Source organism: Phyllobates terribilis, unplaced genomic scaffold (genome assembly GCF_046119375.1).
Source record: "Phyllobates terribilis strain yellow unplaced genomic scaffold, ASM4611937v1 Scaffold_234__1_contigs__length_3078370, whole genome shotgun sequence".
NCBI classification, from domain to species: Eukaryota; Metazoa; Chordata; class Amphibia; order Anura; family Dendrobatidae; genus Phyllobates; species Phyllobates terribilis.
Window position 1 is genome coordinate 1,825,756 of NW_027362994.1, and position 72,089 is coordinate 1,897,844.

At 47.1% G+C, this 72,089-nt stretch overlaps 2 long non-coding RNA genes and 1 pseudogene across 2 annotated transcripts; 2 read left to right on the forward strand and 1 right to left on the reverse strand.

Annotated features, from left to right (window-relative positions):
• Positions 1-14,926: 14,926 nt before the first annotated feature.
• Positions 14,927-38,240, forward strand: LOC141215244 (uncharacterized). The gene is made up of 3 exons (XR_012284335.1): positions 14,927-14,960; positions 38,018-38,102; positions 38,210-38,240. It is a non-coding gene; the product is annotated as an uncharacterized lncRNA (long non-coding RNA).
• LOC141215243 (uncharacterized) lies at positions 26,917-51,793 on the reverse strand. The gene is made up of 6 exons (XR_012284334.1): positions 51,703-51,793; positions 51,393-51,500; positions 50,597-50,706; positions 50,475-50,508; positions 27,818-27,925; positions 26,917-26,978 (listed from the first exon to the last, which is right to left on the reverse strand). It is a non-coding gene; the product is annotated as an uncharacterized lncRNA (long non-coding RNA).
• Positions 51,794-63,747: 11,954 nt separating this feature from the next.
• The window catches only part of LOC141215242 (pentatricopeptide repeat-containing protein 1, mitochondrial-like), an 18,589-nt pseudogene continuing 10,247 nt past the window's right edge, over positions 63,748-72,089 (forward strand).

Sequence of the window (72,089 nt, forward strand, 5' to 3'; positions counted from 1 at the left end):
TGGCTGCCGTGGATGGGGGGCTCTTACCACGCCCCATCCAACTCATCACCGAATCCATTACTCTGCAGGTGGGAATGCTGCATTCTGAAAGTATCTCCTTCCATGTTCTGCCTGGACTCTCTCACGCCCTCTTGCTAGGTCTGCCTTGGCTCCAGAAACATGCACCCGTGCTTGACTGGCAAACCGGAGAAGTCCTTCGCTGGGGACAAGACTGTCATAAGACCTGCCTGGTTCCCGTCCATCCCGTCCGTCCCTCTCCTACCCCAGCTAATCTACCTGGACTTCCGATTCCTTATTGGTCTTATGCTGATGTCTTTAATAAAAAGGAGGCAGAGACATTACCCCCTCATAGACCATACGACTGTCCTATCGACCTGTTACCCGGTACTACTCCTCCCCGTGGGCGTATTTATCCTTTATCCGCTGCTGAGACCCGGTCGATGTCCGAATATATTGAGGAGAATCTGGCCAGGGGATTCATCCGGAAATCTACCTCCCCGGCGGGAGCAGGCTTCTTTTTCGTCAAAAAGAAGGACGGCTCTCTCCGTCCCTGTATAGACTATAGAGGCCTAAACCAGATCACGGTGAAGAATAAGTACCCCCTTCCGCTCATTCCAGAATTATTTGATCGTCTGAGGGGGGCTAGAATCTTCACCAAACTAGACCTCCGTGGGGCGTACAACCTGGTTCGTATCCGTCAGGGGGATGAATGGAAGACGGCATTCAACACCCGGGACGGCCACTATGAATGCCTGGTAATGCCCTTTGGTCTCTGTAACGCTCCTGCCGTCTTTCAAGAGTTGGTCAATGACATCTTCCGGGACCTTCTCTACTCCTGCGTAGTGGTGTACCTGGACGACATCTTGGTCTTCTCTCCGGATCTCCAGACTCACCGGAGGGACGTTCGTCAGGTCCTGCTCAGGCTCAGGCAGAATCACCTCTTCGCTAAATACGAGAAGTGCCTCTTTGAGCAGACCTCGCTTCCGTTTTTGGGCTACATTATTTCTCAGACCGGCCTATGAATGGATCCAGAGAAACTGTCTGCCATCGAGAAATGGCCCCGACCGGAGGGGTTGAAGGCCATTCAGCGGTTCCTGGGCTTCGCCAACTACTACCGCCTCTTCATACCACACTTCTCTTCCCGGACTGCCCCAATTTCCGCGCTCACCCGTAAGGGTACTAATCCCAAAGAGTGGCCGCCCGAAGCAGAAGAAGCCTTTCTTTCCTTAAAACAGGCCTTCTCTTCCGCCCCGGTGCTTCATCGCCCGGACGGCAACAAGCAGTTCTTCCTGGAAGTGGACGCCTCCTCCTCTGGAGCTGGAGCGGTACTTACTCAAAAATCTTCTTCCGGGAGGATGGTAACTTGCGGCTTCTTCTCTAAACTCTTCTCCTCCTCAGAGCGCAATTATTCCATAGGAGATCGAGAGTTATTGGCCATCAAACTGGCATTGGAGGAGTGGCGTTACCTGCTTGAGGGGGCTCTTCACCCGGTAATAATTTACACTGACCACAAGAACTTGGCTTACCTCCAGCATGCCCAGAGACTTAACCCGCGCCAAGCCCGGTGGTCCTTGTTTTTTGCTGGTTTTGATTTTGTCCTTCATTTTCGCCCGGCTGACAAAAACATCAAGGCGGACGCCTTGTCTCGATCCTTTCTGGTATCTGATCTCGAGGAAGATCCGAAACACATCATCGATCCCGCCAGAGTAATGCAGGTGGCTCCCGTGAGTCTAAATCGTCTCCCTCCCGGAAAGACGTTCGTATCAGTACCTGATCGGGAGAAGATCCTTCACTGGGGTCACTCGTCTAAACTGGCTGGCCACGCTGGTCAGAAGAAGACCCTCCAGCTTATTTCCCGGCACTACTGGTGGCCTACCCTGCACAAGGATGTAATAGACTTTGTTTCTGCCTGTGTGTCCTGCGCCCGCAACAAGGTTCCGAGACATCTGCCAGCCGGTCGCCTCCTTCCGCTCCCAGTACCTGCTGCCCCCTGGCAGCATATTGCAATGGACTTCATAACTGACCTCCCACTCTCTGCCGGTTGTACGGTCATTTGGGTGGTCGCTGACCGCTTCTCCAAGATGGCTCATTTCGTTCCCCTGCCAGGCCTCCCGTCTGCACCCGAGCTAGCTAGAGACTTTATTCGTCACATCTTCCGTCTTCATGGCCTGCCCCTCCACATCGTGTCGGATCGTGGGGTACAGTTCACCTCACGCTTCTGGAGAGCCACTTGTAAACTACTAGACGTCACCCTGGACTTCTCTTCCGCTTACCACCCACAGTCCAATGGTCAAGTGGAGCGGATCAATCAGAACCTGACCAGTTACCTCCGGCACTTCGTTAATGCCCACCATTCTGACTGGGTGGATCTCCTACCATGGGCCGAGTTCTCTTACAATAATCACGAGAGCGAATCCTCCTCCAAATCCCCGTTTTTTGTAGTCTTTGGTCAGCATCCTCGGATTCATTTTCCTGTCTCCACCTCGGTGGACAACCCGGCTGCGGAATCTCTCGTTAGCAAATTTTCCTCCATTTGGGAGAGTACCCGATCCGCACTCCTTCAGTCGTCCGAACGGATGAAACGACACGCTGACAAAAAACGCCTGGATCCTCCTCAATTTCGTCCAGGAGATAAGGTCTGGCTCTCATCTAAATATGTTCGACTCAAGATACCTTCTTACAAGTTAGGGCCTCGGTTCATCGGACCTCTGGAGGTCACCAGTCAGATCAACCCGGTGGCCTATAAATTGAAACTCCCGGCCAACTTACGGATCCCTAACTCCTTCCATGTATCTCTCCTCAAACCTGTGGTACTTAACTCTTTTTCCAAGTCTACAGGTACGCCTCCTGCTCTGGTTTCTGCTGAGGACGAGTTTGAGGTAGAGAACATTCTTGCCACCAAAAGGGTAAGAGGAAAGACCTTTTTTCTGGTAGATTGGAAGGGGTTTGGTCCTGAGGAGAGAACGTGGGAGCCCCGGGAGAACATCCATGCCCCTCTCATCCTAGCTAAATTTCTGTCTGGCCTAAAAAAGGGGGGGCCTAAAGGGGGGGGTACTGTAGTGCCGGCGTCCCTGCCCTCTGCTAGGCAGGGACGCTGCTCCCCTCACCGCTCTGCCCCGTGCCCGGCGTCCCTCTCCCGCTCTGCTGTCAGCGCGCGCTCCTTCCCGGCGTCCTCCTCCCGCTCTGCTCTCAGCGCGCGCTCCTTCCCGGCCCCTGTGCTTAGGGCGCGCGCGCGCGCGCTCCCCTCCTCTTAAAGGGGCCGCGCGCGCCGTCCTAAGGAGTCCCCGGCCAATGGCCGGAGGACTTCATCATATATAAGGCACCTCCTCCAAAATGGAGGTGCCCGAGCAATGTTGTTTGCACCTGTGTCTCACCTGTGCTTCAGCCCTCAGGTCCCGTTGCCAGTTACCTGCCAGTTACCTGTCAGATTCCTGCCTGACTACTTGCTACCTGTCTGCTAGTCTGAGGTCCGACGGTCTGCCTTACTACTCCTGTCAGTCTGTCTAAGGACCAGCCTGCCCGCTCACCTGGGAGCGCACCTCAGCTACCTGCCTGCTTGCCTGAGGTCCGACGGTCTGCCTTACAACTCCGGTCAGTCTGTCTATGGACCAGCTTGCCCGCTCACCTGGGAGCGCTTCTCCGTTACCTGCCTGCTTGCCAGCCCGGAGGCTCCGCTGTCACGTGCTGTGACCACCAGCTACTCCAGACTCTTGCCCGCTCACCTGGGAGCGCTTCTCCGCTACCTGCCTGCTTGCCTACCCGGAGGCTCCGCTGTCACGTGCTGTGACCACCAGCTATTCCAGAGACTCTTGCCCGCTCACCTGGGAGCGCTTCTCCGCTACCTGCCTGCTTGCCTGCCCGGAGGCTCCGCTGTCACGTGCTGTGACCACCAGCTATTCCTGAGACTCTTGCCTGCTCACCTGGGAGCGCTTCTCCGTTACCTGCCTGCTTGCCTACCTGGAGGCTCCGCCGTCACGTGCTGTGACCACCTGCTATTCCAGAGACTCTCGCTTGCTCACCTGGGAGCACACATTCTTCATCTGCCTTGCTAGCCTACCTGGAGGTTCAGCCATCACAGGTCGTACCTACCCTTTATCCAGAGACTGCCCCGATCACTTGCCGTGTCCTCCTGCCCGTACACCCAGAGACTGTCCTGGTCACCTCCTGTGACTACCTGCCTGGTCGCCACCCGCTCCCTTACAAGGACCGCCCCCTTGTATTGTAGCCCAGAGGTTCCGCCTCCCAGACCCGTTACAGAGGCCACATCAAAAGGCTGAAACTAATTCTGCTCAATATTAATATTAACATATTAATTATATTTTTTTTTATTAATTGTATGACTTCATATTGAGCAGAATTAAGTATGCTGATACCCCCTATATACAGTATGAGCCCTCACGTACAATATATATATAGATATATATATATATCTATATATATATATATATATATATATATATATATATATATATATATATATATATAGTGATGTAGCAGACATCCCTTTAATGGTTCAGTGTGTTTGAAGGACCATGTACCTTCCCCTTTAACTGACTGGTCACATGACCGTGACATCACACAGGTCCTTATGCACACAGTTAAGGTCGTATCTGTGTGTGTGTGTGTGTGTGTGCGTGCTGCAGTATATATAAACCCTGTGTGATTTGTGACAGGTGTTTTCCGGTGTGTAGGAGTTCCTGTGTGGGCACCGTGTGAGAGGCACGAGGCTGTTCCCTGTGTGTGGGGGGGAACACCGCTCGTGTGAGGCCTGGAGTGGCCTGGTGGACTCCGGTGGAGGTGAAGCCTGGATCCCTGTGTGAAAGTGTGGGGGATGCCAGTAAGCCTCGGAGTGCCACACAAGCGTCCTGGAGGGTGAAGCCTGGGTATGATATATGTAATACGCCAGTAAGCCTTAAAGGGAGTGATGGCTGGAGACCACGTGTGGGAAGCCGTAGTGCCACAGCGGTGGCGTAGGAAAGAGGACTGTTACAGCTGAAGCCGGCAAAGGTAATACTCTTGTGTTATGGACATTTATATGGACATTGTGTTAGTATTACCTTGCGGAAGGCTGTAATTAGAGCCAAGTGCGCCGGTCTGCCACTTGGGCTCGTGGACTTTGTGTGTGAACTACGGTTTATGGAGTTAATAAACTGCTGAGTTGAGAAATACCGAGAAATATGGCTGGTGTGCACTGATTGACGCAGTGAAGCGAGTATCCCCCAGGATAATAAGTAGCGCTGCCTTACATGTGGTTTGAGAGTGCGGGCAGCTGGTTGCTAGGGGCAGCTGCAGTCTGGTTGCTAGGGGCAATGGCACAGGACGACGAGTGTGGATAAAGCATCTGGCTGCAACTCGGCGGGGTTGTGAAGGTTGTCGTCGAACTCAAACCTGGTTTGATGTGGCTCGGCGGGGCTCACGAAAGTCAAAGCCTCTTGCTGCAACTCGGCGGGGTTCTGAAGGTCGTCGTCGCACTCAAACCTGGTTTGCTGTGGCTCGGCGGGGCTCACGAAGTTAAAGCATCTTGCTGCAACTCGGCGGGGTTGCAAAGGTTGACATCGCACTCAAGTCCTGTTTTGCGGTGGCTCGGCGGGGCCACGAAAATTTTTTCAGGGAGAGCGGTGAAGTTCAAGTGTGAACAGTGTACCGTGATGGCTGTGAGCAAAGCAGCAGATGTGTTTGGGGCTATTGAGCGTTTGAAGGACTGGTTGGGACCGGATCAGGTATTTGAGAGACTTTTGCAGGACATGGTGCGGGAACTGCAGGAGCTGTGGGCACCATGTGGAATGGCGGCAGTGGACCATTCTATGAACTCTCCGGGGGCGCCAGTGTTGTCCCAGAGTGCCCGGGGAGGTGGTAAGAGATCTTGTGAACTGAGTCCTAAGACTGTCGCTGATGTTTTTTGTAAAAATTCCCTTACAGGTGTGGTTGTTAAAAAGGGGGCATAGTCTAAAAAAGGGGCCTTTTTTCACAAGAGTGTGAAGTGTAGAAAACTGGAAATTGTTGATGATTGTGGGTGGGTACCTCCTAAAAATGACAAGGTGACCGTTGATAACGGGGTAGCTCCAGTGGAAGGGGGTGAAGTCAAAGTGGGAGGTGACCTGGTAGTCCACAACATCATGGGGAGTGACACAGACCCCATAGCTGACGGTGACACTACGGAAGTAGAAGGAGAGGTCAGTCAGGAGGGGCTAGACGAGGGGAGAGAGTCCACCTCTCGTCGTAGACGGCGCAGGGGCCTCAAAAAGGTTGCTCCTGTACTCTTTGCTGAGAGTGAAAGTAAAGAAAATGTAATGGTGTGTGCCATTGTTTCAAGTGTGGATCCTCCTTCAGAGGCGGAAGAGGTGACGTACCTGGAGAACGTGTCCTCAGACCAGCGGAGCCTGAAGTCTGAACGGCAGAGGGTCTACCAGGTTGTGAAGAACTTACAGCGAGATCTAAAGGGAAGCAACGAGGAAGTTGTCCAGTGGAAGGAGATGTTCCATGCAATTAAGGAGGACCGCCGCAAAATCAAGGAGGAGGTTTTGCAGTTGAAGCTTGAGAAGGAGGCGCGGCAGGATGGAGGTTCTGGAAGAGATCCAGGCCTGGTACGATTGCGCGAACAGTTCAACCGGGAACTGTCTGACTCCAAGAAGGAGTGTGGTGAACGCAGTAGGGAACTGCAACAGATTAAAAGAGATTATGAGGATCTCCTCAAGGTGAAGGAAAAACTAGAGGAGGATAAGGCGGGTGCAGAGCAAGTGCGCCAAGTGGTTGAGACCACTCTGCAAGATATCCGTGAGGAGAATGATGATCTCCGGGGAAAGACCCTAGATCTGGAAGCTCAGGTGAAGGAGCTACAGATGTCCTGTGATACTCTCCAGAAGGCGGAGATGTACCTTAAGGAAACAGTCAGCAAGATGGAAGCTGAGCGAGTGAAGATGGAGGAGTCCATCGGAAAAGCCACAGAACAGGGCCAGAAGTTGACCGCTGGTGATGGGAGGTATGAAGCAGATACCTCCTCGAGTGACGTGGGCTCGGAGGATTCGGTGGATGTCGGAGCCGAGATCAAGCAGCTCAAGGAGTTGCTACAAGCCCAGTGGACGCAAGAGAAGTGTGAGAGACTGGCTATTGAGAGCCGAGTGGGCTCATTGGAGACGGAGAGGTCTGGGAGAGCTCTGCTGCTGGAAGAGCAGTTGAAGCAGGAAGAGCTTCAGAGATGGACTGCTGAGAGGCGAGTAACTGAGCTGGAAGGAGAAGTGTTAGAGCTCAAAGGTCGCCTAGCAAAGTGTCACGTGGTGAACGAGGTCTCCTTGGAGAAGGGAAAAGGCAAATAAGTTTCACTTACTCCCTTAGACCATGAGAAGGTGGACCTGAGGAGAGCTAAGAGTATGGTGTTGGAAGATAAAGGTGAAGTGGAAGTGGTCAAGACGAAAAGTTGTGAAGTTGTAGCTGTGAGTCAGCTCAGGGGAAGCTTCCAGGGTGAAGAAGCTGGAAGTCAGTTGTCCCTGAAACCTGAGCTGGTTGATCATCTGGGAACCACTGGTGAGACCGAAACGTCTCGGTACAAGTGCCTCGTAGATGTACCCGAGGACTTGAGGGAAGAATGCACCCGTGAGTTCGTGCATGAGGAGTTTAAGAAGGCCGTGGGAGCCTGTAAGGTGTACTTGACCTCAGAGGCTAGACAGCTGGTGGTCCTGTCCACGACTGAAGTCACGGTGAAGAGGGTGGCGATCCTGAGTGACATACTTTGGCGAAGTATTCGCACGAAGCGGTTTCTCCGGTTGAAGACGGAGCAAGCCGCTGGACAACTGGAGCTGATGAGAAAGGCTCACAGTCTGCGAGAAGAGGTCATCCGGGTGCCTCGTGTTCTGGTGAGAGAGCTCATTGGGAGAAATGGCCGAGCCATGCAGATGATGGTGAAAAAGTCTGGTGTGGTAAAAGTAAGCCGTCCACGTGATCGTCGGGACTGGATGCCGGATGAAGACGGCATGGTGTCGTTCTACGCTGTAGGAACGGAAGAAAGTCTTGCAGATATGAGCATGCTGGTGGAGTACCGAGTGACCTACCTGCGAGAGGTGGAAAAGTTGAATCTCGCTAGACTGCGAGTGGATAGACCGCATCATCTGAGCAGCAGAAGATGGCAGCCGTCTAGAGAGTGTGAGACCAGACAGAGAAAGGGCTCCCGAAATATCAGAACAGCTGAGGTTAGGGACCTTTCAAGATGTCCTGGGAGTGGGTTTGGAGGTAGTGAGACCTCCAGTGACTCAGGGTTGAGTGGCCCATACAATCGACCCAATAGAGGACGGAACCATGTGGAGTCACACTGTTGTATTTACCGCTGGGAGCGGGGGAGACCTGACAGGGTTTCGACTGACCGCTGGGAGCGGGGGAGCCGCTGGGAGCGGGGAAAGTCTGACAAGTTTACGACCCGGAAATGTGACTTGACGGAGTCGATGACATTGACAGATGGTAGGTCCCTAAGGAGTGGGCTAATGTCAATGACTAATGTTCCAGGGGCTGGACAACGCAAGGGTCAAGTGCATGGTCTCAGTGTGAACTGTGGGATATAGACTGTTTATGTATATTATGTGTTCAACCCCACAAGTTTGAACAGAGGGGGGGGATATGTGATGTAGCAGACATCCCTTTAATGGTTCAGTGTGTTTGAAGGACCATGTACCTTCCCCTTTAACTGACTGGTCACATGACCGTGACATCACACAGGTCCTTATGCACACAGTTAAGGTCCTATCTGTGGGTGTGTGTGTGTGCTGCAGTATATATAAACCCTGTGTGTTCCTGTGTGGGAGTGTTCCGGTGTGTAGGAGTTCCTGTGTGGGCACCGTGTGAGAGGCACGAGGCTGTTCCCTGTGTGTGGCGGGAACACCGCTCGTGTAAGGCCTGGAGTGGCCTGGTGGACTCCGGTGGAGGTGAAGCCTGGATCCCTGTGTGAGAGTGTGGGGGATGCCAGTAAGCCTCGGAGTTACACACAAGAGGCCTGGTGGACTCTGGTGGAGGTGAAGCCTGGATCCCTGTGTGAGAGTGTGGGGGATGCCAGTAAGCCTCGGAGTGCCACACAAGAGGCCTGGTGGACTCTGGTGGAGGTGAAGCCTGGATCCCTGTGTGAGAGTGTGGGGGATGCCAGTAAGCCTCGGAGTGCCACACAAGAGGCCTGGTGGACTCTGGTGGAGGTGAAGCCTGGATCCCTGTGTGAGAGTGTGGGGGATGCCAGTAAGCCTCGGAGTGCCACACAAGCGTCCTGGAGGGTGAAGCCTGGGTATGATATATGTAGTACGCCAGTAAGCCTTAAAGCGGTGGCGTAGGAAAGAGGACTGTTACAGCTGAAGCCGGCGAAGGTAATACTCTTGTGTTATGGACATTTATATGGACATTGTGTTAGTATTACCTTGCGGAAGGCTGTAATTAGAGCCAAGTGGGCCGGTCTGCCACTTGGGCTCGTGGACTTTGTGTGTGAACTACGGTTTATGGAGTTAATAAACTGCTGAGTTGAGAAATACGGCTGGTGTGCACTGATTGACGCAGCGAAGCGAGTATCCCCCAGGACAATAAGTAGCGCTGCCTTTCTATATATATATATATATATATATATATATATATATATATATATATATATATATATATATATATATATATATATACATACACACATACACACATACACACATACACACACATTCCCAACGGGTCTCATGAGAGACTGTTGTGGAGGCCACATCAAAAGGCTGAAACTAATTCTGCTTAATATTAACATATTATAATTTTTTATATTAATTGTATGACTTCATATTGAGCAGAATTAAGTATGCTGATATATATGCTGATAACCCCTGTATACAGTATGAGCCCCCACGTACTATATATATATATTATATATATATATATATATATGATAGTCCATATCCATAGAAACGTTACTATGAGGTATATGGGTTTTTAAACTAACTAAACAGAGAATTTTTTAATGTTTTTATTTGTTATGGTTTACATGTTTAAGGGCCCCATGGGTTGACTGCTTTGGTTGTTGATTGAGGGGGCTATGTGGGGGCTCATACTGTATACAGGGGATGTCAGCATACTTAATTCTGCTCAATATTAAGTCATACAATTAATATAGAAAAACAATTATAAACAATATGTTAATATTAATATTGAGCAGAATTAGTTTCAGCCTTTTGGTGCATCCTCCACAACAGTCTGTCATATGGCCCCTTGGGAAAATTAATCTCCCCCCCTACTCTATTATGGATAGCGCTAGGTTATGTATTCTGTTGTGCCTAAGGGAAAAAAATTGTGCGATACGCTTTGACATGTGATGTGATACATCGAGTATCGAGGGGGGGGGGCACACCTTCTAAACTGCCCAGGGTCCTGGCTACTCTTAGACCACCACTTCTCTGGACAAATGGGAACGCATTATGACACATGACTTTGGGATAATCTGCAACAGAGTGACTGCCATGGTGCAGTTTTAAGGTGAATGCTGATGAAATCTGTAACAATGATACTCACTTGGGAGCGATGGGAGGTAAAACAGGAACCGTTTGTATTTAAAGTCTGGCTGGTTTATTTAAGTCCTCATAAACCGCATCACAGAAAAATTTCCTGCAGGGCTCTCCTCACCGCCTTCCGGATAGAAAAATCATCAGCTGACTTTGGGAGTCAGAGCTGCTACCATGCCTTGAACCTCCTCTGTAATTCAATCTGCAGCTTTTGCACAAGCAGTTTACTTGTCTGTTGTGCCAGCTGTCGCGGCTGTAGCTGTTGCGGTTGCAGCTGATGGGCTTGCACCAGGTGTTTAATCAGGTCCTCCATGCTGCCTGATGCTGCTCCGTGGCCTATAGCCACCGTCACCCACGACATGCAGTACTTCTGTAGTAATCACACGTGTTCCCTAGGAACGCTGCCCGCATTCTAAACCAAATGTAACAATGCTACTCACTTGGAGGCGATCCGAGGAATAACAGGAACCTTTACTATTTAAAGTCCGGCTGGTTTATTTCAGTCCTCATAAACCACATCACAGAAAACTTAAAAATACCACCTTTGTCTAGCAGCAAGTAAAACATAAAGTAATAAGTCCATACAATAGTGCTGGTTAGCCCAGCTGGCTTCTTAGTTTTTTAGCAAATTAACACAATCCAGGAGATCTGCAACCTCCATACCCCCAGCATGTGTGAGACAAACGGCTCTCAATTTACCCAGAGAATCACACCCAGGGGAGGAGACATGGTGAGCAGCCATTTAGCTGCTCATAATCAACCTGTCATGGATGATTAATCCCTTTTAGTCCTATATGCACTAAGGCATTACTCCAAGTTTATCTCCCAGACACTAGGTGTCTGACAGTCACCTTACACAACAGTGTTTATTTTACCGTTCAAGGTACAAAAAAGTGGGAAAAAATAAGACCAAGTGTAAAATGGTGAAAATAAACCGCAATTCCGCCTGTGTTTGAGTTTTGTACGGCAGGTCAGTATGATTATGTATTATATATATACAAAACTGATTTTTAAAATTCAGAATTTTGTAAAAACATTTGTTTTTTGTTGCCAACTACTATTATACTTCTCTGTGGAGGTAGCTGTAGGTTTTATTGCTACCATTTTGGAGTACATATGATTTTATAACTTTTTATTGCATTTTTTTTTTTTTAGACTTGCAGCAACTAAAAAAACTGCATGTCTGGCACTTCATTTTTTTGTCTTTATATCATTTATGGGTTAATTAATTTTATATTACAATGAATCAGTATTCTGCCACCGATGTACGTGGGTGAGATGTGTCTGGGGGATGTGAGCACGGATCTCTGTACATGCAATGACAGGTAGTGTTACTCGCTAACCTCCACCCTTATTCTTGACCGACTGCATGTGGTAAATCCGGGAAGGACGATGTAGTGATAGTGAAGAATTTTAAGAACTTTAATTCACAGCACCTTGATGAGATGAGGGAAGATGAAGGGATGAAGATGAGGTAGAACGTGGAAGGTGGAGCGTAGAGGTGACACGAGAATCCTCTCTAAAGTCCTAATGCACGTGTTGCCAATATGGCTCTGACCACAAGAAAGGATGTGAGGAAACAAGATAGAAGGAGTTAAATAGAGAGAGGCATTGTGGGAATTACAGCTTCAACATTATTATAACAATGGCCAAAAGATGTCAGCAAAGTACAACAAACACTGTGACCATAATATCTATATGTAAAAGATGATAGCAGTAAACCATATAACATTAGTCAAATGTCCCTGAAATGGCTGAAAGCTTTTGCAGACGATTAGCTAACAGCACAATCAGACTTTTATGGGTGTAGTAATAACAAATATACCTCCCTTTTGTTATGTTATTCACTTCTTTATTTTTAGGTTGAGGAAAAGGAGTTAGTTTTAAACTTATAAGGTCCCCGTCGCCCCAACGTGCGTTTCGCCCTTTCTTCATCAGAACCTCATGTGTACCACCTTCTATCTATGTAAGTGCAATTATTCACCTTGACCCTCTTTTCTTTGGTGCTTATTATGGCATTTCTCTATAATAATGACAAGTAGATCTATGAGGTGACTGTGTATATTTTTTTGTTACCTAAATCATAACTATACCGAGGCACTTGTCACTTTATATATTACTATGGTTTGGTAATTTAAAGCGCACCTGTCAGCAGGATTGTGCTTAGTGAACCACATACACTGCGAGGTGGGCGCCATTACACTGATTAAAATGATAGCTTTGCTGATGAAATGCGTCCTGTGGTTCTTTTTTAATCTTTATTTTCATTCCTGAGATAATGAGATGCTCGTGCTTTGGGGCAACCTGTGAGGAGGGGCTGTAACTGGTGCTCTGCTAATGTATTCCTATCTCTGCCTTCTGACAGGTCACTGTGCCTTCAGTGACCTGCCTCCTATTTTAAATACTGTCTTTGTAATTGTGGTAGAAATCTAGAAATTTACATGTAGCAAATCGGCCCCGCCGCCCGCACATGCGCAGTAGCATCTCTTGTTTGCCGAGAGATGCTACTGTGCAAGCGCGGCCCGTGGTGCCATATTGCTGCAGGCAAATTTCTTTTTCTCCAGAGAAATGGTGCCGCTAGCGGCGCTTGCTCAGTAGCATTTCTCGTCAAGCGATAGATGCTACTGCGCACGCGGTCCAAAAATGACTTGCAGTCCTCTACTACTGCGCAGTGCGTAGAGCGAGTGGTTATGGAGCGGTTCGTGCATTCCCTGCCAAGGCCAATACAGACTTGGGTTGCCCAGGGTGATCCCCGGAACGCTGATGAACTGGTTGGTCTGGTCGAGAGGTATCAGGGGGCCGAGGGTTCCTTGGTAAAGCAGCTCACTCCATAGTAGGGAACACACCAGGGGGCGGAGGCCCACAAAGGGGTAGAGCGTCCAAGGGCCAAAGGGGTGGGGGAGGTAATGCCCAAGGTCCCTGCTGAAGATATATGTTGGAGATGTCACGGCCCAGGCCATATAGCTCCCCGCTGCCCCCTGGCCCCCGAGCAAATGGATGTAGCCTGGGACGCCAGTGTTCTTACTATGCCTACCTCACCTGCAGTGTGGACAATCAGCCCAGTGAGGGGCCACAGCAGGATTGCTAATCTGCCCTACTGGTCACTTTCCCGGTGGGCCGCGATGTTGCACTGCTTGGGGGGCCGCCAGCCCGTTTTTACGGCTGCCGGCCCCTTTAATTTTCTGGGTGCCTGCCCAGGTGACTCGGCATCACCGGGGGCAGGGCGCTCGCGCACACAGCGAACGCTGTGACGCACACAGGTGGCTGGAGCTGGGAACGCACTGACACTGCTAAGTGTCAGCGCATTCTGTGAGCAGAGAGCGTGCACTCTGCTCTCCCACCCGTGGCCCCAGGCCGCCCGCACACACAGCAGCCGCGGCCCCGCTGGAGCAGCAGGAAAAAAGGTAAACAGTACTTTGTGGGGCCATCATACCAAGGGGGCCATTATATGCGGGAGCCATCATACCAAGGGGGCCATTATATGTGGAGGCCATCATACCAAGGGGGCCATTGTATGTGGGGGCCATCATACCAAGGTGACCATTATATGCGGGGGCCATCATACCAAGGGGGCCATTATATGCGGGGGCCATCATACCAAGGGGGCCATTATATGCGGGGACCATCATACCAAGGGGGCCATTGTATGTGGGGGCCATCATACCAAGGTGACCATTATATCATCTTTATCAATGATTTAGGTGAAGGAATTGAGGGTAAACTGATTACATTTGCTGATGACACAAAGCTAGGAGGGATAGCTAACACTAGAGAAGAGAGAGAGAGGATTCAAAAAGACCTAAATAAACTGGAGCAGTGGGCAGCAACCAACAGAATGTTTTTTAACAGGGAAAAATGCAAAGTACTACATCTGGGCAATAAAAATGAAAAAAGCATATACAGAATAGGAGGAATAGAGCTAAGCAACAGTACATGTGAAAAAGACTTAGGTATACTAATAGATCATAGACTGAACATGAGTCAACACTGTGATGCAGCAGCAAAAAAGGCAAATATAATTCTGGGATGTATTAACAGAAGCATACAGTCTAGATCACGTGAAGTCATTATCGCACTTTACTCCTCTTTGGTCAGACCTCATCTGGAATACTGTGTACAGTTTTGGGCACCAGATTTTAAAAAAGACATCGACAAACTGGAGCAAGTTCAGAGAAGAGCGACCAGAATGCTGACCGGTCTGCAAACCATGTCCTATGAGGAACGGTTACAGGATTTGGGAATGTTTAGCTTGCAAAAAAGAAGACTGAGAGGAGACTTAATAGCTGTCTACAAATATCTCAAGGGCTGTCACATTGTAGAAGGATCATCTTCTCATTTGCACAAGGAAAGACTGGAAGCAATGGGATGAAACTGAATGGGAGGAGACACAGATTAGATATTAGAAAAAACTTTTTGACAGTGAGGGTGATCAATGAGAGGAACAGGCGGCCACGAGAGGTGGTGAGTTCCCCTTCAATGGATGTCTTGAAACAGAGGCTGGACAGACATCTATCTGAGAGGGTTTAGTGAATCCTGCTTTGAGCAGGGGGTTGGACCAGATGACCCAGGAGGTCCCCTCCAACTCTACCACTCTATGATTCTATATGTGGGGCCATCATACTATGTACAGGACTGTATGTGGAGCCATCATACTATGTACAGGGCTGTATGTGGAGCCATCATACTATGTACTGGACTGTATGTGGAGTCATCATACTATGTACAGGACTGTATGTGGAGCCATCATACTATGTGCAGGACTGTATGTGGAGCCATCATACTATGTGCAGGACTGTATGTGGGGCCATCATACTATGTACAGGGCTGTATGTGGAGCCATCATACTATGTACAGGGCTGTATGTGGAGCCATCATACTATGTGCAGGACTGTATGTGGAGCCATCATACTATGTGCAGGACTGTATGTGGGGCCATCATACTATGTACAGGACTGTATGTGGAGCCATCATACTATGTACAGGACTGTATGTGGAGCCATCACACTATGTGCAGGGCTGTATGTGGAGCCATCACACTATGTACAGGACTGTATGTGGAGCCATCATACTATGTACAGGACTGTATGTGGAGCCATCATACTATGTGCAGGACTGTATGTGGAGCCATCATACTATGTGCAGGACTGTATGTGGAGCCATCATACTATGTGCAGGGCTGTATGTGGAGCCATCATACTATGTACAGGGCTGTATGTGGAGCCATCACACTATGTACAGGGCTGTATGTGGAGCCATCATACTATGTACAGGACTGTATGTGGAGCCATCATACTATGTACAGGGCTGTATGTGGAGCCATCATACTATGTACAGGACTGTATGTGGAGCCATCATACTATGTACAGGGCTGTATGTGGAGCCATCACACTATGTACAGGGCTGTATGTGGAGCCATCATACTATGTACAGGGCTGTATGTGGAGCCATCATACTATCTACAGGGCTGTATGTGGAGTCATCATACTATGTACAGGGCTGTATGTGGAGCCATCATACTATGTACAGGGCTGTATGTGGAGCCATCATACTATGTGCAGGGCTGTATGTGGAGCCATCATACTATGTACAGGACTATATGTGGAGCCATCATACTATGTACAGGACTATATGTGGAGCCATCATACTATGTACAGGGCTGTATGTGGAGCCATCATACTATGTACAGGGCTGTATGTGGAGTCATCATACTATGTACAGGACTGTATGTGGAGTCATCATACTATGTACAGGACTGTATGTGGAGTCATCATACTATGTACAGGACTGTATGTGGAGCCATCATACTATGTACAGGACTGTATGTGGAGCCATCATACTATGTACAGGGCTGTATGTGGAGCCATCATACTATGTACAGGGCTGTATGTGGAGCCATCATACTATGTGCAGGACTGTATGTGGAGCCATCATACTATGTACAGGGCTGTATGTGGAGCCATCATACTATGTACAGGACTGTATGTGGAGCCATCATACTATGTACAGGACTGTATGTGGAGCCATCATACTATGTACTGGACTGTATGTGGAGCCATCATACTATGTACAGGACTGTATGTGGAGCCATCATACTATGTACAGGACTGTATGTGGAGCCATCATACTATGTACAGGGCTGTATGTGGAGCCATCATACTATGTACAGGACTGTATGTGGAGCCATCATACTATGTACTGGACTGTATGTGGAGTCATCATACTATGTACAGGACTGTATGTGGAGCCATCATACTATGTACAGGACTGTATGTGGAGCCATCATACTATGTACTGGACTGTATGTGGAGTCATCATACTATGTACAGGGCTGTATGTGGAGCCATCATACTATGTACAGGACTGTATGTGGAGCCATCATACTATGTACAGGGCTGTATGTGGAGCCATCATACTATGTGCAGGACTGTATGTGGAGCCATCATACTATGTACAGGGCTGTATGTGGAGCCATCATACTATGTACAGGGCTGTATGTGGAGCCATCATACTATGTACTGGACTGTATGTGGAGTCATCATACTATGTACAGGACTGTATGTGGAGCCATCATACTATGTACAGGACTGTATGTGGAGCCATCATACTATGTACTGGACTGTATGTGGAGTCATCATACTATGTACAGGGCTGTATGTGGAGCCATCATACTATGTACAGGACTGTATGTGGAGCCATCATACTATGTGCAGGACTGTATGTGGGGCCATCATACTATGTACAGGGCTGTATGTGGAGCCATCATACTATGTACAGGGCTGTATGTGGAGCCATCATACTATGTACTGGACTGTATGTGGAGTCATCATACTATGTACAGGACTGTATGTGGAGCCATCATACTATGTACAGGACTGTATGTGGAGCCATCATACTATGTACTGGACTGTATGTGGAGTCATCATACTATGTACAGGGCTGTATGTGGAGCCATCATACTATGTACAGGACTGTATGTGGAGCCATCATACTATGTGCAGGACTGTATGTGGGGCCATCATACTATGTACAGGGCTGTATGTGGAGCCATCATACTATGTGCAGGGCTGTATGTGGAGCCATCATACTATGTACAGGGCTGTATGTGGAGCCATCATACTATGTACAGGGCTGTATGTGGAGCCATCATACTATGTACTGGACTGTATGTGGAGTCATCATACTATGTACAGGACTGTATGTGGAGCCATCATACTATGTGCAGGACTGTATGTGGAGCCATCATACTATGTACAGGGCTGTATGTGGAGCCATCATACTATGTACAGGGCTGTATGTGGAGCCATCATACTATGTACTGGACTGTATGTGGAGTCATCATACTATGTACAGGACTGTATGTGGAGCCATCATACTATGTACAGGACTGTATGTGGAGTCATCATACTATGTACAGGACTGTATGTGGAGCCATCATACTATGTACAGGACTGTATGTGGAGCCATCATACTATGTACAGGGCTGTATGTGGAGCCATCATACTATGTACAGGACTGTATGTGGAGCCATCATACTATGTACAGGGCTGTATGTGGAGCCATCATACTATGTACAGGACTGTATGTGGAGCCATCATACTATGTACAGGACTGTATGTGGAGTCATCATACTATGTGCAGGACTGTATGTGGGGCCATCATACTATGTACAGGGCTGTATGTGGAGCCATCATACTATGTGCAGGACTGTATGTGGAGCCATCATACTATGTACAGGACTGTATGTGGAGTCATCATACTATGTACAGGACTGTATGTGGGGCCATCATACTATGTACAGGGCTGTATGTGGAGTCATCATACTATGTACAGGACTGTATGTGGGGCCATCATACTATGTACAGGACTGTATGTGGAGTCATCATACTATGTACAGGGCTGTATGTGGAGTCATCATACTATGTACAGGACTGTATGTGGAGCCATCATACTATGTACAGGGCTGTATGTGGAGTCATCATACTATGTGCAGGACTGTATGTGGAGTCATCATACTATGTACAGGACTGTATGTGGAGTCATCATACTATGTACAGGACTGTATGTGGAGCCATCATACTATGTACAGGGCTGTATGTGGAGCCATCATACTATGTGCAGGACTGTATGTGTAGTCATCATACTATGTGCAGGACTGTATGTGGAGTCATCATACTATGTGCAGGACTGTATGTGGAGTCATCACACTATGTACAGGACTGTATGTGGAGTCATCATACTATGTACAGGACTGTATGTGGAGTCATCATACTATGTACAGGGCTGTATGTGGAGCCATCATACTGTGTACAGGGCTGTATGTGGAGCCGTGTGCGCCATGACCTACAGCGACCGACAGAGGGCGGCAGACAAGTGCGAGGAGATGGAGGAGGCTACAGCCAGTGCTCCCAGCTCCTGTACGGTAAGTACAGACAATTTACCTGGCCATGTACAAGACATCGTTCACACGTTCCTGGCATTTTTTACATTTTCTTAAATGCATATATTTTGATTTTATTAAAAATGGGATTTATTAAAATTTTTGCGTCTGACATCTGCGGAATGAGTTAACTGAGAATTCATCAGTGAGCTTGCAACTTCTTTTTTGTAAGCTGTCATTTTACTGAGCCTACATGAAAGCTGAGCAGAACTTTGTGTCAGTGAGAGGAGCTCACTGACAGGTCCTCAGTTGACTCATTCCACAGCCACTTAAAAAGCCTGTAAAAGCCAAACGGTGAAAATTTTTTAATGGAACCAATTTGCAAAAAATATTTGGCGCAAAAATAAATGCATTTAAATACAAAAGAAAGTCCCCAAAGGTGACCATAACATTTAAAGGGGAAATGCCCGCTCAAACCAGATCCCTATGGACACAGCCCTGCTCAGAGTGGAAAAACATGGCTGCTCTGGTACAGAAACAGCGCCACATCTGCTCACAGGCGGTATTGCAGGACCCTGAGCTGTAATACCAAATACAACCCATTGGTCAGGGTGGCGCTGTTTTCCGTAACAATTATTTCTGCAGTGTTTCCCAAACTCCAGCCCTCATGGCCCCACAGGTCATGTTTTCAGGATCTCCTTAGTGTTACACAGGTGATGGAAGTATCATCAAGACATCAGGAATTCTCTCACCTGTGCAACACTATGGAAATCCTGAAAACGTGACCTGTGGGGGCCGTGAGGATGGGGTTTGGGGAACACTGCTCTAGATCAACGTGTTATTGTACTGGTTGAACTTGATGGACTTGTGCAGTCAACCTAAAAGGGAGTCTGTCAGCACAGAATGACTGTTCAAACCAAGCGCAGGCGCTTAGTGCATCATGGTGCAGCCAAACATTGAAGGTCGCCTTCCCACGTGCTTGTTTTCTCTCCATTTGCACACCTCGCCCCCCCCCACCTTTGATGATAGCTCTGGCTTCATAGATCAATGTTTGGCCAAATCACGGTGCACCGAGGGCCTGTGCTTGGTTTAAACAGTCGTTCTGTGCTGTCAGACTCTTTTTAAATGTTTGGCCTCGCCAAAGGTGCACTAAGCGCCTGTGTTATCACAGAATAGTGAGGACGGGTGTAGAGCGTGAGGCGTGGACATGGTGGTATCACACAATAGTGAGGACGGGTGTAGAGCGTGAGGCGTGGACATGGTGGTATCACACAATAGTGAGGACGGGTGTAGAGCGTGAGTCGTGGACGCGGTGGTAACACACAATAGTGAGGACGGGTGTAGAGCGTGAGGCGTGGACATGGTGGTATCACAATAGTGAGGATGGGTGTAGATCGTGAGGCGTGGACATGGTGGTAGCACAATAGTGAGGACGGGTGTAGAGCGTGAGGCGTGGACATGGTGGTATCACAATAGTGAGGACGGGTGTAGAGCGTGAGGCGTGGACATGGTGGTATCACAATAGTGAGGACGGGTGTAGAGCGTGAGGCGTGGACATGGTGGTATCACACAATAGTGAGGACGGGTGTAGAGCGTGAGGCGTGGACATGGTGGTATCACAATAGTGAGGACGGGTGTAGAGCGTGAGGCGTGGACATGGTGGTATCACAATAGTGAGGATGGGTGTAGAGCGTGAGGCGTGGACATGGTGGTAGCACAATAGTGAGGACGGGTGTAGAGCGTGAGGCGTGGACATGGTGGTATCACGATAGTGAGGACGGGTGTAGAGCGTGAGTCGTGGGTGCGGTGGTAATACAATAGTGAGGACGGGTGTAGATTGTGAGTCGTGGACGCGGTGGTAACACACAATAGTGAGGACGGGTGTAGATCGTGAGGCGTGGACATGGTGGTAGCACAATAGTGAGGACGGGTGTAGATCGTGAGTCGTGGACGCTGTGGCATCATACAATAGTGAGGACGGGTGTAGAGCGTGAGGCGTGGACATGGTGGTAGCACAATAGTGAGGACGGGTGTAGATCGTGAGTCGTGGACGCGGTGGTATCACACAATAGTGAGGACGGGTGTAGATCGTGAGTCGTGGACGCGGTGGTATCACACAATAGTGAGGACAGGTGTAGATCGTGAGTCGTGGACGCGGTGGTATCACACAATAGTGAGGACGGGTGTAGAGCGTGAGTCGTGGGTGCGGTGGTATCACACAATAGTGAGGACGGGTGTAGATCGTGAGTCGTGGGTGCGGTGGTAACACACAATAGTGAGGACGGGTGTAGATCGTGAGTCGTGGGTGCGGTGGTATCACACAATAGTGAGGACGGGTGTAGATCGTGAGTCGTGGGTGCGGTGGTATCACACAATAGTGAGGACGGGTGTAGATCGTGAGTCGTGGGCGCGGTGGAGTCACACAATAGTGAGGACGGGTGTAGATCGTGAGTCGTGGGTGCGGTGGTAACACAATAGTGAGGACGGGTGTAGATCGTGAGTCGTGGGTGCGGTGGAGTCACACAATAGTGAGGACGGGTGTAGATCGTGAGTCGTGGGTGCGGTGGAGTCACACAATAGTGAGGACGGGTGTAGAGCGTGAGTCGTGGGCGCGGTGGAGTCACACAATATAACATCTAGTAACAGAACGCTTCCTTTAATGGATGTTTTATACAAAAGTGAAGCCATAAAACCCTATAATACAAGAAACAATATTTCCTCCGTCCACATCGCACAGTTTCCTTCTCACAGAGCAGCAGTAACAGAACGCTGCAGATTCTCTGCAGAAACCTTTGGTGCCGTCTACACGACAGGAACGAGGCCACATTTTACCATTTGTACCACAAGACCCCGAACAACAGACAAGAAACACGAGGACATGAACAGAAGGACAAAAGAAATCAGGAATCTCCTCCGTGTAACCAGAAGTGGGATCAGCGGAGACTCGTCCTCGCACACCTTATCCAGACATGGCGGCCGCCAGCGCCTTCACTTCAAAGGCCTCCGGAGGAATGGCACCCCGACTCTGTAAAGGGAAACCGATAATAAAGGAAAACCAAATCATACGTGTAAACCTGGAGACGAGACAGAAGCATCATTTACCCCTTTATACAGTCAGGGGGTGAGCGCTCTTAAAGGGGTTCTCCATTTATATGGAGATAAACATTAAATGGATTCTCTTATCAAGACGACTGCTCTCTATATACCGTATTAGTGCTTATAGATATTATAGAGGGGTCTCCCGCCCCGAACCCCCAGCTGTGAGCTAGAATAATACCTGGCCCCACCATCCCCCCCGGTGTATAACGTCCGGCACCATCTTGCCCCCCCCGGTGTATAATGTCCTGCCCCATCTCGTCCCCTCCCCGGATGTATCATGTCCGGTCCCATCCCCCCCCTTCCTGGTGTATAACATCCAGCCCCATTGCTCCTCCTGTGCATAACGTCCGGCACCATCTTGCCCCCCCGGTGTATAATGTCCTGCCCCATTTCGTCCCCTCCGTAGGATTTGCAGTAGATTACATTCTTTTTATGGCAACGGGGAAAAGCAAAAAAAATTCCCAAATGTGTAAATAGACCCCTGAAAATATTTTGCATATACATTACAAAGCGACGCTCCGATCCCACACATTGCCTAGCGAGGCCCCGATCCCACACATTGCCCAGCGAGGCCCCGATCCCACACATGGCCCAGCGAGGCCCCGATCCCACACATGGCCCAGCGAGGCCCCGATCCCGAACATGGCCCAGCGAGGCCCCGATCCCGAACATGGCCCAGCGAGGCCCCGATCCCGAACATGGCCCAGCGAGGCCCCGATCCCGAACATTGCCTAGCGAGGCCCCGATCCCACACATTGCCTAGCGAGGCCCCGATCCCACACATTGCCTAGCGAGGCCCCGATCCCACACATTGCCCAGCGAGGCCCCGATCCCACACATGGCCCAGCGAGGCCCCGATCCCGAACATGGCCCAGAGAGGCCCCGATCCCGAACATGGCCCAGCGAGGCCCCGATCCCACACATTGCCCAGCGAGGCCCCTGATCCCACAGATGCCCAGCTAAATGACGTCATGGCACACCACCGTGCCCCCTACAACAGACCGGACGCATCGTACAGGAGACCGGGGGCCATCGGAAGGTAAGTATAATCTTTATTTTTTATTTTAAATTCTTTTTTTTTTTTACAGGTACTATGGTACCCGGGTCTGGATGAGAGTCTCCTCTTCTCCAGTCTCGGGTACCATCCGCACATAGAAACGCTTAATATCCGTATGTGCTAATGCGCTGACACGGATATTAAGTGATTCAATGCAAGTCAATGGCGGTAATTACGCTGCGTGTCCGCAAAATTAATGGACATGCTGCGGATTTTTCCGCAATGATAATCCACAGCGGATATTTCCGCAGCATGTGCACAGCACATGCGGATTATCATTGGGGACCATGGGGCACATATTACCAAGCGTTTTCGCTGCGGAAATTCCACGGCAAAAACGATTGAAAAACGCATAGTGGGCACGCAGCCTTAGGGCCTGTTCACATGTAGCGTTCTTGATGCATTTTTTTTATCCAAAACTTCCATGGGAAATAAACGCAGTAAAATGAATTAAATTTCTAAAATCTCATTCACACGGTGCGTTATTTCTTCTTGCGTTTTTATTTACCTGCGATTTCTTTACCCCCTTAACATCCGCCGTAACGTATTTTTATGGCTTTCATTAAGGGTACTTATTCCTCAGCGCCGTTAAAATGTGTCACTGTGGAATAAGTAAATAGCGCCGCCCGGCGGCGGTGATCCCTGCGGGTGTCAGCTGTGTGTGACAGCCGACACCCTGCAGTATCGGCCCCGGCCGGTCTTGATGCAGATCGGGGACGATTAATCCCTTAAATACCGCGGTCAATCGTGACAGCGGTATTTAAGTTGCTACAAGAGGGTCACAAGACCCCCTTAGTAACTATCGGACCCCAGCGATGAGAATCTCAGGTCCCGATGGTTACCATGGTACCCTGAGATGATGTGATGATCCCAGGGTACGGTGGCCTGTGAGATCCCGCAATAAGCTGGATCTCACAGGCAGTCAGTGAGTCAGACATGACTTACTGACAGGTCTCATACACTGCAGGGCAGGAGTACTGCATAGTATGAGAGCAATGATCAGAATAAAAATCACCCATGTCCCACAGTGGGACTTGGTGAAAAAGTAAAAAGAAAAGTTAAATAAAATATGTAAAAAAAAAAAAAACACACAAAGTGCACACAAATCACTAAAATCAGTTTTGCTGCTCAAAACACAGCGTTTGTGGTAAAAAAACAAAAATAAACGAAAAAACGTACACATAAATGGTATCGCCGCGTCCGGAACAACCCGCTCTATAAAACTAGCGTTATTTAGTCCGCTTGGCGAATGCTCCTTCCCTTCCGAGCCATGCCATGCGCCCAAACAGTGGTTTTCCCCCACATATGGGGTATCGGGTTACTCAGGAGGAATTCACTGGATTTTATTTGAGGGGGCGGGAGCCATGTCGCTTTTCCAGAGTCTTTGTTCTACCAGTAACGTGGGATCCCCTATAGTCCCAGTGACAGATGACGGACCTGAGAGGGGGCTGGTTTTGTGTGGGATAAATTAGGGGTTTTATTGTTAACATTTTGGGGTACATAATTTTCGATTGCTTCCAGAATAAGGCTGGGATCACCTTCTTGTGTTCTACGCTGAGCACTTACATCGGAGTTTCTGTGTAAATCCCACAAAAATGCGATTCAGACGAAACCCCCAACAGAACCACCCACCACAAAGAGGCAGATGGAGACATTTTGGAGTCTGTTTGACATCTGCTCTGGTGGTCTCCATGTTTGTAGGCGCACACAGATCTGTGGTCGTCCACACTTGTGCTCTAAAAAAATGCCTAAAATGATGGTACGCCACTGGAACACAGACCAGTCAAAAGAGGCGACATCAGCCTCATAAGTGAGTGGCTCCATCTGGGTTTTTTGTCTGAATTGCGGTTTTGGTGAATTTACACGGAAACCCCGGTGTAAGCGCTCAGCGGAGAGCGCAGGATAAACGTGAGCTGAGCCTTATTCTGATTTTTTTAGAAGCTGAATGAAGAAATAGGCAGCAGTACCAGAATAGTTCTTATTTTTTCGCAGTTCACAGTGCGGAGTAAGTGATAAGGCAGATTTATTCTTTGGGTCGGTGCGATTACAGCGATACCAGATTTATATGTTGTTTTTTTAGGTTTTGCTGCTATCACACAGTAAAAATGCTTTTTTTCGCGGGACGAGTAGCAGTTTTTTTTGGTACCATTTGGGGCACGCAGTAATTTTTTATCGCTTTTTATTCCGATTTTTCAGACACAGAATGAACAAAAACCAGCAATTCAGTTATTGATTTTATTTTTTATGCCGTTCACTGTGCGGTAAAAGTGATAAGACAGATTTGTCTGTCGGGTCGGTACGATTACAGAGATACCAGATTTATCTATTTTTTATGCTTTGCTATTTTTACAGTTTTTTCTTTAATTTTTGTTTTATCACAAACGTTACGTTTTGAGCGGCGAAAAGGATTTTAGTGATTTGTGTGCACTTTTTGTGTGTTTTTTTTAGTTTTTTTACACATTTTAGTTCACTTTTTTTACTTTTTCACCTAGTCCCACTGTGGAACATGAGGGATTGTCACTTTGATAGCTGGGTATCTTAGGGTACCATGGTAACCATTGGGACCCGTGATTCTAATCGCAGGGGTCCGATGATTACTAAGGGGGTCTTAGTTACGGCGGTTGTAAAGGGGTTAATTGTTTTTTACTGCAACTTTTCCTGGCTGAGATCAGCACCAAAAGTGCATGAAAACAAAAAAGCATTAAAACTTGCTGAAAATATTTGCTGTAGATTTATGGTCATAACCTGCGTTTTTCATGCAGAAAAAAATGCATCAAAAACCCTACGTGTGAACAGACGCTTCAATGGACGCTCTGCAATCAGGGTCAGAAACGTTCCTGTGGCTGAGGGTCCGCAGGGCGAGAGGCGCACGTCCCTCCAGCAGGAGAACCGGACACTTACGTTCTGGCTGCCGACATCCAGTGTCATGGACGCTAGCTCGTGCTCCGTTTTGGGAAGGTTACAGAGGAAGCCGACCACCTGCAGCCGGTTGTACTTCAGCAGCTGATGCCTCATTTCTAGAGAAACAAAAAAGATTACAAAGAAATGAAATATTAAAGGGATATTCTGACTTTCACACGCAGAGCAACAGCACCGCGCTGACACTACATCCCGTGCATCGCCGCGCTGACGCTACATCCCGTGCATCGCCGCGCTGACGCTACATCCCGTGCATCGCCGCGCTGACGCTACATCCCGTGCATCGCCGCGCTGACCCTACATCCCGTGCATCGCCCCGCTGACCCTACATCCCGTGCATCGCCGAGCTGACCCTACATCACGTGCATCGCCCCGCTGACCCTACATCCCGTGCATCGCCCCGCTGACCCTACATCCCGTGCATCGCCACGCTGACCCTACATCCCGTGCATCGCCACGCTGACCCTACATCCCGTGCATCGCCACGCTGACCCTACATCCCGTGCATCGCCACGCTGACCCTACATCCCGTGCATCGCCACGCTGACACTACATCCCGTGCATCGCCACGCTGACACTACATCCCGTGCATCGCCACGCTGACACTACATTCCGTGCATCGCCACGCTGACACTACACCCCGTGCATCGCCGCCCTGACCCTAGATCCCGTGCATCGCCACGCTGACACTAGATCCGGTGCATCGCCGCCCTGACACTGCACCCCGTGCATCGCCGCCCTGACACTAGATCCCGTGCATTGCCGCGCTCCTGCTCGCTACATGCAGCTCTTCTGCATCACGAGGGTGGACTTTGCTTTAGCTGTTCTATGTGGCGGACTATAGTTCCCAGCATGCACTGATGACTATACTTCTGGCTGTCCTGTAGTCTCCACTATCTCGTGTATTTCATATTGTGCAGTTTGTCCAACAGGACTGAGGGTATATACCGTATACATGGCCATACCTGGTCTCTTCACTCGGAGGAGGTTGCGATTTTCTTTCCAGTATTCCTTAATCTGATCGAAGCTAAACAGACAGAGGCGTTAGATCACCGATCCCGGGGTCAGTGGACATAGACTACACAACAGAACTAGGCCCACAGACAGTACTGGACTCGGCCCCCACATACAACGGTGTCTGCTACAGCAATGAGAGGGTCGCACTGCTCCGCCAAGAGCTGCAATCCTTTCACTAACCAGATCAGTGGTGGCTCAGGATCCCCATCGATCACACAGAGTTCCTAGAAAACCCTTTTAATTGTCCTATAAGGAAAAGTTCTGCAACTTTCTAACATACTTTGTGCATTCATTTTCAATACTTGCGTTTGCTGTCAGTAAATAGAAACATTCACCCTTATATCCAGAGGCTAACAGCCTATCATAGGGGCTGTTTTATGCTGCCTTTCAGTAGAGCCCCGGTCCTGAGACCCCATCGAATGGTCAAAACGCAGCTCTGAAGTGGGCAGCTCCTGCAGCTGCATGGGCGCAGCAGAGAGGGGTGTACGGGCTTATTAGTAAGTCTGTGGGTCTGTACACCCTTAAGAACATTGTGTTGACTGAAAAGTGGGGGTCTCAGAACTTGGACCACCCTTTTGATACAGAGTTAGTTACAATGTATCAGAATCCTCTTTCATTTTTTCAGTAGGGATGTTTCCATTCGCAGACAGCAAGCAAAGAGCTTGAAAATGGCTACAGAATGTAAAACAATGTAAATGAGAAATTTGCAGAACTTTGATTAAACTTTTATAATTATGTTCTCCACAAGAAAAAAAAAAAAAAAAAAAATCGATGTGACGAATAGTGAGCGATGTAAGAGGAGGTGAAGTCTGGACAATGTATGGCCCCGATGTTACCCAGAACACCCACCAGGTTCTTGCATAGAAGGCTTTGGGGAGACTAAACGAGCAGCAGCTGTTCTCCTGATACAGGGGCAGGAGGGTCTTGCGGTTCTCAGAATCGTACACAGTGAAAAACCTCGAAGAAAATGCAACAGCGTCAGTAAGCTGCAGCATAAGGACCTGGAAACACGTTGTGACTTGTGAAATAAATACAAAACAATAACAAGTGCTGATAATTCATCCCCAAATTGTGGAAAAATAATATGGGAGTAGTTCCAGTTTATGTAGTGATGTTGGGGATGTCAGTGCCTCCTAAATCATTTATGAAATAACGTATCAGAATTAATACCAATTTATTATAGAGTTCAACTGAGCTTCAAAAAATGTATATGCAATGAGCTCCCCCTAGTGGTGGCTGTATTAATCTGTATGTAGTGAGTTCCCCCTAGTGGTGACTGTATGAATCTGTATGTAGTGAGCTTCCCTAGTGGTGGCTGTATAAATCTGTATGTAGTGAGCTCCCTCTAGTGGTGGCTGTATAAATCTGTATGTAGTGAGCTCCCCTAGTGGTGACTGTATAAATCTGTATGTAAGTTAGCTCCCCCTAGTGGTGGTTGTATAAATCTGTATGTAGTGAGCTCCCCCTAGTGGTGGCTGTATAAATCTCTATGTAGTGAGCTCCCCCTAGTGGTGGTTGTATGAGTCTGTATGTAGTGAGCTCCCCCTAGTGGTGGCTGTATAAATCTGTATGTAGTGAGCTCCCCTAGTGGAAGTTGTATAAATCTGTATGTAGTGGGCTCCCCCTAGTGGAGGCTGTATAAATCTGTATGTAGTGAGCTCCCCCTAGTGGTGGCTGTATAAATCTCTATGTAGTGAGCTCCCCCTAGTGGTGGTTGTATGAGTCTGTATGTAGTGAGCTCCCCCTAGTGGTGGCTGTATAAATCTGTATGTAGTGAGCTCCCCTAGTGGAAGTTGTATAAATCTGTATGTAGTGAGCTCCCCCTAGTGGAGGCTGTATAAATCTGTATGTAGTGAGCTCCCCCTAGTGGTGGCTGTATAAATCTGTATGTAGTGAGCTCCCCCTAATGGTGGCTGTACAAATCTATATGCAGTGCGCTCCCCCTGGTGGTGGCTGAAGTAAATCATAATTTTATCACTGTATTCATGGTAACAGGGTATTTGGATCTCTGTATCAGAACCAGCAATCCGAAATGTTGTCCTACTAAAATATATGTTCAGTAAATGCCTCAATACTTGGTCGGGCTCCTTTTGCATAAATTCCTGCATCAATGCGGCAATGTGGCATGGAGGCGATCAGCCTGTGGCACTGCTGAGGTGTTATGGAAACCCAGGTGGCTTTGATAGCAGCCTTCAGCTCATCTGTATTGTGGGGTCTGGGGTCTCATCTTCCTCTTGACAATACCCCATAGATTCTCTATAATAGATTCTCTATGGGGTTAAGGTCAGGCGAGTTTGCTGACAATCAAGCACAGTGATCCTGTTGTGTGTAAACCAGGTATTGGTACTTTTGGCAGTGTGGACAGGGGCCAAGTCCTGCTGGAGAATGACATTTCCATCTCCATAAAGCTTGTGGGCAGAGGGAAGCATGAAGTGCTGTAAAATGTCCTGGTAGACGGCGGCGCTGACTTTGGTCTTGATAAAACACAGTGGACCTCCACCAGCAGATGACATGGCTCCCCAAACCATCACTGATTGTGGAGCCTTCACACCAGACCTCCAGCAGCTTGGATTGTGGCCTCTCCACTCTTCCTCCAGACTCTGGGACCTTGATCTCCAAATGAAATGCAGAATTTACTTTGCATTTACTTAGTGTTAATGACTGCCTTCTGGCCATCACTTTTCCTTCCATGATGAACTAACTCCTAACATCCACTGAAAGATGCAGACTTTCAGGACCTGCTGGAATTAGAGTTTTCTACATAAATTGTATTCTTAAGTGTTAGATCACATGTAGAAGTCAAATTCATATCAATATTTTTGGAGCACAGTGTTGCGGGTAAGGCTATGTTCACATGTTGCAGTTGCAATGCTTTCAAGAAAAAAAAAAAAAATCACAGCAAAAGAGTGCATTTAAAAAAATAGAATTAGACTTACCGGTAATTCGGTTTCTAAGACCCTCCACGACAGCACCAACAGGAGGTGGCCTCCCCATCCTAATTAGAGACAGGAAACAAGAGGTTAAATAGCCCTCCCCTTCCCTCTAACCTAGGTGTTTTTCCAAGGACCACACACTATGAATGCTTGAAATATTTATTAACACCAAGGAATTTAAATGAACAGAGTTTTCATAGGGGGGAAATCACCCGTGCTGTCATGGAGGGTCTTAGAAACCGAATTACCGGTAAGTCTAATTCTATTTTCTCTAATCCCCTCCACGACAGCTCCAACAGGAGTAATACCAGAGAATATCGTTAGGGAGGGACTACAGCTTGCAGGACTTTTCTGCTAAAGGCTAAATCTTTTATAGACATCAAATCTAATCGGTAATGCTTGGTAAAGGTATGGACCAAGGAGCAAGCAGCAGCTTTGCAGATCTGCTCGATGCAAGCGCTGGCCCTTTCAGCCCATGAGGCAGACATGGCTCTGGTGGAATGAGCTTTTAGCAACACTGGAGGAGGCAGATCTTGACTTTTATACGCCTCCGTGATTGCTTTTTTTAATCCAGTTAGCTGGAGAACTCTTGGAGGCTTTCTTCCCTATGTTTGGTCCCCAGTACTGGACAAAAAGATTCTGATCCTTCCTCCAAGGCTCCGTCTGTTGTAGATAGTAAAGGATGATTCTTCTGACATCTAGAGAATGGAATTCTGATTCTCTGTTGTCTCTGGGATTTTGACAAAACGATGGGAGAATTATCTCCTGGGACATGTGAAAATGGGATGATACCTTTGGAAGGAAAGAAGGGTCTAGGCGGAAGATTATTCTGTCATCTATGATTCTCAGATAAGGTTCCCTGACGGAAAGGGCCTGGATCAAGCCAACTCTTCTTGCTGTTATTGCTACTAACAGAGCTGCCTTCCAAGATAATTTGTTCATCTGAGTTTGGGTCATAGGTTCAAAGGGAGGGATAGACCATTTAGAACTATATTTAGGTCCCAGGTAGGAACCATGATGGGCCTTCTCGGGCATATTCTAGAGGCTGCTGTTATGAACCTCTTTATCCACCGGTGGTCAGACAGGTTTTTGTCAAAAAATGAACTTAGAGCAGAAATCTGGACTTTCAAGGTGCTGGGTTTTAGCCCTTTAGACAGACTGTCCTGTAAAAAATCCAGTATTCTGGCAATATCAGGGTGAAAGGGATCAATAGGAGTAGAACCATACCACGTAGAGAAGGTCTTCCATATTTTTAAATAGATGGCATTAGTGACCGGTTTCCTGATTTTCAGCAGGGTGTCTATTACAATATCCGAGAGCCTTTTTGCTTCCAGGATTAAGGCTTCAGAAGCCAGGCTGTCAGGCATAAGCTGTGGGGAGCCTGATGAAATATCGGACCTTGATGGAGTAGATCGTGGTCCGGAGGCAGGATAAGAGGGCCTTCTGGGTTTAGAAGGTTCAGAGTCCCAAACCAACTTCTTTTCGGCCATAGAGAGGCAATCAGAATGGTCTTGACCTTGTCCACTCTGATTTTTTGCAAGGTCCTCAGCAGTAATGGAATTGGAGGGAATGCGTAGGCCAACCTGAAGCTTCATGGGTGAGAAAAAATGCATCTACCTTTGCATGATTCTCCCTCGGGTCTATGGAGAAATATCGATTCACCTTTGTATTCTGTCGCTTTGCAAACAGGTCTATGTCTGGGAGTCCCCATTTCCTGGTTATTAGCTGAAACATGCTTGAACGGAGGCTCCATTCTCCCGGATTTATTTCTGCCCTGCTTAGGAAGTCTTTTACATGAAGGGCTGACAGAGACAGGAGATGATGCTCTGCCCAAAGGAAAAGTCTTGCCGAGACTTCTCGAAGGCTTTTGAACCTTGTACTGCCCTGATGACGAAGATGGGCCACTGTTGTCCTGTTGTCTCAATAAATCATGACACGTGTTCCCTGGAGAATAGGACCTGCTGTCTTCAGGGCCTCCTCTACTGCTTTTAGTTCATTGAAATTCGAGGATTGGCCCAGATGCCCTGGAAGGTCTTCTGGGATATGACTGCTCCCCAACTTCTTTTGCTGGCGTCCGTTGTTAAAGAAGAGATCAGGTGCTGAATCCAAGCAATCCCTTTGGTCAAATTTCCTGGGTTGACCGACCAGTTGAGAGATACCTTCACATGGTGGGGAAGAGATATTTTTGAGTTGAGCATCTCTGGAAACTTGTCCCAGCGAGAAAGGATAAAGTTCTGAAGGATTCTTGTATGAGACTGGGCCCAGGGGACCGCCTGAATGCACGCTGTTATCGACCCCAGGACCGACATGGCAAACCTTATGGATACCGTCTTTTGGCTCTTTAGTATTTGGATCCTTGATCTCACATTTAACCGTTTGGACGCTGGCAGTAAGGACCTCTGGTTTTGAGAATCCAAGAGAATTCCTAAGAAGACCTTTTGAGTTGATGGGGTAAGGTCTGACTTTTCTCGATTTATGATCCAGCCCAAGGATCCCAGGATCTATAGGACGGATTGAAGTTGGTCTCTGAGAACGGAAGAAGGAGCCGTGACGAGGAAATCGTCCAGAAAAGGGATGATGCAGATATTTTCTTCCCTGATAAATGCAACTACTTCCACCAGGATTTTTGTAAAGGTCCGGGTTGCTGAGGAGATGCCGAAGGGAAGGACCCTGAACTGAAAATGGCATACGGTCTGATTTAGAGAGACAGCAAATCTCAGACAACACTGGTAATCTGGGTGGATGGGCACATGGTAATATGCATCTTTTAGGTCTATGGTAGCCATGACAAAGTTTTTCCCGATCAGAGGAACCGTGGATTTTACAGACTCCATTTTGAATCTTTGATAAAGAATATATTGATTCAGAAGCTTCAGGTTGATAATAACCTGGTGGGTTCCATTTGTTTTTTTTTACCAGGAACAATCTTGAGTAATGTCCCTTGCCCTGCTCTGCTTCTGGCACGGGACTAATTACTGCTGAAGATAGCATTTGCTGAAGCTCTGATGTTAGAACTTTCTGGAGTTTTGCTGACGGGAGAGATGTTATTTCCAGTCTCTGAGGAGGAAAGGAGGAAAATTCTATTTTTATTCCTGACCTGACCCAGTCTAGGATCTTACAGTTTGATGTTATCTTCCTCCATAGCCTGAAGAATCCTGAGATTCTGCCCCCTACTTGTCTGGCGTCATTGCCTATCAGAACGTTGGGACTGAAAAATGTTTTTAACCTCTACCCCCTTTGGGGTAGCTCCAGCAACCCGCTTTACCTTTTCCTCTGTATGAGGTATTATGTGGTTGAGGGGGACAAAATGGCCTCTTTTTGGTTCTGGGAGAGATTTGTTTTTATCGGACACTTTCTACAATAAATTGTCCAGCAGTGGACCAAACACGTACTCCCCTTTGAAAGGTATGGAGCATTACTTGGATTTAGAAAGGATGTCACCACTCCACATCTTTAACCATAGAGCCCTTCTTGCGGCATTGGAGAGAACCGAAGTTCTTGCTGCAATCAGGACAGATTCAGTGGAGGCGTCCGCCAGGAATCCCGCTGCCTTCTGTAAGAGGGTGTAGAGAGGCCAGAAGATCTTCTCTGGAAGTACCGCTCTGGATATAATCTTCTAACTGATGTAACCAGCGGAACAAGGTTCTTGTGACACAGGTGGAGGTGACGTTTGTTCTTAGGGCAGCAGCTGATGTCTCCCATGACTTTCTCAGTAAACTGTCCATCTTACGATCAAGTGGATCCTTAAGCTGAGAGGAGTCTTCAAAGGGTAGGGTAGTCTTTTTCGCTACCCTGGCCACCTGAATGTCGACTTTAGGCATCTCTGTCCAGCATTTAGAGATGTTTCCATCTAAGGGAAAGCGATCCTTTAGGTCAGGGTTCCCCAACTCCAGTCCTCAAGGCCCACCAACAGGTCATGTTTTCAGGATTTCCTTAGTATTGCACAGGTGATGTAATTATTGCCTGTGCAGGTGATGTAATTATCACCTGTGCAATACTAAGGAAATCCTGAAAACATGACCTGTTGGTGGGCCTTGAGGACTGGAGTTGGGGAACCCTGCTTTAGGTCAGATGGGATGTTCAGCCTTCTTTCTGGAAATTCCCATTCATTCAGAATTGAATTCTGGACGTTGTCATGAATGGGGAACACCATTCTCTTCCTTGATCTCAATCTCCCAAACTTCTCGTCTTGGACAGTACGTGGCGTTTTTTCTTCTTCCACGCCCATTGCGCTTCTGATGGCAAGTAAAAGTTCCTCCATGTCATCAGAGAAGAAGAAGAATTTCCTATCCTCCTGATCAGTACTGATGTCTGGAGTGACCTCGCCTTCTTCTAACCATTCCTCCTGGGCTGAATTTTCTGCCTCAGAGTCTGAGGAATTTTCTGGGGGCATACTTCCTCTTTTTTTATACTGAGGGACCCCCCCGAAAAAGATTGTGAGAAGGTGGCTAACGACAACTGGATCTCTTGGCGCACCATTCCCCTGACTTCAACCATTAGGGATGATTGTTCCTCACAGACCATCTTCTCTGTACACGGCTGACATAGGGCCTTTTTGTGGGTGAGTGGGAGTTTCTTATTGCAAATGGCACATCTGTGACTTGCAGGTTTTTCCTTTTGATTTCAGTGCAGGATCCTTGTCACACTAAAATAATAAGGGGAAAACATAAGAATGGATCCTGCACCAAGACGGACCTACCCATACCAGACATACTCACTGGGCCAGAGTTTGTGCTGGGCTCTGCAGATGCAGCTTTAGGGGCAGACACATCCATCTTTAGAACCTCAGTCCTTCCTTATGGTGTCTTCCATCAGGGTCTTTTTATACAGTTACCGAGATCCAGCGCTGTCCTCATCCAATAGGATGAGGCCCCCCCCTCTCCTGATATCAGGTCCACCAATCCTGATTATTGCACTTTTTTAATTGAAATTTCAAATTTCCAAAATGACAGTGCGTTCCACCCTGGAACGCAACCAGAAGTGACGACGCGGCCATTGAATGGACCGGCGCGCGTCACTTCCTATGAGCTCTCCATGCGGCCAGCTATACACCGGAGGAGAGCGTTGCGCTCAGGGAGAGGGGGAGACATCGCAACTGGCTGGGGAGCTACAGGAGGCCCCCAACCAATATCTTCTCACCATCCAGCATTGAATGAGCTCTGGAGGAAGGTGCGGTCCCGCTGGGAGGAAAGAGCAGCGGACATGGAAGGAAGGCACAGGGCGATCGATCCACGGCTACCCGGCTGAAAGGTACTGATTTTTGGGGAAGCAGATTGCTGGCCACAGCCCCACCAGAAGGAAACCTCTTCATCCCTTAGGGACAAGAAAAACACTGAGGTTAGAGGGAAGGGAAGGGCTATTTAACCTCTTGTTTCCTGTCCCTAATTAGGATGGGGAGGCAACCTCCTATTGGTGCTCTCATGGAGGTGATTAGAGAAAGCAGCATGTGAATGCAGCCTAAGGCTATGTTCACACATTGCGTTTTTATGAAAATTAAAAGCTGCTTTTTACAATGTCGGCAAAAGCTAGGAGATTTCAGAAATCTCAAGTTCACGCTTATTTTTTTTTACTCTTCCTGACTGAATTGGAAAACTGATGCATGTTAATTCTTTCAGCGTTTTTGAAGTGTTTTTTCACTCATAGAAAGTAACAAGTAAGCGCAAAAAAGCAGCAAAACAGCAGCAGAAAACGTTGCCAGCAGTTCTTACAGCGCTTTTAGTGAAAAAAAACAAAACCAGGCATGGCTGGACGTGAAACCCATTTATTTCTGTGATTTTCCCACATTTAAACCTAAATGTCTTGGTTTCCTCACCCGAGATGGCAGATAGGATTAGTACATTTTAATTAAATTAGTGATATGTGTAAAAGGAAACAATACCTGATATCTCAATGCACCGCCAAGTCTTGGGTAAACTATGACTGACCAATTCAATTCCCCTAGCTGTTTTTACACTTCCAATTGTGTATTTTTTCATGAATAGTCACTAGTTTTTCAGACATAAAAATCTTTTTCCACTAAATTATTGTATCAAATTGCCCCTTTTCCCCAAAATGTTTTCTGGTGTCACATCCGTCTGTTGTTGGTGGCCTAACACCTTGCATTGCTCATGCTTGTATGGTGGAAGCAAAGCTGAACTTTGGGATCCTGAAGAACGCAGCAAAAAGACGCAATAAAAAACAGTTTTTTTTGTCTGCAGCTTTTTTACTGCCAAGACATCAAGTTTTGGCTGCAGAAAAAAACAGCAGCAAAAACGCAATGTGTGAACATACTGTAAAAACATGACACCTTTAACAAGTTCAATTGCAAACCTTTCTGGTAAAACTACATGTAACATGGGTCATATTGTGCACTTACTCTTTACAGCAAGTGCCATAAACCACCAATACCCCCCTATTGCAATCTCTATATACGTCGGTGGAGATTTGGCTACACACAGACGCGCCTCCTCATTCCAATATATGGAGAATGCGGCTGAAAATTTGAGAACAAGGGTTAGAATATAACTGCATGTAGCTGTAGAGTCACCATCAATCTTACTGGGGAGCCCTTAGCAGCTGGGCCTGGAGCTGTGATGTCATCATCTACATGGCGGTGATGTCACGATCTACATGGAACTCTGGTGTCATCATCGGCTCTATGACATCACAATGGGAGTAAAGTGTATAGAATGCCTGAGCGCAGAGCCGGGGCTGTCTTTTGTGTGACTCTTTATTGGATACACAAAGCTAAAGGAATAAAAGGAGAAAGAAGGAGAAAGAAAGCGACGCCATCATGAGGATTCATGGACGTCCCCGTTATGGCCAGCGGCTGCTGGTCAAGGCTCTCTCTTCCTGCAAGTCAATTGGCTTTAGCCTTCTGACCAGATTCAGGAAATCCCATCGCAATTGGAGAACACTGCTGAAGGATTCCTTCCTGGCCACGAAATCTGCCACCATTACAGCAGTCAGGCGCTTCAGGTCAGTTGCTATAACCAGACGTAAAGACCACGTCATCAGCCAAGACAGCGGTGAGAAGAGCCCAACCTACATAGTAGGTGATACTGAATCCACTGCCAGCATTGCAGAAAGTGGAGAGGATCTTGCCGATCCAGAATGTGCACAAGGTGCACACGAGGGGCTGCTACAAACAAGACCCCGGGACAATCTAAAAAGAAAAGCACCAACCTCTGAGGACAGTCAGCCCGAGATGCTGCCACCGGCCAAGAGAGCTGCTACAGAAAACCTTTCTGATCTACTGAGAGAGGTAACCCCGGAGATGGAGACCCCACAAGTGGAGATGCCCGATATCAGGAAACAGGAGGACATCCTGTCTCCAGAGCAGTTAACCATCCTGCTGAGCAAAGGGGAGGAAGGCTTCCTGGATGATGAGATCGTCATGATGGCCCAGGACCTGCTGCAGAGTCAGTTTGAGGGTTTTGATGGCCTGCAGCCCCCCTGCGCTCTTCTAGTCCCAGGGTACAGTGTACTGAAGAATGCTGTACAAATCCACTATGATGAGGAGAGGGTGCACTGGCTGACCACCTGCTACAAAAATGGCCAAATCTTTGTGGCCGACAGCATCAACTCTGGAAATCTGACTCCGTCCATCTGTGAGCAGATTATCAACCTGTACAGTGAAGTGGTCGAAGAGCCCCTGAAACATCTGATATTTATCGATGTGGATCAGCAGAGGAACAGTTATGACTGTGGCTTATTCGCCATAGCGTTTGCCTACGAGCTTATAGCAGATGGCGGTGAACCCAGAGCAGAGTTCCGGCATCGGTTGATGAGGACTCATCTGATATCCTGCCTGCAGACCGGCAAGATCAGCGCATTTCCCAAAAAGGTCAGGAAGTGACTCCATGCCTATAAACGGCATGTAGAGTCAATGACGGTCCACAAGATCGCCCTGACCTTCAACCGGACACGACCCGGGACCACAGACCAGCCTGCACCAGTAAGTAACCATGGACTTTCCATAATACCCTCAATATAGTGAATGTATAAATATGATGGGGGGAGCGCTGCCATTATTGGAGCTGTTTATCAGTAAAGCTTAGCTCCAGCCCCTATAAAGATGTATTAAGAGATTAATTATAGTGGGATTATAAGGCGTTTTCTGTTATTTTGTACACAGAGGTGTGAACCAGAACAAGAATGACCCCCGCAGCTATAACAAGTGTCGGTGTTTCTGTCATCACCATGGACCAAATATAATCCAGGTAAGAGGAGTGCACTAAGCAGCAGTGACTGGGAGTAAATCGTGTGAACGTCTCTGATATTAAATATTCGGCTGCTCCATGATCAGTTCTGTTCCCTCTTTCTACAGATCACTATAAGCGACCTGGGGTCCCACTAAGAAGACGGGATACGGCTATAAGAAGTCAATGATGTGGCGGCCGCCATGTCAGGAGCAGAGGAGCCGCACTTCAGGACGAGGCAGATTCCGGGCTCGGTCTCTGTTCTCATTACTTTCTGCAGTCAGATGTAATCACTGAATAAGTGAATCTTCTGCTGCATCAACCCCGATCTATAGCACAAGCTGCCATCATCCAGCACCGCCCAAGGGAAGGGCAGTCCATCAGACATGGTTCCCTAGAGGTTTCCTCCACCGGGGGTTTTTCCTCTCCTGAGTTCTGACGGACGACTCTCCGTGAGCCCATCATCATCAGGGCCACATGACTATTGCCCCACACGACTGGTGGGAAATTCTACATTTGATATCTTGTATGAAGCCAATAAAGAATTCAATTAATATCTAGCAGCCGTGTATCTGAATTTATTATGTTTCGTCTACTATGTATAGTACAGAATTTGGTGAACTCCAGGGGGAATATACAGGGGTGCAGTATTGTAATAGTGTTATAATACTCTCATTTACAGGTGCTTCTCACAAAATTAGAATATCATCAAAAAGTTAATTTATTTCAGTTCTTAAATACAAAAAGTGAAACTCATATAGAGTCATTACAGAGTGATCTATTTCAAGTGTTTATTCCTGTTAATATTGATGATTATGGCTTACATCCAATGAAAACACAAAAGTCATTATCTCAGTAAATTAGAATAATTAACAAAAAACACCTGCAAAGGCTTCCAAAGCATTTAAAAAGGAACCTTATTCGGTTTCATTAGGCTCCACAATCATGGGGAAGACTGCTGGCTTGACAGATGTCCAGAAGGCAGTCATCTGCGCCTAAACCACATTTAGCATCCACACGTTTGGCATTTCTGTAGCGATGACAGCCTGCCTAAACTACAGGTGTGTGTCTCCAGAAGCATGGGCTGGACACAATGTACTGGTCACTACAATGTATTGTGGGCTACAACGTACTGGTCACTACAATGCAGATTTGCAATTTTCACTCAGCAACATCCACTGCTGCTTGTTTCTGGAAAACTCACTACACTTGCAGATAAATTCCCAAAGGGGTATAATTTCTAAAATGGTGTCACTTGTGGGGGGGGGTGGGTTCCACTGTTTAGGCACATCAGGAGCTCTCCAAACCCAACATGGCGTCGGCTAATGATCCAGATAATTTTGCATTTAAAAAGTCAAATGGCACTCCTTCTCTACCGAGCCTTGCCGTGTGCCCAAACAGTAGTTTTCATCCACATATGGGTATTGGCATACTCAGGAGAAATTGCACAATACATTTTACAGTGCATTTTCTCCTGTTACCATTGTGAAAATGCAACATTTGGGGCTAAAAGAACATTTTTGTGGGAAAAATTTAACTTTTTATTTTCACGGCTCTACATTATAAACTTCTGTGAAGCACCTGGGAGTACAAGGTGCATCCCGCACAGCTAACACTCCTTGGGGGATCTAGTTTCCAAAACAGCATCACTTGTGGAAGGTTTCCACTGTTTACGCACATCGGGGATCTCCAAAAGCGACATGGCGGCAGCTCTCGATTCCAGCCATTTTTGTGTTTGAAAAGTCAAACTGCGCTCCTTCCCTCCCGAGCCCTGCCGTGCGCCCAAACAGTGGTTTTCTTCCACAAATGGGGTAGCGGTGTACTGAGGAGAAATTGCGCAACACAATTTGGGGTTCATTTTCTCCTGTAACCCTAGTGAAAATAAAAAAATTGAGGGCTAAAGTAAAATTTTTGTGAAAAAAAAAAAAGTAAAATGTTCATTTTTTCCTTCCACGTTCCATTAATTCCTGTGAAGCACCTGAAGGGTTAATAAACTTCTTGAATGTGGTTTTAAGCACCTTGAGGGGTGCAGTTTTTAGAACGATGTCACTTTTGGGTATTTTCTGTCATATAGGCCCCCCAAAGTCACTTCAAATGTGATGTGTTCCCTAAAAAAAAAAAAATGGTTTTGTAAATTTTGTTGGAAAAATGAGAAATTACTGGTCAATTTTTAATCCTTATTAGTGTTGAGCGATACCTTCCGATATCAGGAAATATCGTATCGGATTGGATCGGGCCGATACCCAAAAAGTATCGGATATCGCCGATTCCGATACCGGAAACCAATGCAAGTCAATGGGACACAAATATCGGAATGAAAATAAACCGTTTCTTTCCTTGTAGGTTAATTCTACATGAAGTAAAACAACTAAGAATAATGTAGAATGACATGAAAAGCCGGCAATTCATCAGCGGCATTCACCGGTACCCGACAATTTACAACAGAAAGAATAGAGCTTCACACATAGATTAGATAGATAGAAACATGTCAGTCACATATATATGAAGTACAGTGACAGTGTTGCTTACTGTACTTGTCATTTAGTGTAAAGGATTTATTAAAAAAAATATTAGTGTTTTCGTGCACCGTCTCTTTAAAAAAGCCGGCCGGCAATTCAGCATCTGTACCCGACAATTTATAACAGACAGAATAGAGCTTCACACATAGATTAGATAGATAGAAACATGTCAGTCACATATATATGAAGTACAGTGACAGTGTTGATTACTGTACTTGTCATTTAGTGTTAAAATAAAGGATTTATTTAAAAAAAAAATTGGCGTGGGGTTCCCCTTAATTTTAGGCTCTAGCGGAGGTTAAGCAGACAGCTGGGGCAAATGTTTGAAGCCTGGGAAGGGGGTAATACCCACGGAGCTTCCCAGGCTACTAATATCAGCCCCCAGCTGAATACCTAGCCTTTACTAGCTATTAAAATGGGGGACCCCCCCAAAAAAATGACGTGGGGTCCCCCCTAATTTAATAGCTAGCACAGGCTAGGCAGACAGCTGGGGGCTGATATTAATAGCCCAGGAAGGGTGCCATGAATATTGGCCCCCTCCCAGGCTAGAAACACCAGCCGTCAGCCGCCCCAGAAATGGCGCATCCATAGGATGCGCCAATTCTGGCACTTAGCCTCGCTCTTCCACGCTGCCCTGGTGCGGTGGCAGGGGGTAATAGGGTTGGGGTTGATGTCAGCTTATAATGCCAGCTGACATCAAGCCCAGGTTAGTAATGGAGAGGCGTCTATAAGACACCCCCATTACTAACCCCATAGTCAAAGTTAAAAGAAAACACAAACACCCAGAGTAAAGTCCTTTAATTGAAATAAAGACACAATTCTTTATTGTTCTAAATTAAACCATACTTACCATCACGCCCATTCCAGCTGAAGCCAACGATCTCCTGCAATAAAAGAAAAATAATAAAGCAACCTCATCCTTACCTTTCGATGGTTCCCAGGACAGCTCCAGCTCTGCTACATCGAGATGACAGGCTGGACCGCAGCAGAAAGCTGCCATCCAGCCTGTCATCCCGCAGACACTGAGAAGCGCAGGCATGCTTGCGCTCCTCAGTGTCTCTCTGTGACGTCATCCAGATGAGCCGAGTTCATGTCCAATGAACTCAGCTCACCTCATGCACGTCACTGACAGCGTGGGAAAATTCTCCTGCACTCAGCGCTTCAGCGTGAGAATTCTCCCACGCTGTCAGTGACATACATGAGGTGAGGTCATGTCCAATGAACTCAGCTCACCTCATGCACGTCACTGACAGCGTGGGAAAATTCTCACGCTGAAGTGCTGAGTGCAGGAGAATTTTCCCACGCTGTCAGTGACGTACATGAAGTGAGCGGAGTTCATTGGACATGACCTCGGCTCATCTGGATGCCGTCACAGCCAGACACTGAGGAGTGGAAGTATGCCTGCGCTTCTCAGTGTCTGCGGGATGACAGGATGGATGGCAGCGTTCTGCTGCGGTCCAGCCTGTCATCTCGATGTAGCAGAGCTGAAGCTGTCGTGGGAGCCATGGAAAGGTAAGGATGAGGTTGCTTTATTATTTTACTTTTATTGCAGGAGATCGTTGGCTTCAGCTGGAATGGGCGTGGTGGTAAGTATGGTTTAATTTAGAACAATAAAGAATTGTGTGTTTATTTCAATTAAAGGACTTTTTTCTGGGTGTTGTGTTTTTTTAAATACTTTACTAGAAATTCATGGTGGTCATGTCTAATATTGGCGTGACCCCATGAATTTTGGGCTTAGGGCCAGCTGATAATGCCAAGCTGGCCTTAACCCCTTTATTACCCAGTGAGCCACCGCACCAGGGCCCTGGATGAGTTGGGTACAGCGCCAGAAGATGGCGCTTCTATGAACGCGCCATTTTCTGGGGCGGCTGCGGACTGCAATTTGCAGCGGGGGTGGCCCAGAAAGCTTGGGTCTCCCTGCGCTGCGGATTCCAGCCCCCAGCTGCCTAGTTGTATCTGGCTGGGCACAAAAATAGGGCGAAGCCCCACGCATTTTTTTTTAAAATTATTTCATGAAATTCATGGAATAATTAAGAAAAAAAGGGCTTCCCTATATTGTTGTGTCCAACCAGGTACAAATAGGCAGCTGGTGGTTGGGGGCAGCCCATTCCTGCCTGCTGTACCTGGCTGGACACAAATATAGTGCGAAGCCCCACGTCAATTTTTTTTTAATTATTTCATGAAATAATTTTTTTAAAAAAGGGCTTCCCTATATTGTTGTGTCCGGCCAGGTACAAATAGGCAGCTGGTGGTTGGGGGCAGCCTGTTCCTGCCTGCTGTACCTGGCTGGACACAAATATAGGGCGAAGCCCCACGTCAATTTTTTTTAAAATAAGTCCTTTATTTTAACACTAAATGACATTTGAGGAGTTAATAAAGATGCAGTCCCTAAATTATTATTTATTTTTTAATTAATTTTTCCCAAAACTTTTGACGTGGGCTTCGCCATATTTTTGTATGCCAGCCAGGTACAGCATCCAGCTTCTATGAACGCGCCATTTTCCGGGGTGGCTGCGCACTGCAATTTTCAGCGGGGGGAGGGGGGGGGGCAGAAAGCTTGGGCCTCCCTGCGCTGCAGATTCCATCCCCCAGCTGCCTAGTTGTACCTGGCTGGACACAAAAATAGGGAGAAGCTTCACGTATTTTTTTTTTTTAATTATTTCATGAAATTCATGAAATAATTAAGAAAAAAAGGGCTTCCCTATATTGTTGTGTCCGGCCAGGTACAAATAGGCAGCTGGTGGTTGGGGGCAGCCCGTTCCTGCCTGCTGTACCTGGCTGGACACAAATATAGTGCGAAGCCCCACGTCAATTTTTTTTAAATCATTTCAGGAAATTCATGAAATAATTTAAAAAAATTGATGTGGGGCTTCGCCCTATATTTGTGTCCAGTCAGGTACAGCAGGCAGGAACGGGCTGCCCCCAACCACCAGCAGCCTATTTGTACCTAGCCGGACACAACAATATAGGGAAGCCCTTTTTTTCTGAATTATTCCATGAATTTCATGAATTTAAAAAAAAAAAAACGTGGAGCTTCGCCCTATTTTTGTGTCCAGCCATGTACAACTAGGCAGCTGGGGGCTGGAATCTGCAGCGCAGGGAGGCCCAAGCTTTCTGGGCCCCACCCGCTGCAAATTGCAGTCCGCAGCCGCCCCGGAAAATGGCGCGTTCATAGAAGCGCCATCTTCTGGCGCTGTACCCAACTCATCCAGGGCCCTGATGCGGTGGCTCACTGGGTAATAAAGGGGTTAAGGCCAGCTTGGCATTATCAGCTGGCCCTAAGCCCGAAATTCATGGGGTCACGCCAATATTAGACATGACCACCATGAATTTCTAGTAAAGTATTTAAAAAAAACACAAACACCCAGAAAAAAGTCCTTTAATTGAAATAAACACACAATTCTTTATTGTTCTAAATTAAACCATACTTACCATCACGCCCATTCCAGCTGAAGCCAACGATCTCCTGCAATAAAAGAAAAATAATAAAGCAACCTCATCCTTACCTTTCCATGGCTCCCACGACGGCTCCAGCTCTGCTACATCGAGATGACAGGCTGGACCGCAGCAGAACGCTGCCATCCAGCCTGTCATCCCGCAGACACTGAGAAGCGCAGGCATACTTCCACTCCTCAGTGTCTGGCTGTGACGGCATCCAGATGAGCCGACAATGAACTCGGCTCACCTCATGTACGTCACTGACAGCGTGGGAGAATTCTCCTGCACTCAGCGCTTCAGCGTGAGAATTTTCCCACGCTGTCAGTGACGTGCATGAGGTGAGGTCATGTCCCATGAACTCGGCGCACCTCATGCACGTCACTGACAGCGTGGGAGAATTCTCACGCTGAAGCGCTGAGTGCAGGAGAATTTTCCCACGCTGTCAGTGACGTGCATGAGGTGAGCTGAGTTCATTGGACATGACCTCGGCTCATCTGGATGACGTCACAGAAAGACACTGAGGAGCGCAAGCATGCCTGCGCTTCTCAGTGTCCGCGGGATGACAGGCTGGATGGCAGCGTTCTGCTGCGGTCCAGCCTGTCATCTCGATGTAGCAGAGCTGAAGCTGTCCTGGGAACCATGGAAAGGTAAGGATGAGGTTGCTTTATTATTTTACTTTTATTGCAGGAGATCGTTGGCTTCAGCTGGAATGGGTGTGGCGGTAAGTATGGTTTAATTTAGAACAATAAAGAATTGTGTCTTTATTTCAATTAAAGGACTTTTTTCTGGGTGTTTGTGTTTTTTTTAAATACTTTACTAGAAATTCATGGCGGTCATGTCTAATATTGGCGTGACCCCATGAATTTCGGGCTTAGGGCCAGCTGATAATGCCAAGCTGGCCTTAACCCCTTTATTACCCAGTGAGCCACCGCACCAGGGCCCTGGATGAGTTGGGTACAGCGCCAGAAGATGGCGCTTCTATGAACGCGCCATTTTCCGGGGCGGCTGCGGACTGCAATTTGCAGCGGGTGGGACCCAGAAAGCTTGGGTCTCCCTGCGCTGCAGATTCCAGCCCCCAGCTGCCTAGTTGTACCTGGCTGGACACAAAAATAGGGCGAAGCGCCACACATTTTTTTTTTTAATTATTTCATGAAATTCATGGAATAATTAAGAAAAAAAGGGCTTCCCTATATTGTTGTGTCCGGCTAGGTACAAATAGGCAGCTGGTGGTTGGGGGCAGCCCGTTCCTGCCTGCTGTACCTGGCTGGACACAATTATAGGGCGAAGCCCCACATAATTTTTTTTTAATTATTTCATGAATTTCCTGAAATAATTAAAAAAAAATTGACGTGGGGCTTCACACTATATTTGTGTCCAGCCAGGTACAGCAGGCAGGAACGGGCTGCCCCCAACCACCAGCTGCCTATTTGTACCTGGCCGGACACAACAATATAGGGAAGCCCTTTTTTTCTTAATTATTCCATGAATTTCATGAAATAATTAAAAAAAAAAAAAACGTGGAGCTTCTCCCTATTTTTGTGTCCAGCCAGGTACAACTAGGCAGCTGGGGGATGGAATCTGCAGCGCAGGGAGGCCCAAGCTTTTTGCCCTCCCCCCCCCCCCGCTGAAAATTGCAGTCCGCGGCCGCCCCGGAAAATGGCGCGTTCATAGAAGCTGGATGCTGTACCTGGCTGGCATACAAAAATATGGCGAAGCCCACGTCAAAAGTTTTGGGAAAAATTTATTAAAAAATAAATAATAATTTAGGGACTGCATCTTTATTAAGTCCTCAAATGTCATTTAGTGTTAAAATAAAGGATTTATTTAAAAAAAAAATGGCGTGGGATCCCCCATAATTTTAGTCTCTAGCGGAGGTTAAGCAGATGGCTGGGGCAGATGTTTGAAGCCTGGGAAGGGGGTAAAACCCACGGAGCTTCCCAGGCTACTAATATCAGCCCCCAGCTGAATACCTAGCCTTTACTAGCTATTAAAATGGGGGACCCCCCAAAAAAAAATGACGTGGGGTCCCCTCTATTTTAATAGCTAGCAAAGGCTAGGCAGACAGCTGGGGGCTGATATTAATAGCTCAGGAAGGGTGCCATGAATATTGGCCCCCTCCCAGGCTAGAAACACCAGCCGTCAGCCGCCCCAGAAATGGCGCATCCATAGGATGCGCCAATTCTGGCACTTAGCCTCGCTCTTCCACGCTGCCCTGGTGCGGTGGCAGGGGGTAATAGTGGTGGGGTTCATGTCAGCGCCAGCTGCCATGAAGCCCAGGTTAGTAATGATGGCCGTCTATATGACACCCCCATTACTAACCTACAAAGTGTTAAAAAGAAAAAACACACTACACCCAGAAAAAAATAATTTATTTGAAATAAAACACCATTTTATTTAATTCTTAGTTTACTAAAAAAAAAATAGTTACCTGTCCACGTTCCTGCGCTGATCTCCCATGCACAGCTGTCACATCTGGAGATGGTGACAGCTGTGCATGGCTGCTGTAAGCTCACGCTGCCGGGAACACGTCCGCTCCCGGCAGCGGGAGCCACTGACTGAGGTCACCGGAGTGCATTCAGGCAGCGCAGCTCCGGAGACCTCCTTTACGGCAGTGCTGTACCGTGGGAATTTCTCACGATACAGCAGTGCCGTAAAGGAGCTAACCGGAGCAGCGCTGCCTGAACTCCGGTGAACCCTTACGGCCCCGTCATTCTAGCGGCGGCAGCGGTTCAGAGCGGTCACATTCTATGTGGCTGCTCTGAACTGGAGATCTTCGTGGGACACTCGTGGACTACTACGGAGGGGTAAGGATAAGGTTGTGGTTTATTATTTTATATTTTATTACAGGAGATCGATGGCTTCGGGGAATTAGGTGTCTAGGTGAGTATAGGTGTAGTTTTTTATTTTTTACTTTATTTTAGGTGGCGATCGGCGGGGACAGGTAATGTATGAACTAATTTCTTTTAGGTAACCACTGGCCACCAATGACATGTATTTAACATTTATTGGGGACACAGTAGGGCAATTTAAATAGCAGGATCAGGCTGATGGGAACTACTGCTCCCATCGAGCTGATCCTGCTGGCAGGAGTGGACGGGGGACAGACATAGGCCGATGGGAGTAGTAGTGTCACATCGGCCTATGTCTGCCCGCACACACACCCGCACACACACCCGCACACACACACCCCGCACACACACCCGCACACACACCCCGCACACACTAATCATGACGGGTCCGGGAGGTGAGGCTGACCTGTGCGGCCGTGGGAAAGTTGATGTGAGTTCATGCAGTCAAGCATGAACTCACATGAACCCTCTGAGGGCACCGCGGCTACTTCAAATGAACAGCTGATCGGCATCACCTGATACCTCAGCTGTTCATTTGAAATAACCGGCGGGAAAGCGCAGCACAGAACGGGAAAGCCGGCGGTGAAGTCTTTTCACTGCCGGCTTCCCCGCCCGGGTCCTTCGCTCCTTGGTGCTGCGCTCCCCGCCCGGTCCTAATTTACGATCGGGATGGGAGGTGGCGAGGGGAGCGGAGGATCGGGGTGGGAGGCTGCGGGGAAGCAGTATGGGGCTGCGTGATTGTTTAAAAGCCGGCGGCTTTTTACCGCGCGCCGGCTTTTAAACAATCAGGAGAATTCTCCCCCGCTGGGATGGCATTCTGATGACAAGCTGGATCGCAGCTGAGCGCTGCCATCCAGCTTGTCATCCTTCAGAGACACTGCAGAGCGCAGGCATTATGGGAACTTCCGATTCCGGTATTCGATATTATAAAAGTATCGGAATTCCGATACAGTGAATATCGGCCGATACCCGATATTTCAGTATCGGAATGCTCAACACTAATCCTTATAACTTCCTAACAAAAATAAAATTATGTTTCCAAAATGATGCAGATGTAAAGTAGACATGTGGGAAATGTTATTAACTATTTTGTGTGACATCTCTCTGATTTAAGGTCATAAGAATTAAAACTTTGAAAATTGCAAAATTTTCACCAAATTTCCGTTTTTTTCACATATAAATGCAAGTCATATTGAACAACTTTTATCACTATCATGAAGTACAATATGTCAGGAAAAAACAGTCTCAGAATCAGGGGGATCCGTGGAAGCGTTCCAGAGTTATTACCTCAGAGGGACACTGGGCAGAAGTGTAAAATTTGGCCGGGTCATGAAGGTGAAAACAGGTTTGGAGGGTGAAGGCGTTAGCACTTCTCTTTCTGAAAGCATTCTTTACTCTACAGCATTTATTCCAACTAAAACTTTTGCCCTGTGCCGTAGATAAAAATATTTTTATTTATATACACAAACCTACATATTGAGGCAACTAAAGATGGCACCCCACCACCTTACTACTAGATCTAACCTATAATATAAGGGACAATAAAAGGGTTCGTCCATCTCAGATATTTAAAGAGATTTCTAGCTTTGGAAAACTCCTGTTCCCCCTCTGCAATTTTTTTTTGTTAAAGAAACTGTGCTTTACTCATTCTCACTGGGTCCGGTACTGAGTCTCCGCTGCGCCTTTTAGTGTGTCATTATCAGTAGTGCTGCCATCACAGCCAGTAGCGGCACAATACGCTCAGGGCCAAGCACTATTGACGTGACGTCAGAGCTGCAGGCAATAACAGACACCTGGAGCAGCGGCGGAGACTCAGTGCTGGACCTGGGGCTGGCGAGTAAAGCGCTTTTTTTTTTTTAAACAAACTGCAGCCAAAAGAAAAGGGAGTTTCCAAAACTGGAAAACCCCTTTAAGGTATATCCATAGAATATCCCATTGGGAGAACACCTTTTAAAGGGCTTATTCAAAGAACTTCAGCATTGCTTACCAACGCCCTGGAAGTGAGCGGTGCTGCTGACGTTATGACCCGTGTGTTCAGATATTGGGCACATGTCCTATTCTAACGAACTGGACGGGTGCACGATACCTGCCCATCATGCTAGCGTCTCGGTAGGTCTGCGGATCGCAACGTCATCAGCACCGCTAATATCCGATGTGGAAGTGAACGGCTCTGGACAAGCCCTTTAAGTGAAAGAAGAATACAACTTACCTTTGCCTGTGGGAGAGGTTGGGGTTCTTCTGGCTCAAAAAATAGATTCTCTTTAAAAAACTGTCCGTCCTGCAAGAATGGAGACAGCGGATATAATACAGGACAGGAAAGGTGACTGGTATGATGGAAGGCTCACAGGGGGAAAGTTATAAAGCTGGGGTACACGGGGTAGCGCACCATGCAGCAGATTGAACTATCCTTTTAAAGGCAAAGATACAGCCTATTGCCAAGATCCTACCGCAATATGTAGTAGATCTAATAGTAATATTCGAAAATACCTCCAATTAGAAAACAGTATAGTTCTTCTGATTCACTATGTCACTTACCCTATGTGCAGGGCATTGTAGTAGCTTAGGTATCTATGGTCATGACCACTCATAGCGACAGTTGTTAGTGGTCGTAATCATGGATACCTAAACTACTACAATGCAGTGCACATGGGGTAAGCGACATAGCTAATCAGAAGAACAATACTACAATTTTAATTGGAGGTATTTGCTAATATTATTATTACACCTACTACATAGTGGGATAGGATCTTGGAGATGGGAATACCCCTTTTTTTCGGATACAGTTGATGCTTTACAGTCTTCCTAGGTGTATACTTATTAGGAGAAAGATTAGAACCGAAAAATAGGTTACCATACACATATATAAAGGAGATAACAAGTATCTCCATATTAGAACCTATTCAGAGGACTATGTATCTAGGGCCATTCGTATAAATAACATATATCCCGAAGTGCCTAAGCAAGAAGAAATACGAATATACGGCCAAAAAATATAATAAAAAATATCTTTATTGGAAAAATATATATATAGATAAATAATCACAACATCATTATAGGTTATGGTGGCACGACATATGTCAAAAGACATTACACAGAGATAAATAAAACATACTTAAAAACAACCACCAGGTGTCACCACAGAATACAGATATCGCATGCCTCATATATCATTATGGACTATAGCCATATCAATTAGGGTAATCATATCTGGAAACTGATGAATGGCTACCATAGTTATCACTAACACAACCACCTAAAGATATACACCTTCATTATATATATATAAATTATAAGAAAATAACAAAAGAAGGAAATGACACATCAGAGATATGATTCACCTTTGTATTGGGATCGAGACTGCACGCTGTGTGGCTCCCCGACGCGCGTTTCGGCGCTCCTGCCTTTGTCTTTATTTATCTCTGTGTAATGTCTTTTGACATATGTCGTGCCACCATAACCTATAATGATGTTGTGATTATTTATCTATATATATATTTTTCCAATAAAGATATTTTTTATTATATTTTTTGGCCGTATATTCGTATTTCTTCTTGCTTAGGCACTTCGGGATCTAGGTGTATACTTACTAGTTTTTCAATGGTGGGAAAATAAGTTACCAATCTGTGCAACACAAAAAAAGAAAAAGAAAAAGCATTGAATCGGTGATTTGCATTTGTATAATAATGTAATAGCAGAGAGGTGCGGGCACCTGTAGCAGGCGGAGAAGCTTTCCACCGCCCCGTGCAGAGGGTTTCCCTCCAGCCACAGCTCTCTCAGCTCCAGGTTGTGGATCAGATCCAGCTCTTCAACTCTGCAAAGCTAAAAAAGAACATGTTCCCGTCACCAGCTACCACCAGAAAACACAGAGATTTGTTTGTTTCTCGCCTTCTTCCAAGAGCCACAAACCATTTTATTGTTCCGTCTATATGGCCTGGGTTTTTTTTTCCTAGGATGAGTATGGGCTTTCTATTCCTCCATTTTTGGGACTTGTAACTTTTTCGGTTGCTGGGGCTGGGTGAGGGTCTTTTTGTATTTTTATTCATACCATTTTGATCGATTGTTTTTTATTCCATTTTTGAGAAGTGCAGCGATCGAAAATTCAATTATTTTGATTTTTTTATACGGTTTACAATTTGGGTTCTTTATATTTTCATAGGATGGAGTTTTACGGATTCGATATACCAAATTTTTCTTTTTATTTATTTTTTTTAATTTTTTAGTTTTTAATTGGGAAAAGCGAGACAAATGACAATTATGGGTTTTAGTTTATTTATTCATTTTTAAATAAATTTTTACTTATTTTTGCCCTGGACTCTGCGACTGTTTGATCGCTTGTACTATACTGGGAACACAGATGTACAGAGATGGCAGGACGGGGGTCTTCAGGAGGCCACTGACTGCCACTGTTACCCACCGGTACCCCACGATCGATGGCATATACGGGGTAATCGGAAAAGACGTCACGACGGCAGCAGACCCGATCCCTGCGCAAGGAGGCGACGTACCTCGTTATAGGAGAGGTTCAGACTCTGCAGGTGCCGGGTCAGGTAGAAGAGATGAGCAAAACCAGTCAGCTTGGAGAGACGACGACAACTCAGGTCCAAAGACTGAAGCTACAAAAATATATATAGAGAATTTCACAAGCAGCCTATGGACAGGGGGGCGCTGGTTCTTACCCCATGTATCATTAGCCCAAGAGTGACAAAAAAGATTGTGGGGGTCCCAGCGGGGTCCCCAAGGATCTCCAGTGGCATAGCCTAGTGTGGATCTGCTCAGGTCACAGATGGGGCTGTAATTAATAGTATTTATTATTACCTGGGGGTAACACTCCGAGATGATCTGCAGGACGACCTCTGCGGCTGCAGAGTGGGTCAGCGAAAGCACAATGTTGTCAGAAAGCAAATCTAAGGAAAGCAAATAACATTAGTGAGGAAGGGGCACGGCGCAGGCAGAGGAGAGAAGGCGAGGGGGCGCGGGCGGAGGAGAGAAGGCGAGGGGGCGCCGGCGGAGGAGAGAAGGCGAGGGGGCGCCGGCAGAGGAGAGAAGGCGAGGGGGCGCCGGCAGAGGAGAGAAGGCGAGGGGGCGCCGGCAGAGGAGAGGAGGCGAGGGGGCGCCGGCAGAGGAGAGGAGGCGAGGGGGCGCCGGCAGAGGAGAGGAGGCGAGGGGGCGCCGGCAGAGGAGAGAAGGCGAGGGGGCGCCGGCAGAGGAGAGAAGGCGAGGGGGCACCGGCAGAGGAGAGAAGGAGAGGGGGCGCCGGCAGAGGAGAGAAGGCGAGGGGGGCGCCGGCAGAGAAGGCGAGGGGGCGCCGGCAGAGGAGAGAAGGCGAGGGGGCGCCGGCAGAGGAGAGAAGGCGAGGGGGCACCGGCAGAGGAGAGAAGGCGAGGGGGCGCCGGCAGAGGAGAGAAGGCGAGGGGGCGCCGGCAGAGGAGAGAAGGCGAGGGGGCGCCGGCAGAGGAGAGAAGGCGAGGGGGCGCCGGCAGAGGAGAGAAGGCGAGGGGGCGCCGGCAGAGGAGAGAAGGCGAGGGGGCGCCGGCAGAGGAGAGAAGGCGGCGGGGCGCCGGCAGGAGAGAAGGCGGCGGGGCGCCGGCAGAGGAGAGAAGGCGGCGGGGCGCGGGCAGAGGAGAGAAGGCGGCGGGGCGCGGGCAGAGAGAAGGCGACGGGGCACGGGCAGAGGAGAGAAGGCGATGGGGCGCGGGCAGAGGAGAGAAGGCGACGGGGCCGTGAGCAAAAAGCAAAGCAGGATGCCAATATTTATTTGTATAAGTATACAAAATGCCGTCATATAGTGCCCACACATTACCGCTATACAGTACCTACAACATACATCATATAGTGCCCACACATTACCGCTATACAGTACCTACAACACACATCATATAGCGCCCACACATTACCGCTATACAGCGCCTACAACACACATCATATAGTGCCCACACATTACCGCTATACAGTACCTACAACATACATCATATAGTGCCCACACATTACCGCTATACAGTACCTACAACACACATCATATAGCGCCCACACATTACCGCTATACAGCGCCTACAACACACATCATATAGTGCCCACACATTACCGCTATACAGTACCTACAACACACATCATATAGCGTCCACACATTACCTCTATACAGTACCTACAACACACATCATATAGCGCCCACACATTACCGCTATACAGTACCTACAACACACATCATATAGTGCCCACACATTACCGCTATACAGCACCTACAACATGCATCATATAGTGCCCACACATTACCGCTATACAGCACCTACAACACACATCATATAGCGCCCACACAAGTTCTCAGTGTGGATTGTCACTGCTAATTTCACTTAATGGTTTGCAAAGAGTGAAATCTGTGGCCAAATCTGCAGTTAAGTTTTGCACAGATTTTGGTGCAGATTTTCTGTCCCATTTACAGAGGCTTTATGACAGTTATTGCTTCAGTTATAAACTGTGGACACAGCTCAGGTGTGAACAGAGGGCAATGTGATGAGAGCTGATGGGCGGTGATGTCCTTCCTGTCCTGCAGCCAGATATTATCCACCTCTGATTGGTAGAATTAGAAGCCCCCCTCATTCCTTTCCTCTGCTGAATGCGGCCCTTGTCCCCCTCATTACCGCGCTCGTCCCCCTCATTACCGCGCTCGTCTCTCCGGCCCGTCCCGCTCCTTCGCTTATTGTGCTGATGACTCCCGCGCTCTGGATTTCTGCCAGCACTAATGTTGTATCTTCTCCATCCCCCTCATCTGCAGGTGGAAGACCCCAGCCAGCCCAACGACGAGGGTCTCACAGCCCCCCACACCGCCGTGTGCGCCCCCCACACCGAGATCGTCCAGTTCCTCGTCCAGTTCGGAGTGAAGGTAAACGCAGCAGACAGCGCCGGCTGCTGCCCCGAATATCGGCTCGCATTAAAGGGGTCGGCAGAAAACCCCCCATCCCTTGTTAGAGGCCTGAGAGCACTTATTAAGCACTACCCCGCCCCCCCGGCCAGCACGTGACTCAGCCCCCGGCCAGATTGCATCAATGGGAGAAAAAGAAAAAAAAATCTTGGCCCAAGAAATAGAAAAGTTGAGCCCCCGAGGGTCTGGGTGATTGAGGACAGACGGTCTAGTTTTTCAGGGGGTTTTCTGTGGCGGTTTCTGTCGTTTTCTCCGCTTGGTGTCGCTGTCAGGACCCCGCTGCACTGCGCCGCCTCCTGCAACAACGTCCAGGTGTGTAAGTTCCTGGTGGAGTCCGGAGCCGCCGTGTGCGCCATGACCTACAGCGACCGCCAGAGGGCGGCAGACAAGTGCGAGGAGATGGAGGAGGCTACAGCCAGTGCTCCCAGCTCCTGTACGCAGTGGCGTACCGCCAATGGCGGCAGACCACGCGACTGCTATGGGGCCCGTGAGCCGGGGGACCCCATAGCAGTCCAGGGGTGGACATACCGCCGCCGGTGCAGCAGCGCCGGGTCTCCACCATGCAGCTGCTCCCTGCACGCGGCGGTCAGGGAGCGATCCCTGCAGCTCCGCTGCTGTCAGGAGGAGAATAGCCGCGGAGCTGGAGGGTTCGTCCTCTGCTTCCTCCCTGACCCAGGCGCGCGCAGCTTGATGACGTCATCATGCAGCGCGCGCCTGGGTCAGGAAGAAAGCTGCCGGCAACCAGGAGGATGCTGCAGGGGAGCGAGCTGAGGTAAGTTGTTGTTTTTTTTTTACTGAAATGCTGGGGAGGGGAGGTGGGGGGAGAGGAATGATGGGACTGGGGAGAGAAATATTGGGGCTGGGGAGAGGAATAATGGGGTTGATGGGGCTGGGGAGAGGAATAATGGGGTTGATGGGGCTGGGGAGAGCAATAATGGGGTTGATGGGGCTGGGGAGAGCAATAATGGGGATGGGAAGAGGAATGATGGGATTGATGGGGCTGGGGAGAGGAATAATGGGATGGTGGGGCTACGGAGAGCAATGATGGGGCTGGGGAGATGAATGATGGGGCTTTGGAGAGCAATGATGGGGATGGTGGGGCTGGGGAGAGGAATAATGGAGTTGATGGGGCTGGGGAGAGGAATAATGGAGATGATGGGGCTAGGGAGAGCAATAATGGGGCTGGGGAGAGGAATGATGGGGCTGGGAAGAGCAATAATGGGGCTGATAGGGCTGGGGAGAGGAATGATGTGGCTGGGAAGAGCAATAATGGGGCTGATAGGGCTGGGGAGAGCAATGATGGGGATGGTAGGGAAGGGGAGAGCAATGACGTGTTGCTGGGAGAGAGCAATGATGGGGGTGCTGGGAGCAAGCAATGATGGGGGTGCTGGGAGAGAGCAATTATGTGGGGCTGGGACAGAATAATGATGGGGGTGCTGAGAGGAAATGATGGGGGTGCTGAGAGGAAATGATGGGGGTGCTGAGAGGAAATGATGGGGGTGCTGGGAGAGAGCATTGATGGGGGTGCTGGGACAGTGCAATGATGGGGGTGCTGGGACAGAGCAATGATGGGGGTGCTGGGACAGAGCAATGATGGGGGTGCTGGGACAGAGCAATGATGGGGGTGCTGGGACAGAGCAATGATGGGGGCTGGGAGAGAGCAATGATGGGGGTGGTGGGACAGAGCAATGATGGGGGTGGTGGGACAGAGCAATGATGCGGGTGCTGAGAGAGAGCAATGATGGGGGTGGTGGGACAGAGCAATGATGCGGGTGCTGGGAGAGCGAATTGATGAGGGTGCTGGGACAGAGCCATGACGGGGGTGCTGGGACAGAGCCATGACGGGGGTGCTGGGACAGAGCAATGACGGGGGTGCTGGGAGAGAGCAATGACGGGGGTGCTGGGAGAGAGCAATTGCGAGGGTGCTGGGACAGAGCAATGATGGGGGTGGTGGGACAGAGCAATGATGCGGGTGCTGAGAGAGAGCAATGATGGGGGTGGTGGGACAGAGCAATGATGCGGGTGCTGGGAGAGCGAATTGATGAGGGTGCTGGGACAGAGCCATGATGGGGGTGCTGGGAGAGAGCAATGACGGGGGTGCTGGGAGAGAGCAATGACGGGGGTGCTGGGAGAGAGCAATGACGGGGGTGCTGGGAGAGAGCAATTGCGAGGGTGCTGGGACAGAGCAATGATGGGGATGCTGGTAGAGCGCAATGATGGGGGTTTCACTTTGCTTGTACTGTAAAGCCTTGTATGTTTTCCGTGTGCACATAGCCTTACAGTTAATTGGGGAGAGTCACAGAGACTGAATAATTTATTTTATTGGCCGGTGCAGATTATAGTTAATGGGGGGCACAGTGCTGCTTATCACTTTATATTTTGATTACTAAGTGGCTAATAGTATATTAATGGGGGGGGGTTACATATCTGTATTCGAGGACGCAGAGCGGGGGAGACACATGTATGCCGACAATATCTGACCTTGTTATTTTTAGGGCTGTACTGGTCATCGTGGCTGGGAGATGTCGACATGAAGGTCTGACCAGATGGAGAAGAAGCAGCAGAAACCGGCTTTGATCAGATGAGATGTCAGCGATAAGTGCCTGGATGTAAATATTATTCTGTGTCTGCACTGTGTGACTTGCAGTGATGATGTTATCTGTAAAATCCCTTAGGCTGCATTCTCACATTTGTGTGAAATGTCCGTGTGCTGCCAGATCTTTTTATCGGATGGTCCACGGACTCGTACAGTTTTATAGATCCATTCACACATCCATGAAAATCACGGATCTGAGAATGAGATCTAAGAGGGCAGAGAATGTCCTGTTCTGATCCGATTTTGAGGATTAGAATAGGACATGCTCAATGCGTCAGTAAAACAGGGCAGCACACCGACACTGCGCACAGATGCAGGAATGTAGCCTTATTATGTATAGCACAGTCCCTTAGTATATAGTGTACTCATTATGTATAGAGCCGTCCCTTATTATGTACCATCCTCTCTAGCGGCTCACAGTTGGGGGATCATACTGTGTTGGGGTCAGCATACTTTACCCTGGGAGTTGAGGTGGGGTACAGTAGGGTCATTATACTGCGCATGTGGAGGAATTCACCATGGGGGTTTCATACTGTGTTTGGGGGGCCCTTTTTTTGCATCACACTTTATGGGGCAATGAAAGAGAGATCTAGGACGTCAGCAGGAGGAAAATTACTATGTAAAGGATAGAAAGTTGTGAGATCTGATCTTTGGTGACCCCGACAATTATTTACATTTTTTTTTTGGGGGGGGGGGGGCCCAATTAGAGCTTCTGCTATGGGGCCCCATGATTCCTATGTACGCCCCTGCCTGTACGGTAAGTACAGACAATCCACCTGGCCACGTACAAGACATCGTTCACACTTACCTGGCATTTTTTACATTTTCTTAAATGCATATATTTTGATTTTATTAAAAATGGGATTTATTAAATTTTTTGCGTCTGACATCTGCGGAATGAGTTAACTGAGAATTCATCAGTGAGCTTGCAGCTTTTTTTTTTAAGCTGTCATTTTACTGAGCCTACATGAAAGCTGAGCAGAACTTTGTGTCAGTGAGAGGAGCTCACTGACAGGTCCTCAGTTGACTCATTCCACAGCCACTTAAAAGGCCTGAAAAAGCCAAACGGTGAAAAAATTTTAATGGAACCAATTTGCAAAAAATATTTGGCTAAAAAATAAATGCATTTAAATACAAAAGAAAGTCCCCAAAGGTGACCATAACATTTAAAGGGGAAATGCCCGCTCAAACCAGATCCCTATGGTTAGAGATTTCCTGGACACAGCCCTGCTCAGAGTGGAAAAACATGGCTGCTCTGGTGCAGAAACAGCGCCACATCTGCTCACAGCCGGTATTGCAGGACCCTGAGCTGTAATACCAAATACAACCCATGGGTCAGGGTGGCGCTGTTTTCCGTAACAATTATTTAAATGTTTTTATTCCCTGACGAAGTAAATGGTGAAGAATAAAAACGCAAGGTATATAAGAAAGCGCCTGCAGTTTATTCCGGCGGGCGGGATGCTGAAGCTTCGATCCCCATGGTGCGAGCCTCCATGTGAGGCCGGTGTGGGGACTCGCCTCCTCTCCTGTCTGGAGGGCGCACATTAGCGGCCGCTGTAGGCGGATTAGGATGAACGGCTGGAATGTGCCGGATTATAGGGCCCCGGCTCTCACCGCTCCGGGCTGAGACAATAATCGTCTGCGCGCTGATTCCATCACTCAGAGGCGAACGCCCAGTAACCCTGTACGGCCGGGTCTGCCAGTCACTATAGCGGCAGGATGGGCCCTGAACACTGTCAGGAGTCAGTCATAGCAGGGGTCCTCCAAGTCACAGCTGCTGCCTACAGGGCACCAGGTCCAAGCCCAGAGGCCGGTAACTGACCTCCTCCCAGCGAGTGAGGCCGCACCCAGCGGAGGCCATACAGGAACAGAAGGGAGGCCATTGTAGAGCAAGTGCCCGGAAATGTGGCATCCAGAGAAGTCACCGCATACAAGCGCCCAGAGCTGAGCCCTCATCTAAGCCCAAAACAGGTTTAAGACGAGGAGGGATTAATGCAGGAGAAAAACAGCGCAAATAATGATGGCAATACCGCCACTCATACCAGTATCATAGCAGTTATATTCTTATACAGGGGCAGTATCATAGCAGTTATATTCTTATACAGGGGCAGTATATAGCAGTTATATTCTTATACAGGGGCAGTATATAGCAGTTATATTCTTATACAGGGGCAGTATTATAGCAGTTATATTCTTATACAAGGGCAGTATTATAGCAGTTATATTCTTATACAGGGGCAGTATTATAGCAGTTATATTCTTATTCAGGGGCAGTATTATAGCAGTTATATTCTTATACAAGGGCAGTATTATAGCAGTTATATTCTTATACAGGGGCAGTATTATAGCAGTTATATTCTTATTCAGGGGCAGTATTATAGCAGTTATATTCTTATACAAGGGCAGTATTATAGCAGTTATATTCTTATACAAGGGCAGTATCATAGCAGTTATATTCTTATACAGGAGCAGTATCATAACAGTTATATTCTTATTCAGGGGCAGTATCATAGCAGTTATATTCTTATTCAGGGGCAGTATTATAGCAGTTATATTCTTATACAAGGGCAGTATTATAGCAGTTATATTCTTATGCAGGGGCAGTATTATAGCAGTTATATTCTCATACAGGGGCAGTATTATAGCAGTTATATTCTTATACAAGGGCAGTATTATAGCAGTTATATTCTTATACAAGGGCAGTATCATAGCAGTTATATTCTTATACAGGAGCAGTATCATAACAGTTATATTCTTATTCAGGGGCAGTATCATAGCAGTTATATTCTTATTCAGGGGCAGTATCATAGCAGTTATATTCTTATACAGGGGCAGTATAATAGCAGTTATATTCTTATACAAGGGCAGTATTATAGCAGTTATATTCTTATGCAGGGGCAGTATTATAGCAGTTATATTCTCATACAGGGGCAGTATTATAGCAGTTATATTCTTATACAGGGGCAGTATTATAGCAGTTATATTCTTATTCAGGGGCAGTATTATAGCAGTTATATTCTTATACAAGGGCAGTATCATAGCAGTTATATTCTTATACAAGGGCAGTATCATAGCAGTTATATTCTTATACAAGGGTAGTATCATAGCAGTTATATTCTTATACAAGGGTAGTATCATAGCAGTTATATTCTTATACAGGAGCAGTATCATAACAGTTATATTCTTATTCAGGGGCAGTATCATAGCAGTTATATTCTTATTCAGGGGCAGTATTATAGCAGTTATATTCTTATACAAGGGCAGTATTTGTCACGGGTGTGTCGCCACGAAGATCGTCACGATTACACAGCCTGACTTCTCGCAGCTGAGTTTTTGGTGCTTTGTGTTCTCCGGCAGTGAGGGAGTTGACTCTCTCTCTCTGTGCTAGACGAGGTCCAGCCTCGCCCAGCTGCAATCTATGCTGCAGTGGTAGGACTCCTTCAAATGCCTGCCGGTCTGTTAGGGAAGTGTCGGTGAAAGCATTTCATACAGACATACAGAGCGGATCGTGGTGTTTTGGAGTTCTGAGCTAAGTGTATTTGGTGTGATTTTTCCCTTCCTCGCTTTATCATTTATCTCCTTTCCCGTTGGTGTTCCCTCTGTAGTTGTTGTGAGTAGTTTTTGTATGCAAGGTGGTTTTTGGTTTGACCCTTGTACTGTCTCGTTCGTCTAAGTACTGAGTGTTGGCATACTATTTCCTGTCCCCTATTGTTGTGATCGGGGTCCTTCTCAGGACTAGATTACTGAGGTGCAGGGATCCTCAGGAGGTAGGGGTTACGCTGGCGGCCTGGACCTCTGTACCTTTAACAGTACCTACAGGTAGAGGGATTAGTCAGGCCCCAGCTTAGGGTCAGCTTAGGCCCCTGACCTCCAGTACGCGGAGACAGCGTGACAGTATTATAGCAGTTATATTCTTATGCAGGGGCAGTATTATAGCAGTTATATTCTCATACAGGGGCAGTATTATAGCAGTTATATTCTTATACAAGGGCAGTATCATAGCAGTTATATTCTTATACAGGGGCAGTATTGTACCAGTTATATTCTTGTACATAGTAGCAGTATTATAGTAGTTATATTCTTATACAGGGGCAGTATTATAGCAGTTATATTCTTATTCAGGGGCAGTATTATAGCAGTTATATTCTTATACAAGGGCAGTATTATAGCAGTTATATTCTTATACAGGAGCAGTATCATAACAGTTATATTCTTATTCAGGGGCAGTATCATAGCAGTTATATTCTTATTCAGGGGCAGTATTATAGCAGTTATATTCTTATACAAGGGCAGTATTATAGCAGTTATATTCTTATGCAGGGGCAGTATTATAGCAGTTATATTCTCATACAGGGGCAGTATTATAGCTGTTATATTCTTATACAGGGGCAGTATCATAGCAGTTATATTCTTATACAGGGGCAGTATCATAGTAGTTATATTCTTATACAGGGGCAGTATCATAGCAGTTATATTCTTATATAGGGGCAGTATTATAGCAGTTATATTCTTGTACATAAGGGCAGTATTATAGTACTTATATTCTTATACAGGGGCAGTATTATAGTAGTTATATTCTTGTACATAGGGGCAGTATCATAGCAGTTATATTCTTATACAGGGGCAGCATTATAGCAGTTATATTCTTATACAGGGGCAGTATCATAGCAGTTATATTCTTATACAGGGGCAGTATCATAGCAGTTATATTCTTATACAGGGGCAGTATTATAGCAGTTATTTTCTTGTACATAGGAGCAGTATTATAGTAGTTATATTCTTGTACATAGGGGCAGTATTATAGTAGTTATATTCTTGTACATTAGGGGGCAGTATTATAGTAGTTATATTCTTATACAGGGGCAGTATTATAGTAGTTATATTCTTGTACATAAGAGCAGTATTATAGTAGTTATATTCTTATACAGGGGCAGTATTATAGTAGTTATATTCTTATACAGGGGCACTATCATAGCAGTTATATTCTTATACAGGGGCAGCATTATAGCAGTTATATTCTTATACAGGGGCAGTATCATAGCAGTTATATTATTATACAGGGGCAGTATCATAGCAGTTATATTCTTATACAGGGGCAGTATCATAGCAGTTATATTCTTATACAGGGGCAGTATTATAGCAGTTATATTCTTGTACATAGAAGCCGTATTATAGTAGTTATTTTCTTGTACATAGGAGCAGTATTATAGTAGTTATATTCTTGTACATAGGGGCAGTATTATAGTAGTTATATTCTTGTACATTAGGGGGCAGTATTATAGTAGTTATATTCTTATACAGGGGCAGTATTATAGTAGTTATATTCTTGTACATAAGAGCAGTATTATAGTAGTTATATTCTTATACAGGGGCAGTATTATAGTAGTTATATTCTTGTACATAGGAGCAGTATTATAGTAGATATATTCATGTACATAGGGGGCAGTATTATAGTGGTTATATTCTAGTACATTGGAGCAGTATTATAGTAGTTATATTCTTGTACATAGGAGCTGTATTATAGTAGTTGTATTCTTGTACATAGAGGGCAGTATTATAGTGGTTATATTCTTGTACATAGGGGGCAGTATTATAGTCGTTATATTCTTGTACATAGGGGGCAGTATTATAGTCGTTGTATTCTTTTACATATGAATTTTCTTCTGTTGGGCAAATTGTATGAAATTCTGCTAGGTAGTCCTCGGTATTCATGTGCTCTGTATAACCCCATCCCCACCACTGACTGGAGGAAAGCTGCCGATCAGTGGTGTGGGTGGGGGTTATACAAAGCTCAGCATTCAGAGAACTACTAGAGCTGCAGCAGATAAAACACTGATTTTATCAAAATAGCAGTAAGCAGCAAAAAGCGTGAGATATCACTGTAATCAGGGTCTCACCCCTTATATCATGCTGCTCTCAGATGGGGCATCTAAAACCGGGTGGCAGATTCCCTTACGATTTAACAGCACTTTCAGATGACTTTATAGCATAAGGAGAACTATATAAGGAATAATTGCCACTCATTATACACTCCTGAGTGTACATGAATGTATGGGGAGTGTACATTATATGATGGGTCTCCTGCATTTTTTCTCTGCATTATAAGCCTCAGCATTTACCTTTTCTGTGCTCTGCTTTTTCTCCCTCCCATCTCCCCCTTCCATAGGTTTATAGGGGCATCGCAGACATTTTTGTTGAAATGAACCTGTCACGTTCCTCCCGGTAGCGTTCGACTTCCAGTCACCGGGGTGGCACTGCTCTGTGTATAGAAAGTGGCGCCTGTAACTGCGACCCCTGTAGTGACTGATGGCAGCTCAGCATTAGGGCCGGCTGTCAATCAGGGCTGGGGGCACGGTGACAGCCGTCACTCTCTATACACAGAGCGGTGACTGAACCAGTGCCGCCCCCATGACTGATACCCAAACGCTACCAGGTGCAATAAAGTTCATTTCCTCCTGGCAGAGGGAGTCTAAATTCCGGCACCGGGCAGGTTCAGAATGCTATTAACCTGCAGTGTAACCCCATATCTACAGGTTGATAGCGTTTTTTCATGTGACAGGTTCCCTTTCCTTCTCCCACAGATTTAGCAGATATTGAGAGTGAATGATTAGTGCAGGAGACCAAAAAATGTCTTTTAAGTGACAAAAGAAGAAGGTTTATCTGATAATGTATATTACAAAGTGTCTTATCTTTACTTGCACTATTGATTAATGAAATCAGGTTAGGCTGGAGCAGGAGCACAGTGATAGGACAATCAGAGGGAGACACGGGCAGATCGTGCTGCAGCTTATTCTAGTAAGGAGTTTATCTCTACACAACCATATCACTGCCACTGCTTCTGAACATGTGCTGAATGGAAAGCGGGAATCCCTCCCGCCTGTGTGCGATGTGTACGTGAGCAGTCAGTGCAGCATTCTCTACCCACTAGCTGAGAGATAACTGAAGCTTAGCGCTAGAGCCTGCAGAGGGGAGAACTGGTGACAATTGCAGGACACACAGGGGCCAGAATAGAATATACACATAGCAGTAGCCACCTGACATGACTGTTATGCCCTCAATATAACATTCATTGTGTACGCTGTCCATCAGTGTACAAGCTGTGGGGATCTGGCCGAGGCCGGCAGTACCAGGCACTCACACTTATATGGATCTTGCTGTGAAGGGGCGTCAGCGCCCCAGTGAGCACCATGGACCATTTGTTCTGTTAATTGGGAGGACCAATAACGTAATGCAGTAAAGTACCTGTACATTATCTGATAATGCCCTGTATATTATGTACTTACATTATTATTGCTATTATTACATACAGTTTTTACAGTACAGACTCATTTCTTGTTACATCATTTAGATGAAAAAGCGAGGTCTGGTTCCCACAGATGCCACATATACTGCCCTGTTCAACGCCTGCGCGGAGTCGCCATGGAAAGACTCGGGTCTGCAGCACGCACTGAAGCTGCGGAAAGAATTGATGGACAAGAACATTGCGCTTAATCCCATCACTTACAGGAGCTCGCTGAAGGTCTGCACGCTGAGCTCAGGACTGCAGGGGAGCTGTGAGCTATTTAAGGTAAGTCAAGGTCACAGTCCTGGTCACCCACAATGGAGTCCTTATAAGATGCCCCTATCGTAGATTAACCGGGAGGGAACAGCATCATTGTAATCATTCCACGGGGAATCACCAGTGCACCATGTCTGGCCGGGGACTTAGCCGCCATCAGAAGGCACCACCAGAGTTCAGTTCTTCTGTGGGGACCAGGGGGTCACTTAATAAATCTGAGAAAGGTGGACAGCTTTGTACTATCTGCTACCAACACATCCACTGTCAGCTTAAGAGATAGGAAGATGGTGCTGGGGTGTAAATTTTCAGCTAGTTAGTATGTCTCCTGTTAGGGGGGCACAGGGACCCCACCAGGGGCGGACTGGCCCACCGGAGGATCGGGAAAATCCCCGGTGGGCCCCGGATCCTGTTGACCACGCCCCCAAGCCCCACCCCCCCACCTCCCCTGGGCCCTCTACGGAGAATAGAGGCCTCCCCCCGGTTCGCTAATCATATCGGCAGCACTGCCAATATGATTAGTGATGGGACCTCTGCAGCGGCAAAGCAGGGAGAGCTATCTGCCTGCTGCCACAGTGCCCCTCTCCCTCCTCTGCGGAGCGCGACACTGCAGGCGCGTGCGCAGGAAGTCAGTCTCAGGGCAATGACGTCATCGCCCCGTGACTGCTTCCTGTGCGCGCTGTGGAGGATGGACCCGGCGTCGCCCCAGGCAGCGGCAACAGAATCCATGGGCTCCTAACAGGTATATATTATTGGAAACAGGAGAATGTATGGGCTCCTGTCAGGTATATATTATTGGAGGCAGCAGAATGTATGGGCTCCTGTCAGGTATATATTATTGGAGGCAGCAGAATCTATGGGCTCCTGTCAGGTATATATTATTGAAGGCAGCAGAATCTATGGGCTCCTGTCAGGTATATATTATTGGAGGCAGGAGAATGTATGGGCTCCTGTCAGGTATATAGTATTGGAGGCAGCAGAATGTATGGGCTCCTGTCAGGTATATATTATTGGAGTCAGCAGAATCTATGGGCTCCTGTCAGGTATATATTATTGGAGGCAGCAGAATGTATGGGCTCCTGTCAGGTATATATTATTGGAGGCAGGAGAATGTATGGGCTCCTGTCAGGTATATATTATTGAAGGCAGCAGAATCTATGGGCTCCTGTCAGGTATATATTATTGGAGGCAGCAGAATGTATGGGCTCCTGTCAGGTATATATTATTGGAGGCAGGAGAATGTATGGGCTACTGTCAGGTATATATTATTGGAGTCAGCAGAGTCTATGGGCTCCTGTCAGGTATATATTATTGGAGTCAGCAGAATCTATGGGCTCCTGTCAGGTATATATTATTGGAGGCAGGAGAATGTATGGGCTCCTGTCAGGTATATATTATTGAAGGCAGCAGAATCTATGGGCTCCTGTCAGGTATATATTATTGGAGGCAGCAGAATGTATGGGCTCCTGTCAGGTATATATTATTGGAGTCAGCAGAATCTATGGGCTCCTGTCAGGTATATATTATTGGAGGCAGGAGAATGTATGGGCTCCTGTCAGGTATATATTATTGGAGGCAGCAGAATGTATGGGCTCCTGTCAGGTATATATTATTGGAGGCAGCAGAATGTATGGGCTCCTGTCAGGTATATATTATTGAAGGCAGCAGAATGTATGGGCTCCTGTCAGGTATATATTATTGGAGGCAGGAGAATGTATGGGCTCCTGTCAGGTATATATTATTGAAGGCAGCAGAATGTATGGGCTCCTGTCACGTATATATTATTGGAGGCAGGAGAATGTATGGGCTACTGTCAGGTATATATTATTGGAGTCAGCAGAATCTATGGGCTCCTGTCAGGTATATATTATTGGAGTCAGCAGAATCTATGGGCTCCTGTCAGGTATATATTATTGGAGGCAGGAGAATGTATGGGCTCCTGTCAGGTATATATTATTGAAGGCAGCAGAATCTATGGGCTCCTGTCAGGTATATATTATTGGAGGCAGCAGAATGTATGGGCTCCTGTCAGGTATATATTATTGGAGTCAGCAGAATCTATGGGCTCCTGTCAGGTATATATTATTGGAGGCAGCAGAATGTATGGGCTCCTGCCAGGTATATATTATTGGAGGCAGGAGAATGTATGGGCTCCTGTCAGGTATATATTATTGGAGGCAGCAGAATGTATGGGCTCTTGTCAGGTATATATTATTGGAGGCAGCAGAATGTATGGGCTCCTGTTAGGTATATATTATTGGAGGCAGCAGAATGTATGGGCTCCTGTCAGGTATATATTATTGGAGGCTGCAGAATGTATGGGCTCCTAACAGGTATATATTATTGGAGGCAGCAGAATGTATGGGCTCCTGTCACGTATATATTATTGGAGGCAGCAGAATGTATGGGCTCCTGTCAGGTATATATTATTGGAGGCAGCAGAATGTATGGGCTCCTGTCAGGTATATATTATTGGAGGCAGCAGAATGTATGGGCTCCTGTCAGGTATATATTATTGGAGGCAGGAGAATGTATGGGCTCCTGTCAGGTATATATTATTGGAGGCAGCAGAATGTATGGGCTCCTGCCAGGTATATATTATTGGAGGCAGGAGAATGTATGGGCTCCTGTCAGGTATATATTATTGGAGGCAGCAGAATGTATGGGCTCTTGTCAGGTATATATTATTGGAGGCAGCAGAATGTATGGGCTCCTGTTAGGTATATATTATTGGAGGCAGCAGAATGTATGGGCTCCTGTCAGGTATATATTATTGGAGGCTGCAGAATGTATGGGCTCCTAACAGGTATATATTATTGGAGGCAGCAGAATGTATGGGCTCCTGTCACGTATATATTATTGGAGGCAGCAGAATGTATGGGCTCCTGTCAGGTATATATTATTGGAGGCAGCAGAATGTATGGGCTCCTGTCAGGTATATATTATTGGAGGCAGGAGAATGTATGGGCTCCTGTCAGGTATATATTATTGGAGGCAGGAGAATGTATGGGCTCCTGTCAGGTATATATTATTGGAGGCAGGAGAATGTATGGGCTCCTGTCAGGTATATATTATTGGAGGCAGCAGAATGTATGGGCTCCTGTCAGGTATATATTATTGGAGGCAGGAGAATGTATGGGCTCCTGTCAGGTATATATTATTGGAGGCAGGAGAATGTATGGGCTCCTGTCAGGTATATATTATTGGAGGCAGGAGAATGTATGGGCTCCTGTCAGGTATATATTATTGGAGGCAGGAGAATGTATGGGCTCCTGTCAGGTATATAGTATTGGAGGCAGGAGAATGTATGGGCTCCTGTCAGGTATATATTATTGGAGGCAGCAGAATCTATGGGCTCCTGTCAGGTATATATTATTGGAAGCAGCAGAATCTATGCGCTATAGACATAGCCACCATGAATTTCTAGTAAACAGAAAAAAAAAAGACAGAATTTTTTTTCTTTTAATTAAAAATAAAACACATTTAGGGACTCCATCTTTAATAAAGAAAAATCCTCACTCCAACGTAATCCATAGGTCTTCTGTCTTCAGCTCTGCTACATCTTTGCCATCTGACAATATGTCTGCTGACAGAGATGAGCCGGCACAGAATGACACTGGAGCAATGTTACTGTGTAGTGCGGCACTAGATTTCTTTTTTTGTCATTTCATGCAGTGTAGAAATCTTGAGAAAAGTGTAGATTGTGCTCTGGAAGTGATCAGTTATAGCTAACTATGTTATTTTCTGCAGAGATAAGTCCTGCATAGAAGATGAGATATATCGCTCTGCGGCAGATAAAGAACTTCACCTAGAGACATCACTGGTGAGTATGTGTGTTACCTATACACACACACTGACACTATATACAGAGCTCCTGTGTGTAATGTCACTGGTGATCACTGTATTACCTATACACACACACTGACACTATATACAGAGCTCCTGTGTGTAATGTCACTGGTGATCACTGTATTACCTATACACACACACTGACACTATATACAGAGCTCCTGTGTGTAATGTCACTGGAGATCACTGTATTACCTATACACACACACTGACACTATATACAGTGCTCCTGTGTGTAATGTCACTGGTGATCACTGTATTACCTATACACACATACTGACACTATATACAGAGCTCCTGTGTGTAATGTCACTGGTGATCACTGTATTACCTATACACACACACTGACACTATACACGGAGCTTCTGTGTGTAATGTCACTGGTGATCACTATATTACCTATACACACACACTTACACTATATACAGAGCTCCTGTGTGTAATGTCACTGGTGATCTTTGTATTACCTCTACACTGACGCTATACACAGGACTCCTGTGCATAATGTCACTAATAATCTCTACATTATCTGTACACTGACTCCATATATTTAGCTTTTTTACATCTTCATTATCAGTCACTATCTGGTGCCATTATGTGCCATGGTCATGGCGTGGCGGAATTTGTCCCTTGTATGTGGTATTATTCGGACAGTCACTATGTGGTGGTAATATGTCGTCTTCTCATGGTGTGGCAGTATATATACCTTGTACTTGGTAGTATTTGATCACTATGTGGTGGTATGTGTTCTGGTCATGGTGTGGCGGTATTTCTCTCTTCTATATGGTATTATTAGTCTAGGGATAGTTGTCAGTCATTTGTTTTTTCGGATATTAAGAATGGGAACATTCTTTATTTGCAATACATATTAAATACTTGGATGGTTAACCTCTCCCTGTGTTGTGACTACTACAGAGCAGCAGAGATGCACGTCAGCTCAAGACGCAAAAAATAAGCCGTCACAAAGCCCCAGATCCCAAAAAAATGAGAACACTACGGTGCGCAGAACATGGCGTGAAAAGTGTGATTTTTCAAACTTATGAATTTGTTTTCACCACTTAGATACCAGTAAAGGTATACATGTTTGGTATCTACAAACTCGTACTGACCCGAGGCATCACCCTGTCACGTTGGTTTTTCCATATAGTGAACATGGTGACTAAAAAACCCAATAAACAAACGTGCAATTGCACTTTTTTTGCAATTTTACTGCACTTGGAATTTTTGTTGCCATTTCCCTGTACACTATATGGTAAAATAAATGATTGCATCTGAAAGTACAACTCGTCCCGCAAAAAAACTGTCTTTCCTGCTGCTACAGACTTTTATATGACTACAATTTACATTCTGCTGCTTATGGAAACATTTTTGCAGTTTACAAGACCCTTCTTACACTTGCTTGCACCCAGGTTTCATGTGAAAGAGTGTTCTCAAAGCTGAAAATTGTAAAAAATCGTCTGAGGGCTTCGATTGGACAGGAGCTTTTAGAGTCCCTCCTTCTGTTGAACATTGAGTGTGACATTTCAAGGAACTTAGACTATGATGACATTATTAATACGTATGCAATGTCATCTTCTGTTCTGAAAAAAAACGTTTGTAATTTTGCTGCTGATTGACTGTTAGTGTGAGTTTATTTGTTGTTTTGGGCCTTTCACTAACAATTGAATGGTATTGTATTATAGAGGAGAGGAAAACGTGCAATACAAACTTCCAAAATGCTTACAGAATTCTTTTACTTTTCCCAGCGGCCAAGTTTGGTGCTGCTACAATGATGCCGGCTGCTGGGATGCCAGATGGATGCAGGTTCAATTTGTGGCACTTATACTTTAAGAGAATGTACCTTGAAAGTATTTCTTGTTATTGTTCTGTTATGGCACTTTATCACACACTGGTGTGAATAAGATAACAGTGTTCCTCTTTCGCCAGGAGTGTTTCTTTAGTTTGTTATTTATTCGTTATATTGGTTATTTATTGGTTAATAAAGTTGATTCATTTTGAATGAGTTTGTGGACTTATGTTATTCCTATATACGGTATCTGCATGGTGCTGGTGGGCCCCAAGATTGATTTTTTCCTGGTGGGCCCCAGGTACTCCAGTCCGGCGCTGGACCCCACTGATCCTGGGCACTGGTGCAGCACTGCGCCCCCTTCACTGTTTTTTTCACTGGCCACCCGGCTGTTCTGGGAACGGCAAAGTGACGCTTTCCCTGAGATTTTGATTTTTGTTAGATTTTTCTTGCAATACTCAAGCAGTGATGTCGCGAGCTGGATAATAACAAGCTAATATGGTCTTCTTGGGTTTATAGGAAATTGCACAAAAATTCCGTGTCGTTGGCCCTGAAACATTCAGCGTCCTGTTTATGGGATGCATAAAGGATGAAGAGCTGGGCTTCCTACAAGCTCTGCAGGTATGGCTTGCTGCACACATCCTGCATCCTATATCCGTACAGTGCACACTTACCTGGGAATTATGTCTCACACTTCCGACATGATGAGATGCGCAAAAACATTGAGGAATCATGGAGCAACTGTTCATTTTACTAATACAGATATTTCTTGCTGCAGTATTTCTGCTGAAGTGACGATGGGGCATGCCGGCTGAGGGTGGGACTCTTGGATTCTCTGATGACTCTGTTGGGCTCGGTGCACATTACGTTTGTGGCCATTGTTGGGCGCATACACATAGAAGGTGTGTGGCCCCCTAGTGGCCACTGTCAGGATGGATGATGAGGCATCCGTCCACTATTGGGACCCATTGTAAAGAAATGTATACCGCATTGCAGAGGTCGCTCTACATTTTTTACAGAAGAGTAAAAATCCTCCTCATAGTATTTTTCAGGAGTATTTTTAGCCAGTCTTTGAATATTAGAGAAGAGGCTGCAACCTGTGCTTTGCTCTACCGCTTCACCATCTTTGACGTATATTTACGTCAAAGGTCGTGTCCCTGCCTTTGATGTGATCTCGCACACCGAGCCCACATATTTCCCTGCACATGATGACTGATTTAATCAACCATCATCTGCCTTTAATAGCTGCTGATGTACTGTTGCTCCGCCTGCTGCTATTAACCAATCACTGACAGCGGGATTTAACGCACGTCGGCTGGAAGCGCGTCATACATCCTGCCACGTGATTGTGGGGCACCGATGGGTTGTCATGACAGCTGGGGGTCTGCTGATGACCTCCCATACATGTCATTATGACCCTCCTATGGGCCGGCGTTCATAGAAGATGGTGATTTCTGCTATAGATTGCAGTGTATGTACAGCACAAGCGATCAGACGATCGCCGCATCAAGTCTACTAATTAATCTGATCAGTAAACATTGTAATGGGGAAAAAATCAAAATGCCAGAATGACGTTTTTTTGGCTGCCACAGCATTGCAGTAAAGTGCAACATCAAAGTGGTTGCAGGGAGTATCTATATATATAATCGTCTTATCCCATCTGTCTGTCTGTCTGTCTGTCCAGGAAATCCCGCATTGCTCATTGGTCCGCCAGCGGCCAATCAGCGCCGCGGGATTTCTGAAAAAAGATGGCGGCCGTTAGCAGCTCATCTGCGGGACGGAGCTCAGCGGCGATGCAGCCGGGAGATGACCGGCGCGAGGTGCTCATCTCCCGGCCGGTACCAGCAGAAGGACCCCGACCGCCGGACCCATCTGCGGGACGGAGATGCAGCCGGGAAATGAGCGGCGCGAGGCGCTCATCTCCCGGCCGGTATCAGCGGAAGGACCGCCGGCGCCTCTGACCTCCATGCAGAACGGAGGACAGGGGAGCGGCGCTGCGGGTCGGGATACTTCTCCTGCGAGCGCCCGCTATGTCCCGGGTTCTCGCAGCGGAAGTAGCCGCAGAGGCAGCGCCGGTCCTCACCAAGACGATTCGATGATTGGTCGCGGTCTTCGGACCCGACCAATCACTGATCTTAGCGCAAAAGTTAAACATCGCTGTGCTGATTGGTCGCCGACGCTGCCCGCGACCAATCACCGATTTTTAACACAAATGTCTGGACCTCTGTAACACCATGCGGATACTGTGGGGACATCAGCGGCTAGGGTGTGAAGAGAGGACCGGGGAGCGGCGCTGCGGGTCGGGATACTTCTGCTCCGAGCGCCCGCTCATGTCCACCGGTCCTCACTAATACGATTACGCTCCCTGCTCCTCACCAATACGATTTGCGGATTGGTCGCGTGCGGAGAGCGCGACCAATCAGTGATCTTGGCGCTAAAGTTAAACACCGCTCTGCTGATTGGTCGCGGCCGCTGCCCGCGGCCAATCACCAATTTGGGC